Genomic DNA, 60728 nt, shown 5'->3' with positions numbered 1-60728 from the left:
ATCTATATGCGTGAATATAGATTGGGGCAAACAATTAGAGACGGAAGAGTAATTTCTTTCAAAAAACCCCATTCTTCTTGGTGGATCATCAATCTTGTGATGACATTGGCTTCTATACCTTTTGTTACATATACAAGTGACCATTGAATCCTATTGTTGTCCAACCATCTCTTTGCGCATAGTGTAAACATATACGAGTACTAGTGGTAGATCTTTAAAAAGTATTGAGACTCATAATTTAAAAGTCTAACATCTTTTTTTTTTCTTTTTTTTTTTACAAGTCTAACATCAAAACAAGTATATAACCATTACAATTTTTAAATGTAATTTTAGGAATATGAGCACAAAGTAATATTTCCATGCACATAGGAAATAAGGAATAAAATGTAGTTATTTTTAATTATAAATTTCCTTAATGAGGGCATTCTCTTGTTTAGATATTTGACTCATTTTTGCATGCAATATAATTAGATAAGGAAATTCCAAAAGTAAAGTGCTTTGTATGATAGATTAAGGGTCTGTTCATATTTACTTAATTTCAGTTCAGTTCAGTTCAACTCTAATCAGTTCAGTTCAGATCAGTTCAGCTCCAATCAGTTCAGTTCAGTTCAGTTCAGTTCAGCTCCTAATTTCCCTCTCTCATAAAATATTCATTTCAGTTCAGTTCAGTTCAGCTCCAATCAGTTCAGTTCAGCTTAGTTCAGTAAATGTGAACATACCCTAAGTATTAACCATTGCGATTGCAAATAGAATTTAAGCTTCATTTATAGTTTATACACATAACTAGATTAGTGTCGTGCAACATTAGACTGCCACATTTTCAAAATTTAGTTTTATCAAAAACAATGAATGCCACATTTTTCTTTCTAATAATACTCCGTATTAAATTAAACCAAGCTAACCTCACATTCCTACCCTCTCATCCTCCTTTCTTCCATTCTCATTTCCACTTCATATACAATAAGGGGGTGTTTGGTTCACGAAATATAGGTATGAGGTATGGGTTTAGAATGACTAAAACCCATACCATATGTTTGGTTGACAAAAATATGAATTTCAAACCCATACCTCAAACCCATTAGGTATGGGGTTTAGAAACCTTGGGGGGGAGGTGGGTTTGGCTCATTCCATTCCCTTAGGTATCAAATAAAAGGAGAGAATAGTGAGATATTCCATTCCAGAATTACACCAAACACATGGTATTAAGTATCAAGTTCCAACCCGATACCACCTTAACCCCATTCCTGATTCCAACCTCATACCACTTTGTGAACCAAACGCCCCCTAATTACGTTACCTTCTTTAGCCAATAAAAAGTTGAAGTATGAGGTAAATATTGGAAAATTTAAAAAATAATGCGAGGAAAATTAATTAAGGAATGAAAGAGTATTCATTTTGCTTTAATTTAGAAAATCGTTTAGAATTGAATTTGTCCAATGGACTAAGTAGCAAGTAGTCGTAGTAGCTATCAAATGCAAAACAATTAGACATGTAAAACAATTAGTATGGGGTGTCATATTCATAAGAATATAACATAATTATTCTATTATGTCCAGCCTAATTCCAGCCATTATCATTCATTATTTGACAAATTCTCCCTTATCAATTTTGATTGCCGTCCTTCCATTCATTTTGCCTTTTCCAATTAGGTTGTAACAACGAACAACTCAACGTGGGTCCCATCCCATGTGTGTGTTGCAATTGACAACCGTATTTAGTGGTGCCGCATTTACTTTCTTATCCTTGGGTCACCATCCTATTCACGATTACCACCCACTTTCATATTATACGAGTACCAAGTATAACTACTTTGTATTATGCAAATCTAACAGATAACAAGATTGCAATAATCATGCATATAATTAAATTAAATTAATGATAACAAACATAACCAAAGATTTAAGCATGAAAACTCGAATCCAATTACCGAGTTTAGAAGAATAAATGAATCCCACTAAAATGAACCATAACTTGCTGAAATACACAAGAAAAATCAGTACATATGGTATATAAAACAATTTCAGTTTCACTCTTTAAATAGAACTATAGATACAACTTACTGCTAGATCAAAGATGGAAATTAAATAAAATAGCCATGTTCAACAGAAGAACGAAGATAAGTGTATATTGATGAAAAATTTGGATAGTGTTATTAGTCTGGTGATGAAATGATGGAGTTCCTTGTGTGGTTTGGTTGATTACAAACCGATTAGCAAACCCGCTTTGATTAGGCAGAAAAATACGACTGGAACACCAAATTTCGGTGATCAAATTCCCAAGCGTTGGACATGTATCTAACGTCCCTTGGGATTCATGATCTGAGAGAACACAGCACTTGGTGTCAGACCATCAGAATCTTCACTTGCAAGACTGCGACCTCCAATGCTCATTGTACTCCTTGAGTCTGTCACGTTTCCATCAAAGGTCCGGGATTCATTTGGATCCTTCTTTCCACACTCAACGTCAAATTTGCCTTCAACAAAGTCTATCCCAGCAACATCGCCAAGATCCTTACCGCTCTCTTCTGCACTCTCTTGAAGCTGCAAAGCAAACTCGAGGTTCCACAGCACATCACCCATGGACGGTCTATCAATACTCTGATCTGACACACATTTCATAGCGGTCTCAGCAAACTTCTTGAAGCATTCAGGAGCAATCTTTCCCTTCAGATAAGGATCCATAATTTGATCAAGTATACCCTTCTTGTAGCAATATACTGCCCACTCTGCCAAGCTAACTTGCTCCTTTGGAAGCGACGGGTTCAGGGCAGGCCGAGCACACAAGATCTCAAATAGAACCACCCCAAATGAGTAAACATCTGACTTGTCAGTGAGTTGCTGCCTCCTAAAGTACTCAGGGTCCAGATATCCGAAACTACCTTTCACAACAGTACTAACGTGGGTGTGATCCAACGAAGGCCCTGTCTTGGACAGGCCAAAGTCAGAAACCTTGGCCACCCACTTCTCATCCAACAGAATGTTGGTTGTCTTGACATCACGATGAATAATAGTGTGCTTGGCACCAGTGTGGAGGTAATGCAATCCACGAGCAGAACCAATGCAAATTTCAAGCCTTTGCTTCCATGGAAGAGGGGGCTTTTGGGTTTTGTAGAGATGCTCACGAAGGGTTCCGTATGCCATATAATCATACACAAGGATCATTTCTCCATTTTCTTCACAGTAACCAAGCAGAGAGACAAGGTGACGGTGTCGAAGCTTGGAAAGCATCTCAATTTCTGTCTGGAACTCATGTATACCTTGCTCAGACAGTGGGTTCCCACGCTTGATAGCTACTTTCATGGTCCCACCATCAATTTCTCCCCTGTAAACTTTGCCAAAACCTCCAACTCCGAGGACACGAGACTCATCAAAATTTTTGGTGGCAGATTTGATCTCTGCAAAAGAGAAATGGCGGCAGAGATTTGAAGGAAGAGAAGAAGCATAGCTTCCAGTGGTAGTCGTCTTTGCAGATCCAGAGGTATGTGAATTTCCGTACAGGGAAAGGGGAAGCCAACCAGATGGACCATCACTCGGGTTGGAGACCTTTCCATACCTCCGGCGGCGAGAGATGAAACAGGCCAATAGAGCAACCAGGAAGAATAGTCCAACACCTCCAACAACTCCACCAATAATTGCAGCATGACTAGTTGAATGGGACGAGCCTGATTGGGAGAAAACGACCTCCTGCGTTGGGGCAGGAATTGGATTCTGCCCAGCAAGACTACCATCAGTGCCGTTTATCTTGAATACCTCTACTCCATTCAAAAATGCATTATAGTAGTTCGGCTTCGAACTGGTGTCTGGATGCAGATCAAGCCAGAGATCCTGCTGGGGGTCTTTACTAGGGGGAGGAATCACCACATAGTCCTGAATATTAGGTGTCCCATTACTGCCTGCCAAGGCAATGATGTCATATCCAGGGGTCGCAGTCTGATTGTTGAGGAAGATGTTGAACACAATCTGGTTGTCCTTCGTTATATTGGAAAAGATCTCACAGAAATGCAGCCTAACCAAATAACTGAACCCAGTATCAACCGTAAACAACCATGTCAAGTTAAAATTGACATTGATTGAATTGTTCATTGTCATGAACCTTGCAGTGGAGTAAACGTCGACAGGAGCAGTATACGAGGGTATAGAATCAGGATAAGTAACATTAACATCAGCAACATTAGTGGTTCCTGTTGCAGCCCCGAATATATAAGGAGTATCATCAGACCACGACCTAAAAAGGCCGGTATCCTTGGTAGGAGGAATGTAATTTCCACCCACATTGAGCCGATACAAACCCTCAAGGGCGGTGGAGTTATCAATATTAAAATTGACACCTCCACCAACAAAGGGTGTACCATCAGCATCTTGATAGATATCAGGCATAGACACAACCTCAATACCATTAATAAAGGCAAAGGAATTGGTATAATTGGACGAGGGCGTAAAGGTTAAGGTCAAAGTATCACCCTCGACACTGATGGAGTACTCTTTGATAAGGTAATCATAGTTAAGGGCTTCAGTGGTCTGGGAAGCACTAAAATTGCTAAGCAAAGTGAACGGCCCGGCCGCGACCGAGAAGATAGCATTGGTGGTGTTATGACCGGCATAAGTATTGGGATAAAAGTAAAGACGGACAAATTTCCGACCAGGGGCAACAGCAATATTATAGGAGAATTCAGATTGAAAAATCCTAGCACTCAAGAAAGGTACCTCAGCAACATCAGGTGCTTGACTATCAGCCGTAGCTGTGGTTGTGTTTTTGGTTGAAGACAAGAACTTAGATCCATTGTCGGAGTTCCATTTCCGACCATCGGAATCGGTGGCTTGTTTGTCGGTGGCCCCACAATTCAACAGAATATTATCTTTTGGTGTATAATTTTGAGCTACTATCACTTTTATTAATACAGATAACCATAGAATCAAAGCTAATTTTCTCCCCATTTCATCAAGATCTTATCTTTTTTTTTTGGGAGCTAAATAATTCAATTCACATGTAATTCAAGCAGGAAAAAAAATTTAAAAAATGGGGAAAACTACAACTAACCAGGTAAAATTGAGCTGAAAAAGAGCTGGAAATGGAGAAATGAGCAGCAAATTGAGCTGAGAGAAACTTAACTTTGACGATCTCTAAGCTCAAAGGAAGAAGCAGAAGCAGAATCCAACCCCCAGATGCAGAAGTTTCTAGAAAATGGAGAAAGAAGAAAGATGATCAAGTCATAAGCATGGATTTAGAGTGAAATAGAAGGTTGAAATCGAAAATCTGGGAATTTTGAAGAGAGAGAAAAGTTTAGGGTTAGAGGGAAGTAGGTAATGGAGGAAGAAAGAAGGAAGAGGGCTACAAAAAACGGAATTGAAGGTGTCTCATTGCCATTTTTTTTTTATCTATTTTCGTGTAATTAATTGTTTAGCTCTTTTTAATTTACTACTACTGCTGCCTGCATTGCTGGGAGTGGGACCGGAGAAAAGGTGGGATTACAAGCTTTAGACTTTTGGTAGTAGTACTCCGTAGTAGTTAGTTTTTTATTTTATTTTTAAAATTAGCTGTGACTTTATATTGTACAGCATTACAAGATTTTGTTTATATTCCTTTTTGTTGTTTATTTATATTTCGCCATCCTTCCTTTTGTAAATGGAAATCTTTAGAGAAGTTCGGTTTTCTTAATGTATAGGTCGAGTTTAATTAAGGCTTCATAATTATAATTGTTAATTTAGTTGTAGTTTGGTTGGATAAATTCATTTACAAAGTTGTTTTTCCATGTTATTTATATTATTTGTATAAGTTATTTGATTAATAATTACATAAAGTAAAAATTATCACTACAAGTTGGATTAAGTAAACAAATTGTTTAAAGAATTTATCAAACAGCTTCATAATTTCTTATACATCAACCAAACAGTCACTACTCCGACCAAATTTATATTGTTTGATAATTAATCTATGCATTTATATGAGTTACGAGTAGTTATTAGTGAAAAAGTTAAAAAAAATGACAATATTAAAAGAAAAATGAATTAAGACAAAAGGCAAATGTGATTAGATGAAGTAATCAGCATTAATAATTAAGACCAGCAAGAACAAGTTGCTTGTACTCCGTAGGAAAGAAACTGCAAGTTGACAAAAATGACGAAAAGAGGATGGGTTAAAGGTGGTAATTCCAGATTTGCCATTGATGTAAGTTTTATGATTGATTTGATGCCTCTACTAATACTATAATAACGTCCCATTAGACAGAACGGCTGAAGCGCGTATTATGTTGTGGTACAGTCTTACGCGTTTTTTTTAAAAAAAAAAAAAAAAAATCCTTTCCAATCATTTTATTGACTCAAAAATTTTGTTTTTTTGAAGAACTCTTAAAAGTAATTGCCAACTCAATAATTCATTAAATAGTTATCAAGAAGATTTAAGTTTATAACTTGCGGTATATTTGGCAATAGGATGGAGCTAATGACATTAATGGACAAAAATTATATTATCCATTGTCTGATATAATTTGGGAATTAAATTGGGAAAAGTACTAAAATACTCAATTTTCCTTACTAACCTTTATTTTTTAACAATGTTGTTGGTTTATCAAGGGATAAGATGGTATGTTCAAGTGCATATTGAGGGCATAATCAAAACTAACAATGTAAAATTTAGCTAATCGAAGTAAATGACTAAGGGCATGTTCAAATTTACTTAAATTCAGTTTAGTTTAGCTCCAATCAGTTCAGTTCAGCTCCTAATTTCCTTCTCTCGTAAAATATTTATTTTAGCTCTATTCAGCTCTAATTAGTTCAGTTCAATCCAGCTCCAATCAGTTTGGTTCAGTTCATAAATGGCGTGCAATTGTCATATCTTCCCCCCACTATTAAACACTTCACACGCACTCAACCAACACTCTTCTCATATTTCTATCGAAGGGTGATAATCATATACGGAGTAATAATTTATATTTTGTAGGGTCAATATAATTGTCCGTGAAAGCTTCATCTTTTGACAGCGGATGGGCACCAACACTATTTTTTACAGAATTTCTCAAAATTCAAGTCTCATCATGTGTACTATAAAGGAAATCGGGCAGCATATCACTCTAGGCTATTCTACTCTGATCCATCATGATATCCACCACTTTTTTGAATAGCATGCAATTACTCCTAGATAGAAAATCATTTCATGTACTAATATTTCACATGAGAAACACTCTTCTTATTAAGGTTAACCATTTACTTGTATCTAATATATGTTTTTTTTTATATATAAAAAAAATGACGGCGAAGGCATCAGAATATTTATATACAAGCATGCATGTTTGGAATTGTGATCAGCTAGCAAAAACATGGGGCGGTCCTATCGCGCGCGTTGGTGATGTTGCCTTTATCTAGGGTGTAAATGAACCAAGTCGCCTTTTGCTTGCCCTAACTCCTTTTTTGACTTGTATTGAATTTGTTTCATACAATAGATGACTTTGAAGTTATTTAATATAAATGCTTCTTTGTGCCTCAATAATCGACCCAGTCAAATGTAGCATATATGTGAATACAAGAATTTAACCCTACAACCCCTTCATATTAATAATAACAATTTTTTTTTTTTTTTTTTTTTTTTTTTTTTTTTTTTTTTTTATCATAAACCACCTTTTTAATTGGAGGCGTTTTGGGATCAAACTTGAGACGCTTTGGGGTGGGGATTCCCTTACACTTCCCCGCACTCCCAAAAGGCGTATCTCGCTAATTTGGGTCAGATGAACTTGTGAGAAGTTCAGGCTCAATAATACATTTGTTCTTACCTTTTTTTTTCTAAAAAAAACGAGTTAATTTTTGACACCTTTTATTAGGGCATGATCTAATTTACTGAATTGAGTTGAACTGAATTGACTGGAGCAAAACCAAAGGGCGAATAGTAACTAACTAATCAAACTACCAATATTCCGTTAGTCCATTACGGAGTACTCCCTCCGTTTCATAATGATGTTCCTGTTTCGTAAATCGATGCAAATTTTGACCCAACTTTGACCGCAAATATCTTTAATCTCACACTAGCAAAAATTATAAAAGTTAGATATTAATAATCTACTCACTAAGACGAATCAAACTAGATCCCACATGACTATATTTATTCTTATAGATTAAGAGAAATTTAGAAGATTCTCTCTTTCCTAAAAAAGTCAAAAAGTCAAAACAAGAACATCATTGTGGAACGGAGGGAGTACTAAACAAGTTCCACTAGTTAGATGTTCCTCCAATCCTCCATCTGTGTCAAAAATTCGTAGACTAGTCGCCAAGTATTCCATACTAATTGAGCCACTGCCGCATTTGTTTAGTTTGGCATTCTCAAGGTCAGAATTTCGCCATTTCAATTCACTATTGCTTAGATTAATTTTTAGGGTTTAAGCCTACCAACTTACTAATCTATTTCAATTCGGTTGAGTATTTTCAGTTGTTCCTGTATCGTAATTCCGTATTAATTTCATTTACATGCTCATTGATTAAATTAAAATTTTGAACTGTAATTTCATATGAGTTATTAGTTTTGCTGAAAGTTTGATTAATTTCTTGTAGATTTTGGTTGAAACATGACTGATGAAACCTCATTACAACAAGCAATGGCGGATTTACATATACCCGAAGTGAGTACCATTAATTTTTGTTATATATACTGTATGTAAAAGGGTTTTTATTGCGGATTCATTTTGTGGCTTGGGGTAATGCTGAATACTAAATATATCGTACTAAATTGGAGTTAGCTGTAGCCTTGACTAATGGCAAACTTTACTTTATCCAACAATGATTGAAACGCGTTGTCGATTATAATGTACACACTGAAACAGACAGCTATTCACTTGGAAAGTTGATGCCTTTGAAATTTGAATTTGGTAATTTGCAGTTGTTTGCATGATCATATGGATTTACTATTTTTAGGATGCCTGAGAAAAGATGTCTTTTTTGTTTTGGATACATATTTTTTTCCCATTATTTCGTTACCTTGATTAAATGTTTGAGATTTGGGAGCACGAGAACGTACTATTCAAGTAGTAAAATGAACTGTCTTTTTGTGAAATTATGTATGTTTTGTTCTTAGTTATGTGGGGTTGGGTTAATATGACAATTATTTTTGGATGGAGGGAGTATTAAGGACCAACATGACAGTTTGGAAATCAGGAAAAGGGACTGATGATTTTGATTGGTAAGCTGACTTGAGGATTGGATTTTAGTAGTGTCAAAAGGCTTTGCTGATGATTATGGAGTCTGGCGCGGTGTCATTGACAAATATGTTATCCTCATAGGAAGGTGAAGTCTGTTTTCTGCTAATGTGAATCGGTTTCAAGCCGCCAATATCTATATCTGCTCTTCTGTTGTGGCAGATACTGTGTCAAATACTAGTTACTGTACAGGATTGTAAGTCTGTAAGATGTTTTGGGAATGAGTAAGTCTGTAAGATGTTTTGGGAATGAAATATTTTGTGTCAAAAACAGGTGAAAGTGTCTTAAATAGGCTGCTTGATTTTATCGCCTCAGCCTCAGGATCTCAATTGAGTGTCATCCAATTGCTTCACCCTTTCAAACCACTTTCTTGGATGTGCAAACTTGGATTGTGGTTCTTTTGAGCCTCAATTATCATTGATGCAGCTTTACATTTAGCGAATTACTTATAAGTGGTTTTTCCAAGTTATGGAAAATACTGCTTACAATCACAATCACTCCCACCGGCCACCAAGCGTAAAACCATTGAGGGAAGGGGGAATATGAGGATGGGTATCTGACACTTCTGGTGGTGCTTCTTGGGTTCTGAGGTGCATGGGCATAGAATCGGAAGTGCAAAGTGCTCCCCAGCACAGAGCCCCGAGTACTAGAGGGTCTATTTTTTTTTTCAATTCTTATTCCTCATTTCCTCACTCACCCTCATCCCGAACGCACCACCCTCTTTCTCACTCAATAAAGTCCGAAACCCTAACCCCTACAATCATCAAATTCTTCCCTAGATCATCAAAACTTCATCAAAAATCATCTATTTACATCTCAATTTTCATTCCTTTCATCAAAATTCATACTACCCTCTTCAAAAATCGCCATACCCATTCTCTCTCCTCCATTGAAGCAATTTGGGGATTTTCGAGTAGGTGGTTTTTGTGCTCAAATTTGATTTATTCTTGCTTCTAGTATGGTATAATCACTTTCTCTACTCTAATTTTACATTTTTACATCATTTAGTAGCTTGAAGCCTTGAATTTGATTATACTTGATTGTGAATAGTGGTAGTATGGTTTTTGTTGAATATGATGATTCATTGTGTGATTTTGATGATAATTATTGTTGTTTGTTGATTGATTTTGGCTTACATTGTGTTGTTGATTGTTTTTGAAGCTTGATTGGTGTATTTTGTGGTCATTGTGAGAAGTTGGAATTTTGGAAATTTGGTAGTAAGGTGGTGTTTGTGTGGTTGGTTTGATTGTTTAAGGTGTTGTGAATTTTGGTGTTGGAGGTGTGCTTGTGGTGTTTTGTGGAGTTGCTGATTGAATTTGGTTGATAATCTTGATAGAGGCAACATGTCTAAGTTCATGCGATCTCTCACTTATAAGAAGAGAAAGACCAATATAAGCCATCTACAAACCCCTTAACTTCCCAAACACAAGAACCAACTCCATTGCCCAAAATCAAAATCCAAGACCCAATCCACAAAGCTCGTGATGCCACCCTCAAGAAGAAACGATCTCTTAAACCCTCTCGGCACTATCATCAAAATGATATGGTTAAATTGGGGATTGATGAGGACTTATGGGAGTTGTTTCGCAACCTCCGCATTGGCACTTTTGTGAAGAAGTGCTACCAGACATATAATGAGCCTACCATGGAATTTTTGGCTACGGTATCTTGTGCGGCGTTAGATGAGAATGACATCGGGTTTTCAAATTTTCAACATTCATCACACCATCTTTCTCGCCGAACTCAATGCGGCGCTTGATTTCAATCCGGTCCCGAGTTCATTTTCAAGGATGAGTACCACCAAGATGTTTGGTGGGATGATATCTCGGGGGAAGGCGAGTTCGTTACTCGGTATGCCTCCATAAGCAAAGTGTTCCAACCATGTCTCCTGGTTCCACATAGGCTTTTGGGATATTTGGTAATCCCAAAGCAAGAGTTGGGGAAAATGAGTCAAATGGAGCTCAAAATTCTTTGGTTGGCTACTAGAGAGGAGTACCAAGGAAGATTGAATTTGGGGTTCATGTTCTTAAGATATTGCAAGGGTTTGCAAGATAGGGAGTCCACAGCTATCCATTGTGGAAGCATGGTCACGAGGCTTGTGACTAACCTTCATCTTGATTGCTTCCGACCCTCTTGTATCCCGGTGGTGGATTCGAGCACCCTATACCTTGATATTGCACAATTGAAGCAAGTGCAATTTTTAGCTGAAGATGATAATGGTGTTCGATTGGTTAAGGGAGAACAAACATCGGTGTTATCTTCCTAACCCTTCCTTGACTTCATTCCTTCCAGAGGTGCCTAATGTATGGCGTGTCCCCACAAGCGACCGCCTCCCATATGATGATGATGAGATGGAGGTGGAACAACAACAACAACAAGATCCACAACAACGCCTATTTGCTAACCCACATATGGATGCGTTGAGTGCTTAAATGAAGGGAATGCAAATAAGATTGGAAGGAATGTATGACCAAGACTTCGAGGCAATATAGCATCAAATGAGGGGCATTTCCGAGATGCAACAAGGTATGTTCCTACAACAACAATAACTCTTTGATGCTAGTGTTAACCGTGGGGAGATCTCCCCCGCGGTTAACTATCCATACTTTCCACCCCAACATGGTCCCGTACCATCGAGAGGGGTGATGGGGTACCCACATACCCATATTGTTCCCGGTGGGAGCGGTTATAGGGGTGATCCCAACTACCCATATGTCCACCCCGATAATCCACTACCACTTGCTTTGCCCGAGCAATATACTCCCTTAGCCCCTTGGAAACAAGATAACTTCAAAGGGCACTATGGTTGGCCACTCGGCTACACAGGAGGATGGGATCCTTATGGTCCACCATCCGGGTTAACCTATGATAGGGATTTGGTTTTACAAAACAAAAATATTTATTTTAGGGATAACACGAACATATATGACTACATATGATCCTCGGATGTATTCCCTAACATAATGATCATATATGGTTCCAAACGACATTATATGATCCTGGGATGTATTCCCTAGTATCTTAAGACTTTTTGACACCGGGTCCCGAAACTTTCAAAATTGTTCAAAAAGCGTGGAAAATAGCCTTCAATTTTGGAAATTTTTGACTATTTTTGGCCCAAAAATTAAAATTGCCGACATATTTACCATGAACCCTAATAGCCTCCGGGAGTCCAATTGGATGGATGGAACCATCCAATTTGCCTTTAACCATCTAATTTACACGTTTACAATTTGCATCGATTTCATAAACAGAAGCCAACCATGGACATTTAAGACAACATATAATGATCATATGTGGTTCCAAATGACATTATATGATCCTGGGATGTATTCGCTAGTATCTTAAGACTTTTTGACACCGGGTCCTGAAACCTCCAAAATTGTTCAAAAAGCGTGGATATTAGCCTTCAATTTTGGAAATTTTTGACTATTTTTGGCCCGAAAATAAATATTGCCAAAATGTTTACCATGAACCCTAGTACCCTCTAGGAGTCCAATTGGATGGATGGAACCATTTAATTTGCCTTTAAGCATCAATCCAATATACTCGTTTACAACTTGCACCGATTTTATAAAAAAAAGCCTACCACGGACATTTATGCAACATGTAATGATCATATATTGATCCTGGGATGTATTCCTTAGTATCTTAAGACTTTTTGACACCGGGTCTCGAAATCTACAAAATTGTTCAAAGAACGTGGATAAAAGCCTTCAATTTTTGAAAATTTTGACTTTTTTAGGCCCGAAAATAAAAATTGCAGAAATGTTTACCATGAACTCTAATATCCTCCGGGTGTCCAATTGGATGGACGGAACCATCCAATTTGCCTGTAAGCATCTAATTTACTCGTTTACAATTTGCATCGATTTCATAAACACAAACCTACCTCTGACATTTATGACAACATATAATGATCATATTTGGTTCCAAACAACATCATATGATCCTAGAATGTATTCACAAGTATCTTAAGAATTTTTAAAACCGGGTCCCGAAACCTTAAAATTGTTCCAAATGCGTGGATAATAGCCTTTAATTTTGGAAATTTTTGACATTTTTTTGGCCCGAAAATATAAATTGTAGAATTAGTTTTTTGATGGTTTTTCCCCTTCTCACAACTAAGATCAGCAGTCTAGCCCATTTGCTTTCCTTCCAGTCGCGTTTACCATAGAACCTATTACCCTCCGCGAGTCCAATTGGATGGACGGAACCATCCAATTTGCCTTTAACCATCTAATTTACTCGTTCAGAACTTGCACCGATTTCATAAACACAAGCCTACCACGGACATTTATGACAACATATACTGATCATATATGGTTCCAAATGACATTATATGATCCTAGGATGTATTCCCTATTATCTTTAGACTTTTTAACACCAGGTTCCGAAACCTTCAAAATTGTTCAAAAAGCGTGGATAATAGCCTTCAATTTTGGAAATTTTAAACTATTTTTGGCCCGAAAATAAAAAATGACGAAATGTTTACCATGGACCCTAATACTCTCCTGGAGTCCAATTAGATGGATGGAACCATCCAATTTGCCTTTAGCATCTAATTTACTCGTTTACAACTTGCACTGATGACTTTTTGATACCGGGTCCCGAAACCTCCAAAATTGTTCAACAAACATGGATAATAGCCTTCAATTTTGGAAATTTTTTTCTATTTTTGTTCTGAAAATAAAAATTGCCGAAATGTTTACTATGAACCCTAATACCCTCTTGGAGTCCAGTTGGATGGAAGGAACCATCCAAAATTTGCCTTTAAGCATCTAATTTACTTGTTTACAACTTTCATCGATTTCATAAATAGAAGCCAACCACGGACATTTATGACAACATATAATGATCATATATGGTTCCAAATGACGTTATATGATCCCAAGATGTATTCCCTAGTATTTGAAGACTTTTTGAAACCAGGTCTCGAAACCTTTAAAATTGTTCAAAAAGCGTGGTAATAGCCTTTAATTTTGGAAATTTTTGACTTTTTTTTTGCCCGAAAGTATAAATTGCCGAATTGTTTACCATGGACCCTAATACCCTCTGCGACTCCAACTGGATGGACGGAACCATCCAATTTGCTTTTAAACATTTAATTTACTCATTTATAACTTGCACTAATTTCATAAACACAAGTCTACCACGGACATTTATAACAACATATAATGATCATATATGGTTCCAAACGGCATTATATGATACTGGGTTGTATTCCCTAGTATCTTAAAACTTTTTGACACCGGGTTTCGAAACCTCCTAAATTGTTCAAAAAGCGTGGATAATAATAACCTTCAATTTTGGAAATTTTTGACTATTTTTGGCCCGAAAATAAAAATTGCCGACATGTTTACCATGAACCCTAATACCCTCCGGGAGTCCAATAGGATGGATAGAACCATCCAATTTGCCTTTAACCATCTAATTTACTCGTTTACAACTTGCATCGATTTCATAAACAGAAGCCAACCACGGACATTTAAAACAACATATAATGATCATATATGGTTTCAAATGACATTATATGATCCTGTGATGTATTTGCTGGTATGTTAAGACATTTAGACACCGGGTCCCGAAACCTGCAAAATTGTTCAAAACGCGAGGATATTAGCCTTTAATTTTGGAAATTTTTAACTATTTTTGGCCCGAAGATAAAAATTGCCTAAATGGTTACCATGAACCCTAGTACCCTCTAGGAGTCCAATTGGATGGATGGAACCATCCAATTTGCCTTTAAGCATCTAATTTACTCGTTTACAACTTGCACCGATTTCATAAACTCAAGCCTACCTTGGACATTTATGACAATATATAATGATCATATATGGTTCAAAATGACATTATATGATCCCGGGATGCATTCCCTAATCCCTAGTATTTGAAGACTTTTTGAAACAAGGTCTCGAAACCTTTAAAATTGTTCAAAAAGCGTGGACAATAGCCTTTAATTTTGGAAATTTGTGATTTTTTTTGGCCCGTAATAATAAATTGCCGAATTGTTTACCATAGACCCTAATACCCTCCGCGAGTCTAATTGGATAGACGGAACCCATCCAATTTGCCTTTAAGCATCTAATTTACTCGTTTACAACTTGCCGCACCACGGACATTTATAACAACATATAATGATCATATATGGTTCCAAACGGCATTATATGATACTGGGGTGTATTCCCTAGTATCTTAAAACTTTTTTACACCGAGTTCCGAAACCTCTTAAATTGTTCAAAAAGCGTGGATAATAGCCTTCAATTTTGAAAATTTTTGAGTTTTTTTTGGCCTGGAAACAAAAATTGACGAAATGTTTACCATGTACCCTATTACTCTCCGGGTGTCCAATTGGATGGATGGAACCATCTAATTTGCCTTTAAGCATCCAATTTACACGTTTACAACTTGCACCGATTTCATAAACACAAGCCTACCACAGACATTTATGACAACATATAATGATCATATATGGTTCCAAACGACATTATATGATCCTGCGATGTATTTCCTGGTATCTTAAGAATTTTTGACACCGGGTCCCGAAACTTCCAAAATTGTTCAAATAGCGTGGATAATAGCTTTCAATTTTGGAAATTTTTGACTATTTTTGGCCCGAAAATAAAAATTGCTGACATGTTTACCATGAATCCTAATACCCTCCGGGAGTCCAATTGGATGAATGGAAGCATCCAATTTGCCTTTAAGCATCTAATTTACTCGTTTAAAACTTGCATCGATTTCAAAAACAGAAGCCAACCACGGACATTTAAGACAACATATGATGATCATATATGGTTCCAAATGACATTATATGATCCTGGGATGTATTCGCTAGTATCTTAAGACTTTTTAACAATGGGTCCTAAAACCCTCAAAATTGTTCAAAAAGCTTGGATAGCCTTCAATTTTGGAAAATTTTGACTGTTTTTGGCCCGAAAATAAATATTACCGAAAGTTTTACCATGAACCTTAGTACCCTCTGGGAATCCAATTGGATGGATGGAACCATCTAATTTGTATTTAAGCATCTATCCAATTTACTCATTTACAACTTGCACCGATTTCATAAAAAAAAAGCCTACCATAGACATTTATGCAACATGTAATGATCATATATGGTTCCAAACGACATTATATGATCTTGCGATGTATTCCCTAGTATATTAAGACTTTTTGACACTGAGTTCCGAAACCTCCAAAATTATTCAAAAAACGTGGATTGCCTTCAATTTTGGAAATTTTTGACTATTTTTGGCCCGAAAATAAAAATTGCTGAAATGTTTACCATGAACCCTAATACCCTCCGGGAGTCCAATTGGATGGATGAAACCATCCAATTTGCCTTGAAGCATCTAATTTACTCGTTTACAACTTGCATCGATTTCATAAACAGAAGCCAACCGCGGACATTTATGACAACATATAATGATCATATATGGTTCCAAATGACATTATATGATCTTGGGATGTATTCCCTAGTATCTTAAGACTTTTTGACATCGGGTCCCGAAACCTCTAAAATTGTTCAAAAATGTGTGGATAATAGCCTTCAAATTTGGAAATTCTCGACTTTATTTGGCCCGAAATTAAAAATTGCTTAAATGTTTACCATGAACCCTAATACCCTCTAGGAGTCCGGTTGGATGAATGGAACCATCCAATTTGTCTTTAAGCATCTATCTAATTTACTCGTTTACAACTTGCACTGATTTCATAAAAGAAGCCTACCACGGACATTTGTACAACATATAATGATCATATATGGTTCCAAACGACGTTATATTATCCTGGAATGTATTCCCTAGTATATTAAGAATTTTTGACACCGGTTCCCGAAATTTCCAAAATTGTTCAAAAAGCGTGGATAATAGCCTTCAATTTTGGAAATTTTTGACTATTTTGGCCTGAAAATAAAAATTGCCGACATTAGTGTTCATGGTATACAACTTGCATCGATTTCATAAACAGAAGCCTACCACGGACATTTAAGACAACATATAATGATCATATATGGTTCTAAATGACATTATATGATCCTGGGATGTATTCGCTAGTATCTTAAGACTTTTTGACACCGGCGGGTCCTGAAACCTTCAAAATTGTTCAAAAAGCGTGAATATTAGCCTTCAATTTTGGAAATTTTTTACTATTTCTGCCCCGAAAATAAAAATTGCCGAAATGTTTACCATGAACCCTAAATACCCTGTGGGAGTCCAATTGGATGGATGGAACCATCTAATTTGCCTTTAAGCATCTAATTTACTCTTTTACAACTTGCATCGATTTCATAAACAAAAGTCTACCACGGATATTTATGACAGCATATAATGATCAAATATGGTTCCAAATGACATTATATGATCCTGGGATGTATTCCCTAGTATCTTAAGACTTTTTGACACTGGGTCCCGAAACCTCTAAAATTGTTCAAAAAGCGTGGATAGTAGCCTTCAATTTTGGAAATTTTCGACTTTTTTTGGCCCGAAAATAAAAATTGCCGAAATGTTTATCATGAACCCTAATACCCTCCGGGAGTCTAATTGGATGGATGAAACCATCCAATTTGCCTTTAATTATCTATCAAATTTACTCGTTTACAACTTGCACCGATTTCTGCCACGGACATTTATGCAACATATAATGATCATATATGGTTCCAAACTATATTATATGATCCTGGGATGTAATCCTGGTATCTTAAGATTTTTTGACACCGGGTCCTGAAACTTCCAAAATTGTTCAAAAAGCGTGGATAATAGCCTTTTAGTTTGGAAATTTTTGACTTTTTTTGGCCTGGAAATAAAAATTGCCGAATTTTTTACCATGGACCCTAATACCCTTCGCGAGTGAACCATCTAATTTGCCTTTAAGCATCTAATTTACTCGTTTACAACTTGCACTGATTTCATAAACACAAGTCTACCACGGACATTTATGACAACATATAATGATCATATATGGTTCCAAACGACATTATATGACCCTGCTTAGGTGCATAGCTAAGGTGATTGTGGGAAGGAAGGGCTGTTTATGTTGGTGATGAGGAATGGATATTGTTCACAGAGACCATGTAAGTGGTTGGAACCATCCACATTTGTTTTAACTAACTGACTAATGACCGTGCACAAATCCAATCAACACTATATGACCTCGTGATGCCAAGTTGGTGGTTGAAACCTTCTGTTGCAGCTCTTAAGTCCTAACTAAAAATGCAATTTAATTTCAAAATTGCCACATACCTGAACTTACTCATTTTTGGGACTTTATTGACTTATTGGTAGACTTATTATGTTTTCAAACTGACTTATATGACCTTGAGGGACATCCCACACATTCACTTTAATTTTTGGAAAACTTGCCGAATTTTGTCCAATAGTGTGGATAATTAGCCTTTAATTTTGGACAATTTTCAACTTTTTCGAAATTTATATAGAAAGAGGCGGAAGTACTTCCCATGGACCCCATGATACCTCAAGAGGCTATATGAGTGGTTGGAACCATCGACAGTGCATTTAATCTTGTTTCTCCTTTTTCCACCACGATCTTATATGTGACTGATCAATGGTTGTATATGGTTTCAGACAATATTATATGACCTTGAGAAGTCGAGATGCCAAGTTGGTTTTTGAAACCATCTCTTGCATTTCTTAACTACCAATGCAACATAATTTTAAACCAAACTCATTCTCGCAATTTTATAGATTTATTGGTAGGCTAATAGGCTTGTTATTGAAAAACCACCTTATATGGCCCTAGGAGACACCCCACACATTTACTTAAAATTTTTGAAAATTTTTAAAATTTTGTTCAAAGGTGTGGATTATAGTCTTCAGTTTTGGACCATTTTTTATTCTGTTGGATTCGAAAATAAAAGAGGCCATGGTGCTTCCCATGCACCCCACAAGGCCACAATACCCCGGGAGGATGTGTGGGTGGTTGGAACCGTCCACTTTGCCTATCAAATTGTCAATTTAGACGTTTACGTACAAGTCTCCCTTAATTAACTCAAGGCCACCACGAGCCTTTATGCTATCAACTAATGGTTGTATGTGGTTCCAAAACAACATTATAAGACCTCGGGATGCGTCTCATACCATCCTTTGAGTTTTCAACACCAGAAAACCCCCCTTTGTCTTATTGTGCCTTGTGCCTTTACAAACACTGACTTCCAGAGGGTGGGAAGAGCATGACTAATTCTAAGGGTATCCATGAGATTATTTCACACTTATCACTGGACTATGGACTATGGGGGTATATAGAGGTTGTAATGGATGGATGAAAACACAAAACGATAAATTGAACAAGATCTTGTTTCTCCCTTTGCCCCATTTTACATGATGCCTTTGGCTTAAAGATTAAGAATATAGGAACGAGAGAGTAAAAGAGAGAGTGGTTTGGACTGAGAAATAATAAGGCAGAAATAACAAGGCGGAGATTACTTGAAATTTGAAACGGTTTGTGACTTTGTGTGCAACTGATATAGGACTGTATATAAAGACAATGTGTGAATCATGTGGAACAGGGGGAGTAATGTTTCAAAGAAATTAAATAATTGATGGACTTGAGGAGAAGAGTTAAACCAGTAAACATATTGATTAAGTAGTTCTTCTTACATTGTGTTACTTTATGACTATAATTCCACAATACAGATTGTGCCTTTTGACCCAACCAAGAAGAAGAAGAAGAAGAAAGTTGCCATCCAACATAATGTGGAGAGAGATGGTTTGTCGCGATGTCAGTAATAACCTTCACGAGATTTACATCTTTTCCTGAATATTCAGCACATTTGTTTGTGAAGTTTGGTTTCATGGATTTCACGTCTCTAGGCACTCACTTTTAGTAATATTCTGCATGACTATCATTTTCTTTCAGTGAATGAAGGTGGAAGAAATTTGTTTCTTGGTTTAACAGAGAACAGAGGATCAGTAAGTTTAAAATTTGTACTTAGTTTTTAAAAAGATCTAGCTGCTATCAAACATTTTTGATTGATGAAGATATTGTCAATTGCAGGTAGGAACCAGTAAATTGCTTAGCTATGATTCTGATGCTGCAGGAGCCATGTATGGTAAACTTAGCCTTCCTGTACTAGTGTTTCGCTTTAGAATGTTTCAGAGGATCTCAGATTTATTTTATTTGAGATTCATGGGTGGCACCATAGCTACTTATATTTTAACCTTAAGGTAGTAGTGCAGAGTGTTTTCTATAATAGTATATGCGCGTGATCCTAAGACTTGAATTCTCTTTAGCTTTTGGCAAGCAGATTCTCTTTAGCTTTTTTCTACTTATCACAAGAAAGGCAGTTTTGGCTTTGTAAAACTAAATATTTTTTTCCTTTTCAGTAGATCTTGGCGAGGAGGATGAGGAAGAAGATTTGGTTATTCAACAATCTGGGTACCCTTTGGAAGGAAATGAACGTGATTATGAGTATAAAGAGGTACTCCTTATAGCACTTTTATGCTAGAATATTATGATCATGGTTTTGTTGGAAGAGCTTTTGTCTATCACTGTTCTACTAGGATCTTAAGTAATTAGTTGATTCAAGGATTCTTGGATGTTCAATTTAGATCAAGAAAGTCTGCTTTATTATTGCACTTGTGCTATTCACCAATATCGAATATGTATATTACAGGCCTAATGTAATGGACTCAGACCACTACCTTACTAAAAACAACAGAAATATAGAGAACAGAACAAATAAGGAAGAAAGCTTCGAGCTTGATTATATTTAACAATGGCAGCAATAAGTTTCACACATTAGTAGGTTTAGCCTACAACTCTCCACGTTAGTAGGTTTAGCCTACAACTCTCAGTAGTGGGTTTTAGCCCACAACACTCGGAGAATAACTCTAATACAAAAATGCCTGCCTAAATCTTTTGTGATGGATCACCATACGAAGGTCAACAGTCAAGAAGCGGCAACCGATGAGAAGGGGACATTAGAATCAAAGAAAAGGGAGACTTGAGTCAACAAGCAACAAAAAGCAAAGTGACAAACTCATTAAGGAGAAGTTAGGGAAAGCAAGCAACAAGCAGTAGCAATGTCTTAGGTTGGTTTAGCTATTATGGTTAAGTAGTCACATGAAGGCTAATTGTTCCTTAGAAGCTTGAGTATAAATGTACTAGTAAGCTTAGTAGTTGAATTATCCAGAAATTAAGTGAGTTCAGTGAGTTCTTCATGAGAGTAGTAGCCTCAAGCTACCTTGAGATTTATAGCCTAAAGCTATAGTTATCCTTCTTAATTTGTATTCCCAAATCATTAGCTATTAATTACTTAAGCTTTAAGCCTTAAATTACTATTCTTTTTGTTAATCTTGGGGTCGGAAATCTGGTCTATAACAGCTTTCCCCCTCTTTCATTTATATACTCAAGTTCCCAGACTGATGTTGTGGCTGATGATTGCATTTGGTCTTCACATGCTCTGCTCTTTTGTCCCTATGTGCTGCCACTCATTCCCTTGCCTAATGCTCACAGCCTGCTGCTGTATTGGTGCCTGCTTTTTTCTTCCTTCTGACGTACGGGAGGATCTCAGGTGTCTGGTTCACTACATCTAATCTTTTGAGTGTACATTTCGCTGGTATATTGCATTATAGTGAAGACTTTGGCAAGATTATAATAGCTTCAAACTTTGTAAAGAACAAGCAATATACCAAGGGAGCTTCCTTGTAGATATGTATAGCACTCGTACCCTGGTAGATATTTGTTTATCAAATAAGCTGGTGTGCCTGTGTTGCAGTTTCACTCAGCTAGCCGCCGTGTCTTCATTGTGTATTTCTCAGTTCTGAATCAGTTTGTTCTAGTATTTGCGAGCCACAATCTCAACAATGTTTTACTTGGTGATTGCCTTTTGCTTTTGTAAAATTCTTTTTCCATCAATGCCTATAGATTTTATTCACGATTTCGTGGATAATCATGTGTTTACTGAATTGCAGCTGCTACAACGAGTGTATAGTTTTCTACTGGAACATAATCCTCAGCTTGCTGAAGATAAGCGAAGGTCAGTTTTAAGGCCACCAATAATTTTCTCAGAAGGCTCCACACAGACAGTCTTTGTCAATATCATGGATCTATGTAAAACGTAAGTCTTCAACCACTATGGAGTACTTAACACATCGTATAAAAGATGGGTTTATGCTGTAATGTTTTATTGTCACAATGGTTATTTCAGCTGACTGATTACAGCTATTCTAATCCCTGCTAGATTGTAGAAATTTATTATTTGCCCCCTCCCCTGCCCAAGAGACTCATTTGCCCCTGATGATATTGGTCCTGAAATGTTGTCACGTTTGACATTGTCAATGTGATCATGCAATCTCAAGTTGCTATTTATCTTTTCCCATCAATAACCTATATTTTTTAAAAAAGAGTGCTTATTTTGATTGTATTTTTGGTATTTTCAGGATGCATAGGCAACCGGAACAACTTATAAATTTCCTGTTAATCGAACTGGGCACTAGTGGATCATTAGATGAGGATAACAAATTGATAATTAGGGGAAGATTTGCTTCTAAAAGTTTAGAAGATTTATTGGAAAGATATATCAGTGAGTCCCTATCATTTATACATGATATTTGAGATTATTGACTATGACACTCTTACAAACCTAATTGTTCTGTTTGTGGATATATTGTTGATGCATTTGCTCCTTATTTACAGATGAATATGTCCTTTGCAATATTTGTAGAGCTCCAGACACAATTCTTTCAAAAGAAAACCACATTTTCCTCCTCCAGTGTGAGCTGGTAAGCTTCCCTTTTTTTTTGGTTTCTTAGGATATAATGCGACAACCACTCCCTTGATCTCTCAGACAATTTCTTTTGTCGGCTGTTGCTGTATAGCTGGTTTGACTTGTGATTCTGATCATTAGAGTAATATTTGCTCTGTTCTCTCTATTGATGCCATAATTTATATATTTACAGTGTGGTTCTGAACGATCTGTGGCTCCCATAGGAGCTGGTTATGGTAATCGCTCAGAGCGTAGGAAAACTGGACCATAAACTGCAGTGATTATTTTCTGCAGTTTGCAGCAGTTAGGTATATTACTTTTTCCTGTTCACCTGAAGCTATGATTTCATCCCTTTGAATACAATTTAAATGCACTGGTTTGGGATTAAGAAAGTGAGCACTTTGGAAGGTTGAAATACAAGAGCTTGCGACATTATCCAGGTCTGCAAGATTGCGTCATACAAGGGCCTCAAGATGAGCATCTTAAACAGTTTTCCCTGGCTGTAATCGATTCCTCTGGGTTCCGTTTGCAAGAAAAGTTTTTGTTTAAACACTGACTCAAGAAACAATCCTATATTATCTTGCCAATTTCAATGAAGAGCATCATCCGAGTACTATTTTGCTACTCTTAATGGTGCTATCATTTATGCTAATTTAGAGCTGTATAATAGATATTGCATTCACCTAAATCTAGATACACTCGGGTGCATAATAGATATTGCAGTTTTGGTGTCATGTATTGGCTTCATCTCCATTTCTTCGACCTCTATTGTCTCCCATACTCTTGCTGTAGACTTGTCGCTGGCCTTATATACTTTGAAGTATTAATTTTGCATGAGTTGTACAATTAGCAGCTCAATTTAGTACTACTTATTTTTGAAATCTTAAAAGATTGAACTGAACAAAAAAAAATGGATATTGAGGTTTACGTTGCACTCTGTGTGATGATGGGCACATTGGCTGGCTGCTATTTATCCTTACTCGGGAACCCAAGGAGGTTATCGATAGCTCGACTTGATCTAAAATTCCAATCCTATTTTGATTAAAAAGTTCAAATCTAAACTAAACTTTAAACGATATTAGAACAAGGTGATAATTTGAAATTTTAAAAAAAAAAAATTTCAAAAAATAGTAATACGCCGTCTGTGGGGATCGAACCCACGACCACGTGGTTAAAAGCCACGCGCTCTACCACTGAGCTAAGAAGGCCTTTCTATTTATCTTTTGAGTTTAAATATTTTTGTATAATTGTTTTAAGATTGGAAACAAGATATTATTCCTTATTTGGAAAGTTGTGAATCTGCCAAAGTCATCCACATTGTCTACAACACACTATTAAAGATTTGTACTTTATATTTGCGTTTTCCTACATTAAATTCGAAGTATCTTATATTATACTGCGTACTCCGTAGTATGTATTATCTATTGTTGATTCAAAGTTTAGAAACTTGTAATTAAGAGCAACAACACAAATTATACCAACTTGATTACTTGAATAATATTCTACATCTGTTTCATATTATTTGCAACGATTTGATATAAAATGTGAGTAGAAAATGTCTAATCGTTACAAATAATATGAAATAGAGACAATATTTTTTAGTGTAAGCAACGTTACCGACATTCTTGACATAAAGCATGAGTATTACATAAAGATAAAGATCTATGACCACAAATGCAAAGGGGATATTATCATTAATGTTGTATGATAGAAAGCAGGTTGAAGAGCAAATGCCAACTACCAGCTGCACCTTTTGTATTCTGCTTTGGTGCTCCCTATGTTTTAAACAACCAACCCCAAATTACCTTCATTTTCATCTAATTAAATATTTTAACCACTTCAAGTTTATTTGCAGTTTCAATGTGATCAATATCAGTAGTGGCAGTTTTTGCAACTGGATTATGGCAGGTAATTAATTACTTATTATAATCTTACATTTTGGTAATTTTTTTTTTTTCCAATTTCATATTAGCAATTAAGCATTACTTATATTGCAAATGTTAAAAGAGTGAATTGTAAGGTCTTCACAAAAAAAAAAAAAAAAAAAAAAATAAAAAAATAAAATAAATAGAAGTACAATAGAACTATCTTTGAAGCAAACTTTAATGCATCTTAATTAGGAAGCACTGCCCCACTTGCCTTGTATATCTATTTGTTACAGGAGCTATGGAACAATCTATAAGCCTAGCTAATGTAATGTCTATCTTTTGGCCTTTCATCCCAATCAAGTGACTTAGACTTGGTACCTTAGCTTGTGTGCAATGTGTAGATCACATGAAACTACATACACATCATATCATCTCTTATCTTGATTTGTATGTTATCCTTGTTTTTTTTTTTTTTTTTTTTTTTTTTTTTTTTTTTTTTTTTTTGTGTTATCCATTAACCCTTTTTGTTTAGATTATGCATGAACAAACCAATATATTCAATGCATTTACCCTTTTTGTTTTGATTATGCAAATATTTAAGGGTAATCATTACCAACTATTTAAATTGTTACCCATCTCAATCCTATGGTAACAATATTGTCTTCTTCCTCAATCCTCAGTTTATTTAGTACAAGAGATTATTTTCTTAGGTTTACGAAATCTAATTGTGGTAACACTTAGCATTACCCTTTTCCCGTCTTGTTTGTTTTTAGTTCCTAGAATCATACCAAACATACACTAAGTGTACATATAGGCAATGAAGCCTTGTCCGAAAGAGAAATTAAACCCTATGATAAGTTAATTTTAATAAAGTGCTGATGGACCAAATCTTCTATGCATATGAACAATTAGCAATAAGTAACGATTGTGTTTGCACAATTTAGTAAGTGTGATGCAAGCACAACCAAAGTCTTGAAGAGAAATAAGAAATCATTACAAACTTTGCTTCAAAGAATAATGCAACCCCTTTCTCTCTTTCTCCTGAAGAATTTAACCAAATATAAAGGCCACTTGCATTGTATGATGCATTATTATATAAAGTTAGCTGATCATAGTCCTCTGACATGGCTGGGTGTGACAACATGGCAAGCCTCACAAAACTTAAGGGCTTCACAATCTTTTTATTGATGCCGATCTTTTTGCTACATGGTATCAGTGCAGACAATCAGTGTGGAATTGCTCCTGCTGAAGACGGGATTGATGCAGGGTAAACAATTACTATAAACGATCTGTATAATTGTTTTTTGTTTGATTTTGTTGGTATGTTATGTTCGTAACAACTTCTAACAATGCCTTAGTTTTAATAATGTGATTAGGCTGTCTGAATTGGATGAGAATGCATGGACAATGGTGGAGAGGAAAGGGAACCAATTCACTGTGAATGGTAAACCTTTCTACTTCAATGGGTTCAACACCTACTGGCTTATGGTCTTCGCTTCAGATCAATCTACTCGTGGAAAGGTAACCGAAATCTTCAAACAAGCATCTTCTGTTGGTTTATCAGTCTGCAGGACGTGGGCTTTTAACGATGGCCAATACCGAGCTCTTCAGAAGTCCCCTTCAGTCTATGATGAAGAAGTTTTTAAGGTCCTTTTCTTGTTTGTTTCTGTTCAAGATTTTATGCTAAGCATAAGTAAGATCTGTTATATGTAACTACAAAATAAATCCGTCTAAATTTCTCACAGGGCTTAGATTTTGTTGTGAGTGAAGCAAAGAAGTACAATATCAGGCTGATTTTATCCTTGGTGAACAACTGGAGTGACTATGGGGGCAAACCACAATATGTTAAATGGGGAAAAGATGCTGGCTTGAATTTGAGCTCTGAAGATGACTTCTTCTCTGATGCTACTCTCAAGACCTACTACAAAAATCATATCAAGGTTAGCTCTTTAGAAATCTTATATGATCCTTTACTGTCTTGGACCGAGTTATTGGTATTAGACACTGGTATGTGTCTACTCATACCAAGCTAATTCATGACAATATCACCTTTTATTCAAAAAACAGTGTTAAGAGTCATACCCATGTCCAATTCTCGAGGATCTAACACGAATACTTGAGTTGAATAAAGAGTCCAAGCAACATGTTTATAAAAACCACAAATACTTTCATCTGATGTCATACTTTCTTTTTAAAAAACTTGATTTACAGATGGTGCTAAACAGAGTCAACACCTTTACCAATGTCACATACAAAGATGACCCAACCATTTTTGCTTGGGAGCTGATGAATGAGCCTCGCTGCACTTCTGACCCCTCTGGCGATAAACTACAGGTTCATCTGATTCACCCATTTCTAGTGCCCTAACCTTTATCTTTCAAGTGAATGTTAAGACATTTTCCATTTGTTCACAGGCTTGGATACAAGAGATGGCTGCCTATGTGAAAAGTATTGATCCAAAACACTTGCTTGAGATAGGGATGGAAGGATTTTATGGTCCCTCGACCCCTGAGCGGGCTCAGTTTAATCCAAATACATACGCCACACAAGTGGGAACTGACTTTGTGAGGAACCATCAGGTTTTAGGTGTTGATTTTGCATCTGTTCATATATATGCAGATTCTTGGTAAGTAGCATTACACCTGTTTATTTTGCTCATCGTATCACATAGTTTTATGTTTATACTGTACTGACGGAAACAAATTTTTTGACTTAGGATATCACCTACAATAACCGATGCACATCTCCAGTTCTATCAGTCATGGTTGCAAGCCCACATAGAAGATGCAGAGAAGTCAATCGGGATGCCTGTGGTGTTTGCAGAATTTGGTGTATCTGTGAAAGATCCTGGGTACAACTCTTCTTTCAGGGACACAATTTATAACACAGTGTATAAAACTTTGGTGAATTCAGCTAAAAAAGGTGGAAGTGGAGCTGGAAGCCTTCTGTGGCAGCTCTTCCCTGAGGGCACCGATTACATGGATGATGGATATGCAATTGTTCTGACCAAATCTCAATCTTTAGCAGACATAATTGCATTTAATTCTGCAAGGCTAGAGCTCATTAGCTCAGTATGTGCTTGGAACTGTCGCTGGGGTTGCAAGAAAAGGTTGCTTGGTCTAGATCCGGCAGTACTCTAATGGTGCTGTGTAAGGTTGTGGCCAGCTAATTAGTAGGCTAAAATTATCAAATACTGATTAAGTGATTATGGCTTCTTCTTGTAAGCATTGTGAACAGGAAGGCCTTTTAAAAGGAACCTGTATACACAATACAATACTTTGTGGATACTTCATCCACAAAACTGAGTTCCAGGTTACAAGATTGCAACGTAATACAGCAGTTATAAGCAAGAAGTTAGTAAGAAACATAATGTATCAACTATACATTAATATCAACATTGTATATAAGTTATCATAATTTCCTAAACTAATACTTAAAAAGTAAAATATTAGGAAATATATTTCATGGTTACATATAGCCCTTAAGGTTGTGTAAATCAAAATCATTATTAATACCAAAAAAATAAAAATAAATGAGGTCAATCACTAATAACAAAACCATAGAGTATCAAAAGTCACTTGACAATATCACTGCAAGCTTCTGGATGAGTGTAAATTGCTAAAAGTACAATCAAAGTAAGCAACAGAATACAACTTAAGCAAAATTTACTATATGGGTCAATTACATTATAGGTAGAATGCAACTCCCTTTTCATAAATAAGCTGCTTTTGGCAGGTTAATATAGGAACAAAAGATAAAGCATTTAGTACTTGATCAATTAAAATTCAAAAATTTAGCAAGGAAAGACTTGCCTGAGTACATACAGAGCTTCCGGATAAAAAGGAAGTCACTCATTTGATTTTCCTTGACAGTCAACAATGACAAATAACAACTATTGATGTTTATGTACTCCATAGAGGGAAAGAAAAATATATTGATATACGAAGTTTTAAAGAATTACACATGCCTCCTGTTGTATATGCAAGGAAAGACGATCATCCTTATGCACGATCAGAATCTAGCTGATCTGATAAATTGACAGAACCCACCTCTTTTTATCTACCATCTTGAGGTAACATCAAAAAGTAATTAATTAATTCATTGTTCTTCAAAACTCAAGACCAGTAAACGAGAGAAAGATTTTTCTTCTGATGTGTTTTAAAAGTTAACACGAATTCAGGGAAGAAATTTCTGTGAAACAAGTGTGTGTAAACTCTCAACAAGAGCTCTGTTTGTTATTTGTATATTCATATTGGAAAAAGTTGCAATGAAATAGGTAGGAGGATATTACTGATGATACTTACAAAAATGAAAAGAGCCTTGAGAAAACAGGTGCACAAGATCCTGAAGGATTACTATCTGGTCAAGCTCAATCTAGAGAGAACTGCAGCTGCTTGATCACCACCAAGCAAGAAATAAGGATGTCTAAGAGCAGCAGCGGCTGATAAACGACCTCGTCTAAATGATCCCCCCTCTGAGATAAGCTTTGTTACAAGGTCCCATCCTCTTCCCCTATCCAGATCTAATATCCTTAGATCAGGCCTACTTCGAGTGCGCTCCCTCCAGCGGTTTAAATCATATCCTACAGACTTCAATTCATTGTTAAAGTTTTTTAAGCCTGCTGTGGACCTCAGAGATGGTACAGCCATTTGCAGAAGAACTATCCCAGCTGAATACATGTCAAATAGATCAGGGCTATTGAGCTGCAAATCACATGTGGCCGATATCAACAATTCACTATAGGTGAAAAATCAAAATTTTAAGGAGAATTATGACAACTTCAGCAAATGGAAGTAGGATAAAATAAAATCTTAGAGCCATCATTCTGACCATTTTAGATATAGTTCTTTTCACATGATAAATAATGTTCTGAACTTCTGAATGTATTAGTCCTAATCTAAACTAATTAACCTCTCATTTGAACTTAATTTTGGGGGGAAAAAAACATATTAGAGGAGATTTGAAATACCTGCCATAAGATTGGAGAAAGTAATGCAGCAATAGGCTCTGGAGGCGGCCTTGGGGTTTCCTCTGGGAGTACATACAGTTCAGGAGGGCAATAGTCAGGGTCCAGCAGACCACGATCTGGGACATAGTTCTTACCAATACGAAGATCAGCTGCAGCACCAAAATCTATGAGCTTGATCTGTCCTTTCTTGGTCACTACTAAGTTTGCCGGCTTTACATCCCGATGAACAATGCCAGTGTCATGAATTTTCTTCAAAGAAGTGATTATCTGTCTCATTATTTGCTTGATGATCAATGCATTGCGCTCAAGAGAATCCATGCCTTCTAATGCTCGACCAAACATGATATTTTCTAAATTTACAGGAAAGTTACGGTCTTTCATGTAATCTGCAAGGTCTAGATCTCCCTGTTGAGAGAGTATTGTTATCTTAGCTACTTTGTAAAAGCAACTCTTGCAAATAAAACTTTTCCTTTTTTTTCTTTTCTATGTGTGTGGGGGATGGGATACCTCAAATTTCCAAACAAGGCATTTTCCGCCTTTTGTATACTGTGAATTTGTTTTGTCAGCTATAAAGCTTCCAAGAAAATCAGCACAGGTTTCTGGAGCAGCTCTTGATAACCTGTAATTAAACCACTCCTCAAAATCACCACATTCTTTGGCCCCTTTAACTCCAAGCTTCACCTAACAGATGAATAATATAAAGAAAATAATTATCTAACAACCTAATTCACAATATTGATCCTGACGACAAACAGTAATTTTCACTTTGCACCAGCATTCGAATAATGCTGTGACTTCCACACCAGTACAATTTAGATGAGAAAAGCCAAAAGCTTGATCAAGTCTGAAGAAATATTGTCATTCACTACTCAAAGCCAAATTGATTAACCAACTTTCAAGTATAAAACCATATAGCTAACCAAATGGGAAAATTTAAACTTACCTGCTTTAATATAACCTTTTCCTTGAATCTCTTGTCAGATTCAAGAGCTTTTGCCATGCTTCTCTTGGACACATTTTCTCCCACATTTACGTTCTTCGGCAGAACCACCCCAGAATAGACCACACCAAAGGAACCCTCACCTATCTTATCAGTAATCAGAAAATCAGACCTTTTTAGTCTCCTTCTGCCTGTCAAGGTATCAAAACCCACTTGCAAAGGAGCTAGAATGTATGCATCAATGGCTCCAATAAGCACTCCAGGCCTTGCAGTCAGGTATATCCAAGCCAAACCAGCAAACACCGCGATTCCCAACTTTTCAGATTCCGGTAATGTATCAGCAATCTCCTGTATTTCAACAAAACTGGAACCAATAACCGGTAAAGAAGCAACAGTATCTGTCAATCCATCTATTATATTATCTGAAAATGCATTGCACTTCACATTGATTCTTTTCGGACGGTTGATGAAGGAGAAGAAATGGTTTTGGTTGATGGGTTTAGTGAAGGAGAGAGAAAGGGACTTAGGATGTGCACTTGCAGCTGGAGAAAGCAAAGCAGAAGCCATAGATTTCCAAAAAAGAGCTTGATGATGTTTGGGTGGTGAATTGAGATGCACAATAGAACTGTCAGCAGTGGAGTATCTTTTGCCACGTGTCAGACCCAATATTAGCCACTTAAAAAATTACATGTGGAGAAAGATAAAACAGCAAATTCCTCAAAGTCTGAAGATAGCAAAACTGCTGATGGCATCTTCTGATTAGGACAATTATAACCTTTCTTGACCCTTGGTGGTAAAAAAAGGCCCAAAATTTGTTTCAACTTTCAACTGTCCCTGCTGGTCTGTCTATATCTCTGTTGTTGGTCATGGTAACAACAAAAAACAATCTAATAGTATATATAGAGGCACACATTAATGATTGCACAACCTTAAATTAGGAATCAGTCTCACATAAAACTTTGGAAACCATCAGTCATGATGGAAAGTTTGCTTTGAATACAATTAAACACAGTGGAGAATACACTACCCAAAGGGCTTAAATAGTTAAATTGATTCATACATAGAACATCTCCATGGAAGATTTAGACATATAAAAGTAGGGAGCTGAGGTCAAGCACGCTCGTTCAGGGGACTCATCCTCTGAAGGAAACTTGCAGCTGGTCTCACGTATGTAAAGTCCTTGAAGAGTAGATTCCCATTGCCGTTGGGACTTGCGGCAGGAGAAATCACAACAGGCATGTCAGTCCAGCATTTTTCAAAGTTAGCAGTACAGAGTTTTCCATCAACTTCTGGGCGGAAGCTTGGTGGAACTTGCCTTGCTTCTAGTTTCTTCCAGTTAATTGGCTTAAACCACTTATGGAGCTTCACTTCCTCGCTTGCCTTTACTCCATTGCCTAGACGCTTGGTTGGATCTTTTTGCAACAGCTGCAAAACAACGATGCTCATTTAGAACCTTCTTTACAAATAGAAAGCAAGCAGAGTTACAAATTTCTTTCTCTTTATAAATAACTTCAGGACAATATAAAAATATATTACCCCTTTTAACAGAGAATGCGCTTCACTAGTTAAGAAAGCTGGTAGCTTGATCTTATCTTTTATAATCTTCTTCTGAATCTTGTCCCTGTTACCACCAAAGAAAGGAGGCTGCACGAGGAAGACACAGTCATCTATAAGACATAGGTAATAGATTTCAAACGTGGACTAAAGGATTAAACACACATTTAAATATGTAACATTATTTATTTTTACAGCCAGCACAGCATTACTAAAAATCAGGTTGCAATTGCATAAAGATGCTAATAGCAGTATAAGCACCTATTTCATTGTGGTTTCGGAACACTCAAGCTAAAGATGCTAATAGCAGTATTAACACCTTCAAAGAAATATTATAAGCTTCTTAGAGTTCTATTCATCAAGAGTTTCATACATAATATCTTAATTGTTTCTCACATATCACTTTAATGTGGATGATTTAATATTTTAGATTCCATAAGTCTAATTCACCAAATGCAGGAAGAGCATAAAGAACTATGCATTAATAAATTCTTGAGTCTCACAGCTATACCTCGCCAGTAAGCATCTCAAAGATTAAGACACCTACACTCCACCAGTCTGCAGCTTTGTCATGGCCCTTACCAATAACAATTTCAGGTGCCATATATTCCACTGTCCCGCACAAAGAGTTCGACCTCCCATTCTCTTCCATTTCTTTAGCAAGACCAAAATCAGTTAGCACAACCTGCAACATAAAGATAGGTCAGCACTGCTTAAAAAACAGCCATGATTTTATATGACAGAGAATCTGTAAGAAGAAATATACATGGCCATCTGCATCAAGTAGGATATTTTCAGGCTTCAGGTCTCTGTGCATTATACCATTTGCATGGAGATGAGAAACTGCAGAGACAATTTCGGCAGCGTAGATACGAGCTAGATCTTCCCTGAAAGCATAAGATTGTTACATTGATTTTCCACAGCAGTACCAGCTATCAACAAACGTGAATTTAAAAGAGGTATTCACCTGAAAAGACCGTGTTTCTCAAGCTGAAAGAAAAGGTGTCCTCCATTTATAAAATCCAGCACTAGGTACAGTCTGTATTTGGTCTGTGGGCAAGCAAAAGAAAGGCTAAGTAAAAATATAACATTAACTGAATCTACAATGTTACATCAGGTACAACAAATTCTATTTCCTTAAAGAATGAAACACTCCTAAAATTTATTAGCTGAATAGGAGAACATATAAGGACTAAAAGGCATTGTAAAAATAGCACATAACAAGATTTGAATTACTTGAAATGAGTATCTGAGCTGGACAATAAAAGGATGACCAATCTTTGTCAAAATATCCCTCTCTGCTTTCATATACTCAGCATGGTTCTTCTCCATTATCTTATCCTTTCGCATGACCTTCATTGCATATATTTCAGAAGTACCCTTCTTGAGCACCTGGTATACCTTACCAAATGCACCTTGCCCAACCACTTTCATTATCTCAAAATCATCAAGGCCAACTTTCTGATCCTTTGTCAATAGATCATCATGCAGGGAGTCCAACGGCTTTGCATCATCGTCTGTAGAGATTTCAGAAACTTCATCAATAGCTTCGCCATTCATGCACTCTAATAAGACATCTGAGTCCTCAGGCTCAAGACAGAGCTTACTTAGCTTCAACGACTGACTAGCACATGCAGTTGGGCCAACCAGAGAATGTGATCGCCTGTACACAACAACTGGGTCATCATAAACAAGTTCACTCACATCAGCACCTGTAGTTTCTACATTCCCTTCATTCACTTCAACAGGAAACTGCCCTGGAAGAGGACCAAAAACATCAGAAAAATCAAACTCATCATCATCGGCAGGAACAGCATTTGGAGGGTTAACAGGACGCAGAAACTGGCTCTGAAAGGATTTGTGGCTCTCACTTAAAGCAGAGAGCTGAGAAGAAACCATGCTGTCAAATTACAAGACAAGGATAAGTGCTGCAGATGGCCGAGTCCACGCACAACTAAGGAACAATAGACAATAGGCGTAATGCTGATGGACTCCTGTCAATGGCCTGAACTAGAAGAAAGTTCACGTAAACAATAAGATCTCCCAAAAACTTAGCCAGTAGAGATACCAAAATCCAGAGAAAGAAACTGTTCTTGTTTCCCGGAATGCAGGAAACCACGGATGTCACAGATGTTTTCGAATTCATGAAGTACAGGTACCAAATCTGCAATTCAATTTATAAATAACATGTAAGCGGAAAGAACTTTTGCAAAATCACTGGGTGCACCAAAAGTAAAGACTACAACAAAATGAACAAGAATTCAATTTACAAAACTTCATACATCAGGGTTTCATAGCATTGAAAAAGGTGCAAAGCAGCGAATATCCAAGCAAAAGCTCATAATTCAAACGATCCAAGTATAATTTAACTGCTGCACCCCAATTATAACCAACAAAAAGATAATACAGTTTCATTTGAAAATCCCTGGTCCCCAATCACTGATATGCAATCAAACTCCTCAATCCTCACTTATTTTTTTTCCTTTTATTTTTATAAATCTGTGTTCAAACACAAATTAGAGCTCAAAACAAACCACCCCTAATTTAAGACACCAAGAGATGTCTACAAACCCTAATTCAGCAAATCCTAAAACAGCATTCAATTTAGCAATTAAGAAACAGATCTAATGTACCCAAGTAGCAGTTCATAAAACCCAACTCATAATTTAACCAAATTATAATAATTCATGATTATACAACCTAAATTCAAACAGATCTCTTCTCAATTACAGTAAACAAAGAACACCCATCAAAAGAAACCCCACCAAAACAGGAAATCAATAAAACAAACCTTGAATGCAGGTTGAAATCAACAAAAAGAAGAAGAATTTAGTAGAAAATTCTTAAATAAAAGTAACAAAGTAAACAAAAATCAAAAAATAAAAGATGAGAGGATCACCTGAGAAGAAGGAGGTGCGAGGAGAGAGAAACGGAAATGCAATGAATCGGGAACAGATTTGTGGCGTATCCTTCTGAGTTCGTTTCCTGTTAACTCGTCTTTATATTTCTTTGAATATTTTATTTTATTTTATTTTATAAATAAATTAATTACGAGTATCTGCGTTTTCATACGCTTGACGCTTTACATTTTGTAACACGTGAATGACATTCTAGTGGTAGTGGATGGTGAGCCGCTTATTATGAATTCTCAAAATTATAGAATATGCTTTTATGGCCACTCTTTTAATGCCATATTTTAGAATATGCTTTCTTATTGGTTGCTAACATTACTTAGCCATGCAATTCTTTTTCTTTTATTTTCTTTCCTTTCTTTATTTTATTTATTTTTTGTACTTGTATAAAATTGGAGCATGCTCCATTATTCTCCACTAATGTGGTGATACTCCGTATATAACAAGTTTTCTATGCGGCTGATTACACTATGTGAGTGGTTGACAAACACTGATCGGATAACTCCTGACTGAGTAACCCATGACTAATCGAGTAACCTTTGACCAAATAATTCCAGAATGAGTAATCTCTGACCGACCGAGTTATCCCTGACCAATTAACCCTAACCACACAGTGTGGTCAGCCACATATGAAACTTTGAGGGTGATGTAAGGTTTTGTATAGACCTATTTTAAGTCTCTAACTTTTATTCTATCAGTCTTTTTTTTAATTGCATTGCATTCATTTAAGAAAGGAAGTATTAGTGTTGTGGGGTGACAATAATTTAGCATCCAAATAACTTATTTGGGCCGGTCATTAAATGGCCCAACACCAAAGGGTTCAACCCTCCAAATGTCAAAGTCCATGCCACATTAGTCAAGGCCCAATAGATGCTCTAGCCCATATATGTCTTAAGGGTCCATTTGTCCATCCAAGCAAAGTTTAAATACTTCTTTAGTCACCTAAGCAAAGATATTCAGTTCAAACCTTAAGCATTCAATTCTCTTGCATAGCATTTAATACTCTATCTAATATTAATTGTATTGACTTTAGTATTAGAGGGGAATTCTTCAGTAAAACCCCCAAGACCAATTTACGTGTAAGGTTGTGTAGGAAGCCTTCAGCTCAATTGTCACTCAAACCAATCTCATCTTCAGCCTATCATTGACAAAAGACTTCTCAAGTCCACATTGTTTTCACCCAAAACACAATTCTTACAAATGGCGTTATTGGGGAGAGAGGTAGAGCAAGAAGTGCAAGTGAGAATTTATACCATTAGGTATTTGAATAATGGTGACCCAAAAAAAAGAGGAAAAAAAAGGATGACCCAATAAGGAAAATAGCGCAAAAAAAAAAAAAAAAAAAAAAAAATAAAAAAAAAAAAACAAGCTAAGTTATAATAAGTTAGTTTTAGAAGATTTAGGTAAGTTCAAATATATTTAAATAAGATTAGATAAGATAAAATAAGTTCAAGTATTAATCAAGTAGATATAATGCATAGTAAAATACATAAGGTGGGAGGCAACAAAATTAACATTCCTTTGATAAACTAGGCAAGCCTCAACTATGTCATGCATTTAAACACATTAGACCTTATTAATCTATATTATTATTAAAACTTAAAGGTTTTATTAAAAAAAAACACTCAAAATGGTATTACCACGTGTCATCCCTCCCTCATTATGACTAGGCGCCACATGAGTGTTGACAATGCAAGTTTGTAAAACCTTTCATTTAAAAAAGTACAAAATACCTTCTAAGCTACTTTGTATATTACTATTACTATGTCTATTCAATCACCGGTATAATAACACACCTTACTAATTAGCAATAATTAACTTATACTTCGTATACATTAAGGGCATGTTCTGTTACGTTGAAATTCAGTTCAGTTCAGTTCACTTTAGTTCAGTTCAGCTCCTAATTTCCTTTGCTTATAAAATATTCATGTCAGTTCAGTTCAGCTCAGTTTAGTTCAGTTCAGCTAAGTTCAGTCAATAAGAACAGGCCCTAATACTTTATTTTATGTTACATGCATATATTTCATATTATATTTTTATAGTTTATTTTTTAAAATAACCACATACGAGCAGATATTTCTTTAGAGTTTGGTTCATGTAATTTCTTGGGTTTGTAGTTGTTGTCATAGTATCAAATTACTATATTTTCAATCCATTTTTTTTAGAATAAAATATTTTCAATCCATTTAAATCAAATACTTATTAGCGATTGTAATGTTATATTATAAGAATTTGGGATATCGTCCGAGCCAATAACTAGTTATTTATTAAAATCCCAATGGGTGAAATAAAAGGCCTATAATACAGGCCATGTTTAATTTAGTTGACCTTATTATTTATTTTTATTTTTTTTAATATAAAAGGCCTATAATATAGGCAATGTTTAATTTAGTTGACCTTATTATTATTATTATTATTATTATTATTATTATTATTATTATTATTATTATTATTATTATTATTATTATTATTATTATTATTATTATTATTATTATTATTTAGCTAATCTAAATTTAGTTTTTCTGGTTTGATCTAATTAAATGTTGAAAAAAGATATATGTATGCAGCCCTAAGGGCTACATATAAGAAGTTAAAAATGGAAAGAATTGACAATAAATAAATATTTATTACACCGATTTACTCGTGAATTGTTGATAATTTCCCAACTTTATTATACTAAAAAAAGGAAGTATACTAAATGCTTATATGCAGCAGCATTACTCTTAATTTTTTTTTTATTTATTTTTTTTATCTTATTTGATTTTTTGAAAACCTTATCTTATTTGATTTAATTAATCTTATATGTACACTAATCAATATTTAGCGATAAAAGTCACACATATAATGATTAAGTATGACTTGTCATTTGTTGGTTGTTGAATGGTTTGTTTGGCAAATTGATAGAATTAATTGTTGGGATTGATCAGATTTAGTTAACTGTTAGCATCACTTGTCTATGATGATACAGTAATTGATTAATTGGTATAATAAGTCGTTGGATGTTAGAAGTTAATATGTACACTTTACATCTTTGGTTAATCAAACTAGCTTAAAAGTTGCATGCATTACAGCATTAGTTATGTACTCATTTTGAATGTTTATTTGACTTTGCATAGTAATAAAGAGTACATACAATTAGCATATTTTTTCAGTGGGAAACAACAATGAAGCCAATAAAATAGTGTAATCAAAGGAAGATCTAGCATGGTGACTTTTAATTAAAGTTATCTAATTTGAAACCAAATTATGAAAGTATAAAATTACGTGACATAAAATTGATCATCCCAACCCAAGTCGATCCAAAGATATAAAATAATACAAGTACATACGATTGTAATTTATTTATTGACAATAATATATAGGTTTACCATATAATTAAATACTCCACGTAGTATGACCAATATGTAAATCCTAATTAATTTAGTGCTAAATCAAATAATTCACCACCTACACATAACCTACTCCAAACGAGTCCGAAGTTAATTAATTCCAGACAATATTCATTTAACCCAACCTCTAACCGAAATGTATTTGCCAAATCAGAAAAAACTTCTAACCCACCCATCCTCGTTTGGCAACACCTAAACTACTTGACCTAAATGAGCTAAGTATAATTAGCCACTACACTATCTTATTGTACAAGTTTTCTTATTCATGCCTTCAAAGTCGTTGACTTTTGTGATTAGTGCCTTACCCGTTAATATTTCCAATGTTTTATTTTTATTTTTTAAAGTATACATTAAAGCGAACTCAAAATAATCTTATATAGACATATTTTCTTATACATAATATTAAAATCGCGATCAATTATCAGAGATTCAATGGGCAATGTAGTGTCTTTATGATAAAAACATGCAATATAATAATTATGAGTAAAACAGAAAAAGTATTACTATAAATTCTACCGTATTAATTTTTTTTTAAACGTGAATGGTCGTTTAATCTTAGTTTGATGACTTTGATCCTGTGTGATTTTGTAAGCTTATATAACCAATCCACGTGAAGCTGGCTAAGAATAATCTGGCCAGATTCAACATAAAATTTGAATAACAACTGTTTCTTCTGAATAAAATTAATAAAATATTGGAGGTCAAAAGAAGACTCTGGTTTAATTTAATTTACTTTAATAATTATTTAAGATGGTGTCATGCAATGTTTGGCAGTTTCCAGTAGATTGACAGAACATTAGTTAGTAGAGATTTAACAAATCACAAAGCTGCAGAAATATTTGGTAGTCTTAATTATTGTTAGATTTGACTTTACTAACTCACTCTATTAATTAGCCTATTTTCTAGCCAATTGGATTACTTTTACAACAATTTGCCACTTTATTGGATTATTGTACTATGAACAAAGATTTTACCAATCAGATTTTCTTCTACTATCAATTCTTAGTTTATTAGACATTTTGACAATCACCAATCTTAGTCAATCATGCACCACCATACCATATTTTCATTATTTTGTACACAATATCAACCGAAAGAAAACACAATAAAAGAATGTCAAGTACTCCATAGTAAAGTATTTTTTTTACAACATATACTCCTACACTCTAACCATGATGCATGCTATCTAAATCAAATGAAAAGCTCGTCAGAGCTATCTTGATGAAGTTTCAACTATAGTATTTTACAACCTTCATTTAGATATTGATTGTCACATCACTGTTTTAAATTATAAAATTTAATGTGACAATTTATACCAAACATAGGAAGTAATAGTATAAAACAACCAAAACCCTTTTTTTCTTTTCGGGTGGGGAGGGGGGCGGGGGGAGTTTTGTAACAAAATTGGTATGATAGAATCTATCTAATTGCAATCTCTTGTATGATCTATATATGTGCTTAATTATGGAGTAGTTGCTTCTATTTACATTGGTGAACGCCATATTCTTCCTTCTAATGATATGACAATAAGGGACACATCATCATGGTACCTTCGCCTTTCGCCCTGTGGAATTTCTATCAAGTCATAGAAATCCATTCCTGCAAAAACATATGACAATTCTTTAGTTGTTGTTACTAACTCAACTCGACTTCAGTCCTCTTAAAGCATATAAAATACACATTACATTGTGTAACATACCGGCTTTTTTAGCAGCTCGAAACAAGACTTCTTCTATGAGATGTTGAGCAGGATCTCCCTCAGGTGTGGATGCCATGAAGAGCTCGACTTCAGACACGGCTTCTTCGTTTGTGAAATATTGGTAAAGTCCATCAGAGGACAGGATCAAGAACCTGTCCCTTGGACTTACTTTGTGGTGGTGAAGTGATGGAGAACATGTTAGATAAGGTGAGTTACCAATGTAGTCAATTCTGAACATTTCTAGCAAGGCATCATTCCATTTTGGCTGTAAAAACATCAAATAACAAATTAATCCTAGGAATTATATGTTCTGCTGAATAATTGAAATCCATAATCCTATTTTATTTAACAGGAAAAATAAGCAATATGAATGTATCTAAGCATATTTATGGGGTACCTGCTTGAGAAATCCTGCACCAAATGCACGAGTGACCTTCAAGGATCCTTTCACACGATTGTTTACCACCGCGAAAGGATCATCTAGGTGTCCTCTTCTAATTCTTTGAACTTCCTGCAACAATCCAAGTCAATAACATACAAGTCAATACACTATCAACGTGACTACTAATTGCGTATATATTGAGGACATAACATGACATAACATAACAAAATACTACCAATGCTAGAATGATCTATAAAAGTATTGGGAATACCTCTTTGACATAGGTATTGTGATCCACTGTCAATTGAAGGGAAGAGATGTGAGGAAACTCTTCTGAAAACTCGGTCTCAGAAGCCGGTTTTTGGCCTAAAACAGCTCTACTATCACCAACATTCATCAAGTAAATATCTTCTCCCATCATCAACATAGCCAAAACACAAGAACCCATCAAAGAGAGCTCAGGGTTTTCCTTGACCATCTTATCAGCAATATCCAAATAAGCTTCCTCTGTCTTCCTTAAGGCATTCGAAAGCGCCTTTAGAACATCCGAATGCTTGATTTTACTCGACATTTGCTTAAGCCTTTCCCTTACCTTTTCATCTATCTCCAATATTTGCCTACCACTACTATTATTAGTAGCAAAACTATTCTTATTCCTTTTCTTTTTCGTTGAACTCGAATCAGCATTACTATTGACCTCTTCATCTTGATCAATAGACGAACAACAATCCAACCCACTCATTCTCCTAGAACAATCGTTGACTTCCTCCTCGGAATCCTTAGATATAGTAGATTGATTCGAGGCAGAAACCGATTCCAATTCCGATTCCGATCTACAATCATGATAGAGCAAACCCTGAAGCTCTTTATTGACAGCAGAATACAGATTAGAAAGCAAGAAATCAGGAGCATCAGGACCATTAAAACCATCATAGATCCCTACAAAAACCCAACCATAATTTTCAGAAACAACAATATGAACTCTGTCTTCCCCTGCTTTCCCCTGCGCCCATTGAACATTCTCGGACTCCATTCCAATTCCTCCATTTCCATTCAAATTATCAACCTCGTTTTCTTCTTCTAAGCTCATTTCACAGCTCAAATTCGCAACACTACTGTTTTTCCCAACACTATCTAAATTATTACTATTGTAGCTTTCCAATTCTTTAATGGAATCATACCCTGTTTTAAGATTCCCTTTACCATTTCCCCAAATTGTGCTCAAGATTGAATCTTTAATCCCTTTTATTGAACCCCACTTGTTAAACTCATACTTAGACTTAATCTTCTCCAATTTTGGATTACACTTTTGCTGATCAATTGGTCCTGAGAGAACCCCTCTTTCGATCGGACCCGATAAGAACCCTCTTTCGATCAATCCAGAACCCGAACCCGAGTACCGACTCAAAGGAAGTGGACCAGAATTGATTAGGTTCCGAGGAATAGGCTGCAAAGGAACCGAAGCAAAAGAAGATGAACTCTCAAAAGAAGAAGCACGATCCATAGTTGATGGGTAATCATCCAAAAGCAGAGTAGTTGACAGAGGTGTTGAAGTGTTTGCGCTTAACGAAGCACCGGAAAGATTTTTAAATATTGCTGCCGGTGATGATGATATTGCTGCGGTGGTGGTTGTAAGGCTTCCGCTGAAAAATTGGTGGTGGTGATCGGGTGGTGGTGGGATGTAACAAAAGGAATGGCCTAAACCTTCGTCGTGAAGCGGGTTGCTTAGGATAACCGCGATGTCGTGCCGTTGAGAGATATCTCCGCCGCCGCTCGCCGGGCATAGACACGGGGTTAGCTTCCCGGCCGCGTTGCCCATTTTTTAAAATTAATTCGAAGTATCAAAAAAATGAATCACACCAATAATAATCAAGAGAGGATGGATTTATAGAAGAAGAAGAATTTTGGTGGTGTTCATTTTGATGGAGTGTGTGAGAAAGAAGGTTGGAAATTGAGAGAAGGGGAAAGAGTTATGTTAAGTTATGATATGTGGAGTTTGGGGGGAATCAAGAAAAGGGGGAGAGAAGAGTTGACTTTTAGATAGTGGGTAATGAGTTATTTGAATACAAGGATATTATTTTATTGGTTTATAATGTTGGTGGGCGTTGACATTTAAAGTTGGTTATAACGAATATAAAAGATAAAGCAATTCGGATGTGGGGGAGGTGGCTTTGATGCGTGCTCTACAACTCTACTATCGGTTAAGGACATGTTCGGCAAAATTTGCTTTTAACGGTATATAAGAAACTGTAGTTTTAACTACGAAAATGACTGTGTAGTATTAAACATTATTATTTGTCTAAGTAGATATACATGTTTTGGATCATTCTTTTCTTAAGCATATATATATGGCACATTCTTTTCCTTTCTTCTAATGATTCTTTGTTGTCATTTCACGAGAGTATTATTTAGACATTTCGCTTTAAATTTAAGAAAACCTATAGCTATAGGCATATATAAAGAAAATAAGAAAGTATGTTAGTAACCTAACAAGTTGTGAAAAATGTAAATTGCAAACCTAACAAGTTGTGAGACGTATTTTTTTTTTTTTTTTAAAAAAAAAAACATTTCAATAATTTTTTTAGGAATTGAACGATATCATTATCATTATTACTCTTGTACGTTACTGCAATACAATCATCTCATGTTTTACCTCATGGATTTGATCATCTTTTAGTTATATGTTTAGCTGTGATTATATTCAAATCAAAACTTATTGCTTTATTTTCATATAAAATTTACATGTGATCACAAAAGAATAAATTATAAATAATTACAAGTTTACAATTAATTTAGATTAACAAATCTAAAAATGAGAACAAGTCCAAGTGCACGATCCGATTATGTATTCCAAATCTAATTAACGAGGAAAATGTTAATTATACTATGCATTCACACATCTTTTAATAAGAAACAACTCAATAGCTCATATATTAGCTTAGTACATAAGTATTAAATATTTTGAGTGAAAGACTTGTCGTTCAAATTGATTGATTGAGACAAAAGATGAAAGTTTTGGATCAGCAAATAGTTTAGTTTCTTGGGTTTTATGATTTGATATTGGTAAATGAAAAAACACTTGGGACAAAAGATCAGTAGTAGTAAACTTTAGAAGAAGAAAATAAAAGTCAAGTCAAAATGTGTACTCGTATAAAACATGGAGAATGTTGGGGTTAAATGCATTAGTAGTGGCCAGCTTTGTCTAACAAGGGAATGACATGTTAAAGACAATGGTTACATGGCATTTCCTATGTAATTTACTTATTATTTCCCTTTTTGGTCATGGTATTTTGTCTTGAAGAGTGGAAGTGAAGATGAGTAAAGTGAAAGATATAATCTTTTAAAACAATAGCTAAGAATTAAATTAAAACTCATCCTTAGAATCAATTCTCACCTTTTTTTTCTCCCAAAAAAATTCTATATTTTTTTTATTAAAAAAATGCTTAATTAGAAATTAAAGATAGTTAAAAAAGAATAAATAAAGTACAGTATATAGGTATACATTTATTTAGATATGAACTATATATCAATAACTATATACTAAAAGACACACAGCAATGACACGTGTCAATTTCTGGTGTGTCCTTAGTATTTTTGTTTTTTTTTTAAAAAAAAAAATCCTTTTATGTATAAAACTTTTATATTTAAGGAAATTATTATATACAATAGTAATTGTCCTAATTAACCATATATAATAATTAAAGATCTTTTACATTCTATAGATGGGTTCACAACTATTATAGGTATGCGTTTTGGCAACATTACCATATAATTATTTTGAAAATGCAATCTTTGTAAATTTTTTTTAAGAATATATAATCTTAAGAATATACTGGACAAAAATAATTACTAAATTAGGAAGTAAAAAAAACCTATATAATTTATACATATTTCTTTGATTAATTGTAAAAAATAAAAAGGATACATCAATTATGTCTTTGAAAAATTAAAATGACGGGCATCAAATTAGTCGATAAAATGAATGTTAGCAAATGATTATAAAAACGGTCGCTAATTACCGACCGTTTTTAAAATCAGTCATTCAACATAATTTTAACATACTCATTCATTCGACTAAAGTACTAAACAACTCTCTAACGTGGTATTAATACAAGTATTTAAATATTTTTGTAAAGACATAATATAAGAAGAAAATAACTATTTTTTGGTAAAAAATTGCTCACAATAGTTTTAGAAATTTTTAATTAAAAATAATGTTATTTAATGATGAAAATTACGATATATCGTGCATGGCACGGGACCTAACCTAGTTAGCACTAAATGGCAAATACTTGTTTAAAAACTTTTCAACATTTTTTATACTAGGTATGAAAAATCATGTAGATAAATATAAATGCTATAACCGTCTTTGTTAAAGGCTAATAAGTGAATATTTAAACAACACTTAGGGCCTGTTCACATTTACTTAATTTCAGTTCAGCTCTTAATTTCCCTTTCACATAAAATATTCATTTCAGCTCAATTCAGTTCAGTTCAGCTCCAATCAGTTCAGTTCAGTTCAGCTCAATTCAGTAAATATGATCAGGCCCTTAGTAGTTTATACGTAGTAAATATCGAAGCATTTTTTGAATTATCTAAAGAAATTGCGATTATGAACATATATCATACTTAAATACTTTTTTGTTTTGTTTTTTATTTTTATTTATTTATTTATTTTTTATTATCTATCTAGAGCTAGTGAGCTACATGAAAAGAAATAGGGAATAAAAAAAAAAAAAAACTCTACACCTTTCTTATTAGTACTGTATTACAGTAGCAACTATAAGTATCCATTAAGGAGTAGTTAAACTGTTTTATTTAATTCAATGGAGAAAGATTAGTTATGTGAGTAGAAGACAAAAACACAGGGTCCCACAACACAATGGTTAAGTTTAAATGATGAAATGAGATGATTCTGCTAATTCTGTTTTTAATTGGGCGTAAAAGTATGGTATCCAAATTAAATTAATTACTCTTACTCCACTAATTTATGATGGTTTGGTCATCTTCTCCAATAAGGCCAATCAATTCTGCCAAAAGCTCAAAGTTATTTTACATTACATCAATTAGCTCCTACACTTATAAAAATAAAGGGTCAATTAGCACTGGAGTTGACTTTGTAATACTACGAAGTATTATATTTTAATGTAATGTATTTGTTTGACATTTACGTCCACTAGACCACTAATATATGATTTGACTTTATTTATTTTTGACTTTTTGCAAATACACCTCTTTTTATTACTTTGTCTAGATTCATGTTGCTCAAAACCGATCCATCTCAAAATTGTGTGGGGTAGCAATTTATTTTTGGAGGAATAAAATTATCTTGATTACTACGTACATTTATTATTTTTTTTTTTTAAAAAAATATAAATACTCAAGTTATCTTCGATTTATATTACTCCCTCCGTGTTTTTTTAAGTGATACATATTGACCGATACATAGTTTTAGGCAATTTAATTGACTTAAATAAAATAAGAGGTAAGTGGGGTAGTGGAGTATTAAAAAATTGTCAAAGAAAGCTAGTGGGGTTAATAGTTTATTTAGAAATAATACTCCCTCCGTCCCAAAAAGAACGACCCATTTGGGTTGATTACGCGGGTATTAAGGAAGTTAAGTAAAAGTATATTGGAAAGATAAATTTATATGAAGTTTGTAAAAAAAAATAGAGAGAAAAAATAATAAAATAACATGGAAAATCAAATTTTTATATGGAGAAGCTAATTTTGCAAAAATATTGTTGCAAATTAGTGGGTGTATATGTGAGAGGAAAGGTATAATAAAAAAAGTAGTAGTGGGTTTGGGTGGGGACCATGAGATGAGAGAGATATAATTATTTAATGTATTGTTTTGCCAAAAAAGGAAATGTATCACTTACAAAACACGGCCAAAAATGAAAAATGTATCACTTAAAAAAAACACGGAGGGAGTAAATCATAAACTTGAATTAGGTGTCAAGAGAGTAAAATAAACTGAGAATTATGTATACTCCTTAAACCAAGAGCATTTAGCTAGCTAAAATATCAATGGATACACAGAACAGAATTGTCGGCAACTGAAGTCAGGAATTGGTTATTTTCAGTTGTGCCCTTTAGATATCTTAATGTCGGATAAGTATATACTCTAAGATTCAATATAATGTGGAGATCCATAGCTACAATGAAATATTGTATAATTTATAAATATGTACAATATTTCCAAGAGTAGAAAGTCACTAGGCAGGAAGAGAGTCACAGCTTCAAAGATTAACAAAAAGGCAAACCAATATCAAACCAGCATATATAAATGAGAAAAAAAAAAAAAAAAAAAAAGTTGTAAATAATTCCAAGTACTAAAACCCAATATCAGAAATTGCCCATAAGACCTATTTAGAAGAAGAAAATGGCATTCAACAACACAAAAGGCAATCGGAATCCAAGGATCTGAACACAGAGAAATCAAGAGCAAGCCCCAGCTTGATTGCGTGGGTAGGCAGAAGTTCAGCTAGAGTAATGTCTTAATAACAAGCAAGATAACTTAATTAATAATGGACTTTCTTAAATGCAGTGACCTCAAAAAATGCACACATTAGAAAATACCTTGGTCTGATTGCTATTTCTCTGATCAGCCAATGGCTCTTTGGATTGTCTTTTCTCATCTTCTTTCGTGCCATCTTTTCTTTACTAAAACCAAATGTAGTACAGTCTGATATACTTAGCACAACTGAAACCTCAATCATCCGGGGAACAGCAGAAGCAAGTAACCCGGCCAGCAACAAAAACAGACAGAAAAGAAAATAAGCAAAATGAATCCATATACATGAATTCACCATGCCATTCCATCAATCGGCTTTAATAAGCCTATTCAAGAAATGAGAAACACTGATAAAAACAAGAACAAAAACCAACTGAGCAGACTGCTTCTTGATCATAGTTTCATATCGACAAAACAACACTGGCAATGGAAATCTTTCCAGTAAAAGTACTAAACTCTTAAAACTTGTCAAAATACATAACAGAAACTAAGTAAATTCTAAAGAAATTGGTACTAAAGAGCCACATTTGACAGATTCAATCTGTATAATCACTCATGAGAATATGATGGTGGCGACGAAGATTCTTAATTGCACTGCGGCGCAGATTAGAACGACCAAATGGAATTTTTCCAGATTCATCAACACCAATATCTAGAAGTTCTTCATCAGCTGTAAACGAACAAAGCAGGCCATCTGTTCCAAACTCAACAAGAACATCATCACCACGTATGCCCCCATCTGGAAATAGTTTCTTCTCTATGGAAGCTGAGTGGTCAGCGATAAACGGGCATACCAACCATGGCATTACTTGAGACAGTTCTAAATCATCATCCACTACAGTAGAATTATGTCTGCGAACAAATACCACTTCAAAATCAGGACTCTTTGTCCGATTGTCTTTGTACCATAATAATAGTTTATGATAGAAAGAAATATTTCTGGAAGAAAGAGAGCTCATCCAAAGAAGTACATTCTTGCCCCTCAAATCTGGCACAGGAATCTTTGTGTTTCCTTTAAGAAGGTAACTCTGTGACTCATACAGCAGCAATGTCTCCAAGGTGAGTTCTTTGAACTTGTTTACTTCCCGCTGGACTAGTTCCTTTCTAGTAAATGGATAAGCATTAATTCCAAAAGTGCTCAATACATCTCGGCCATAAGGATCAATAGATCCATCCTGGGTTCCCAAAATGATAAGCTCATCTCCTGAAGGGCTAACAAGTCGATAGAGCTTGTGGCTTACAGAATTATCAAAGGGCATATACCACAAGGATAAATTGTGCTTCTGCAGCAGATTATCAACATACAACTTGTAATTTTGTGGGTCAAGAGAGTCATTCATGGGCATGTAGACCAGCAAAATTTCAAATGACTTGTGGTGAGTTTTGCAGTGTTCATATACCTCCTTGAGCTTGGGAATGAAATCTCCTTTGACACACAAGAACAACCCAACAAAATCCTTGTTATTGAGGTCTGAGATAGTCACCGTGCCACAACCATCCTCTGCATTGGTCTTTTTTAGAACATCAGACAGTTTGCACCTCAAAAGTCCCACAAGGTTGTTAGTGGAAAAAGTTTTCCATCTCGGTTCTTCATCTGCTTCAAGTTCCTGCAGCTTCTCATCAGTGAAGGGAAAGGCATCGGCTCCATAATCATGCACAAACCTATTTCCATGAAGTAGAATGTTCTTCTTCATATCCGTACCCTTCTTATCCAAAATCAGGCATTGAAAATAATCGAGTTGAAGGTAGTTGCATATAAAATCTCGACGCTTCAAGTCCTCAAACGGTATTACAAAACAAGAAGGGGGGAAAGCCGACAAGAAATGATCGAAAACCTGCTTGTAATCAGCTAGTTTCTTCATCTTTACAACCACTACCATCTCAAAATCCACACCCAAAGCATAAAGTTCCAAATATGTATTTAGTAGAGACTGAACCATCATTGAATCCCAATCTACACGGAAGACAGGAGCGTGAAAACAACAAATCATCAAGTATTTGTCCTGTATTGCCTTGCCAAGTTCCACTTGCTGACCGTCTTTTCGAACAAGATAACCAAGCTCATTTGAACCAGCGGACAAGAGCATCTTGACATCCAAACTCTGGCCAATCTGAATAGGAGATAACTGAGAAACCATGGCATTGATATCATGAGAGTATTCCGGTTTAACATGTTCAAAAATCCTAGCTATAGGGCATGTCACTGGTGGAAGGCACGAGTTGACGGGCCACATATTTTTCAGAAGCCTTTGATAAGAACGTAAGGCATCAAATGAGCTATTTTGCACAAGTTCCTTGAGATGAGCTACTAAAGAAGACATGGTATTGGGTTCTCCAACGAGCATTGTTTTATGAGCAACATCGAGAAAGAGGCACTTAAAATCAAAACCTAAACCAGAATTAACAGGGTCAAGGAGTTTGCGTATTGAGGAACGACGGTACTTGTCGTCGAATGGGACGACAATTGAGGACATAGGAAAGTGACGGAGAGGGTACATGAATAAGAAAGGATAGTCAGGATGGGTGTCAGTAGGATTAACCAAAACAATCTCGAAATCATCTCTATAAGAATAGAGATCATGACACGCAGGAATGAAATCTTGGGGATAGTAGTATTCGAATTCGAAATCGACGCCGGTTCGGGGATGAAAGTATATGCAAACAAAGAGAAGGTATCGTTTACCCTTGAGATCATTCAAACCAACTTCGCCGGTCCTTCGATACAGATGATCAATCTCATTCATACAACTCAACAACGGTTCAACCCTGTCTTCCCATGCCCCTTCATACTCCTCAAACCCTGATTTCTTATATTTCTTTTGCCTTGAATGTTTTGATGTTGTCTCATCATCATCCATCTCTCTTCTCTATAAACAATCAAACAAACAAACAAATATGCAATCAATTAAACCTGTTTGTTTTAATATGAATACGGATATCAAAGTATTTTCAAATCAATCAAACCACATTTCACTAAAATTCGTTCGGGATACAAACCCTAACCTCAGATTGTTCTTGCTTTTCCTTTGCCTAAGTTTTCAGAGATTTTGTACCCCAAATTGAACTTCACGATGACATTTCTGCAAATCAAACATAGCAATCATCAATCAATTAACTATACTATAAACAAGCCGAATTGTGAGAAAAAACACTACCTAACATTTCGAGTTCTATCTATTGTCGACTAAAAATACTCGTGGAAAATTGGAATATTGAAAAAGGGAAGGTATGGACCTAAAGTTTATATACACGTTACTGGCATTACCGCATTACATTTAACATACTAACCCCTAATTTTATTATAGTAACCTTATTTTTAATAGGAAAATGCTATATATAGCCCTTAGGGCTACATATAAGCATTAAATTTACACTAGAAAACCGTAAAAAGTTAAGAAATCATGAAAATATAAACACTAATTACACTGATTTACGCGTGTTCTTGTCATGAATTCCTAATTTTGTACAATTTTCTAGAGTATATTTAATGCTTATATATAGCCCTTAGGGCTACATATAGCATTACCCTTTTTAATATAGTAACCTTTTTAAAAACTTGTATGACTCTTAATGTTATTATGAACTTAGAGTAAAACATTATGTTGAATAGTGACCTAATTTTAACAAAGTGATCTTTATTATTCATATTAACCAATGACCATTGTATTAAAAATTTCATTAAAAAAAATAACCTCTTATAGCTTTTATAATGTCACACTAACTTTTATTTCAACATAATAACTTTTATTTTTAATATAGTGATCTTTTTAATTATTAATAAAACAAATCATATTGTCTCTAATGTTAGTGGTCCACAATAAATTAGTGTGAACCAGATTCATTTGAGAATTTGTAGACATTATTTACATATGTTTAGCGAAGAATGTATGTGTAAAAAATATTACCTATCGTTTCGAGTTCAAGTTGGGGTCTTTGAACAACTCCGTATACAAATAAAGTGTGGGAACTCTAGCGGGTAAAGTATGCTCACCTTTGATGCTTGGTTTGCCCTGCAAATAACACCTTCTGAGTGATAAGTTTGTTAGCCATGTTCTTTTGAAGTTTTGAGCTTTTGGCAGGGCAGAGCAGAATAGGGCAGGATAAAGCTGAGAAGAGCAGAGCAGATTTCAGCAGAGCAGAGCAAATTTCAGCAAAGCATAGCAAGGCTTTCACACATTGCGAAGCAGATTAGAGCAGATTATAACATAGCAGAGCAGAGCAGATTTCAGTAGAGCAGAGTAAGGCAAAGTAGAGTAGAGCAGGATAAAGGAGAGCAGAACATCTCTAAAGAACAGGGTTGACACATGACAGTGTTGAACCATTAACTAACTATCTGATGATTCTAATCTTCAAAACCATCAATAGAAAACAATGTAAATGCTACCTTACCATATTGGAAACTATAATACACCTATAACACAAGTGTTGTCTAGTGACCTCTTAAGTTCATCATGAGGCTATAGTTTGTCAAGAAGATATTACATCAACCAAATATGATAGGCTCGTTCACCTCATTGTATAGTATGTAAATTAGTGTGTATATGTTATTTGTATAATAAATTAACAATTATGTATACTCTATACATAAGTTGGCATGGCGTCCTTCGTAATTACATATATAAAACTAATCACTTTATAGAATGGAGTAGTAAATTTTATGACAACTAATGTTTCTTGAGGCCGGAATGAACTTTAACAACTCTGAGATGAGTCCACGTGATGCCATAAAAATTCAACATAAGCTTTTTCCTATTCTGCCACGGGGTACTAGACAATTCACTGCTGCAACTTCATCGTCTTCATCAGGAACCTCTTCTACCACGTCTTCTACGGCAGCAAGGTCAATTGCTCTCCCCTACTTGACAAATTCAGTCAAGACCTCACTTATTATACACATCATTGTCTACCTATCTCTTGGCCCATATTTTGGAGGTAGGTTCCACAAAAGGCAGCATCACTCATCATCTAAAACTAAACATAATCATCATCAAAGAAACCACCAATATTCCATTGGTTATCGGAGAAGCTTGATAATTTTTGAGAAGATATGAGCTTGATTGTCCATTCATTAATGCACCATCTACCCTCCACGAGTACACAAATCCGGCGTGGTCTGAAACCCAACCTCCTAGTCAGCTCCCTAGTCAAAGAGCTATATTTGACTTCTCGCTACGTGGATATTTAAGATAGACTCCTATAACTTAAAATAAATAAGTTAAGAAATTATCTTATATTTTATGTTTGGGTCCAATTTAGTCCAATTGGGCCAAGTCATTAAATGATCCAATTAAAAGCTCAAGGTCAAGGTTCAACTCTCCAAACAATGCTAAAGTCAACATCAGTCTACAAGGCAAGTCAATTGGGCCCAAGCCCATTTCTCTCATATGTGCAAAGGTATAAAAACCATCAATATCATATTCACAAGTACACAGACAACAAAGCCTCAAGCAATTAATTCTCTTGCATAGCTTTCTCTCTCTACACATTGTACTAACTTTAGCATCGGAGGGGCCTTCCTCGGCAACACCCCCGATGCTAGTTTACGTGTGTTTGCTGTGCAGGAAATCCTCGATCCATCATCACTTGGACCGAGCCCAGTCTTCACCACCTTACTGGACCTTCGGCAAGGTCCCATTGTTTTTACCCGAAACAATTTGGCGCCGTCTGTGGGGAAGACTTTCAAAAAAAAAAAATCTTTACCCGAAACAAAATCGTTCTACCTCGATCTTAGTTCCAATGGCTAAGAATCGCAAGAACAAAAACGACGGTGCTTCTCCATCGAGAAAGCGCCGAAAGTCACTGGGAGAGGGTCCTTCGGAACGCCCCACTTCTAGCCTATCTCCTCCTCGAGATAGGAACCCCTCCGCGGGACCCAACTCTCGGGAGGAGCCTAGGGAGAGATCCGAATCTCCTATCATCCAGTCCAATCATCCGCCTCGCCCGCCTCGGTCAGATGAGGACAGCTGGTCCAATCAAAGGACTCAGTCTCATGCCCGGAGCCAATCCCGGAGCATTCGCGCCAACTCTCGCTCTCAGCCGAGGACACCCTTGACGGGACCCAACTCGGAGGAGGTAGTGAGAGCCCTAGCGGTCCTCATGGAAGCCATGAAGGCCCAGAACGTGCCACCTCCACGCGACCGAACCCCTCCGCAAACCAGGAACCAGCGGAGGTGCCTCGGCCAGGAGGGGGGGAAACCCTCCTCTTTCAAGGAGCTTGGCGAATGGGAAGAGGATACTTGGAGAACCGAGAGGGAGAGAAACAGGAACTCTCACTTCTTCAGGGATTCCTCCATTCAGCTCACCACGAGCCGAGCCCATAAAAGCAGCAGTTCTGCCTCTCGGCCAGAAACTGCTCGCCGAAGCGTTCACGACCGGCTCGGCGATAGGGAACCTAACGGAGTTTGCACAGTCGCCTCTCCTACCCTGCAGCCGAGGCCCAGACCTCCCAGCCCGGGACGAAAACCACTTCTACCTCTCTGAGAGGGCGGAGCGCGGTCCCTTCGGCTGGGAATAAGGGTAAAGCCGTAATGCTGCCCTTCAGTTCTCCATTCGAGCAATGGATACTGGAGTCCCATGTTCCGACGGTCAAAATCCCGTCGCACATTACTTATGATGGAACTTCGGATCCGAAGGACCATATTGCCTCGTACGAGGCTCATATGCATCTTTGCCCCAGGTCCGAAGCAACCTGGTGCAAGTATTTTCCAACCACTCTCAAGGGGGTCGCGCAAGCGTGGATCTCCAAGGGAGTAAAAGAGGGCTCGATCACTGGGTGGGACGATCTGTCCTCCAAGTTCAAGAGCAAGTTTTCCACGGCAAATCGCCGAGAGAAGACTACCGCAGAGCTCATGGGCCTGCAGCAAGGCGAGGCCGAGAGCCTCCGAGACTATCTGACTCGCTTCAGCAACGAGTCATCCAGCATTTCTCAGCTGGATCAAGGACTGGCAGTTTTCGCCCTTCGACACGGTCTCAAAACTGGGCCGTTCTCCGACTTCATGGTCATGAATTCACCTCAGACCTTGGAGGAGGCATTGAATGCCTCAGATAAGTTCATCCGAGCTGAGGAGTGGAACAAAGCAAAAACCCAACCCCAATCTGGGGGAGGGAAACAAAAACAAGCACCCTTGCCTGAAGGTCAGGGCCAGAAGGCAAAGGGAAAGGCGAAAGCCTCGGAACAATCTTCGGCCAACGAGTCGAAGAAGGAAAAATCTGCTCCTTTCGCGGGCAGATACGAATCTTATACTCCGCTCTCTCTTCCGCGCGCTAAGATCTACAGTGTGACGAAGGAGGAGCAGAGTTACAGAAAGCCGAGACCGCTCCCAGAGTGGTATCAGCGCAAGAATAAAAATCAGTGGTGTGAGTTCCATGAATCACCAGGACACAACACTGAAGAATGTATCCAGCTGAAGGACCAAATCGAGGATATGGTGCATAAAGGGTACTTGAAAAAGTATATCGCGGATCACCGCGAGAAAAAAGAGGCCGAGAAGCTTGAGAAAGACTCTCGGCAAGAAATTGACTTCCCCCGAAAGAACAGCAAAACTGCGGAAGGAAAATTCCCTCCAATCCATGTTATCTCGGGAGGAGCATGCTCTCGGAGGGAGCACAAACGTCACCTCAGGGCTCTGACCCATCAGGTGAATCATGCTAATATACAGCCACCTAGTCACCGATGCCGAACATGACGTTCACAGCCGCTGACTGCCGGGGGGTGACGTACCCTCACGAGGACCCGTTGGTGATAATCGCCACGGTGGCCAACCACGACGTCAGCAAAGTCTTAATTGACGGTGGTAGCGGGGCAAATATTTTGTTCCGGAAGGCCTACAATCAAATCAAGCTGAAGCCCAAGCACCTCACGCCGGTATCCTATCCAGTATCCGGATTCAATGGGGCTTCAACTTATCCTGATGGGAAGGTCATACTTCCTGTCACCATCGGTTGCGACGAGGCAGCCAAGAACGTCATGACCGAGTTTTTGGTCATTGACGCGCCTTCAGTGTACAATGTGACTTTGGGGAGACCCATAATTCACGAGATCCAAGGGGTTGCCTCAACCTATCATCAGCTGATGATATACGTTTCAGACGCCGGCTTCCCCGAAAGGATCCAGGGCAGCCAAAAGGAAGCCCGAAGGTGCAACTACCTCAAGCCATCCACTAGTCGCCCAGAGGGCGATGACGAGGATGAGGAGGAGAAAGAAAAAGAAAGGGATCCGAGCACAAAAAAGCCGAAAGGTCTAAGTGCTTCGGCCCAAGGTTCTGTGCCCAAAGAAAAAGGGCCAGAGAAAGAAAAGGCAAGCTCTTCATCTGAGCCGAAAGACTCAGAGAGCCAACCGAAGAAAAAGAAGTCTGGGACGCCTGCTGATATAGACAGCAGGCCAGATTGTGAAGAATCCAGTCCATCAGCAATGGACGTGGATCAGCAGACTGAAACGGTCGAATTGACCGAAAGAGATGCTGAGAAATGTGTAACAATCGGGACGGACCTTGATCCGAACACCCGTTGTGAACTTATTCAACTCCTCCAGGACAATAGAGATGTATTTGCTTTCTCGGCAGCCGATATGCCTGGGATAAGTCCAGACCTCATCTCCCATAGGCTTAACGTCGACCCAACGTGTCGGCCAGTTAAGCAAAAGAAGCGGAATTACTCCGCAAATAAGAACCGAGACATCGCAGCCGAGGTCAAAAAATTGCTGGACGCAGGCTTCATCGAGCCTTGTCAATATCCAGAATGGCTGGCCAATGTGGTGATGGTTCAGAAGGCCAATGGTACCTGGAGAATGTGCGTTGACTTCACGGACCTAAATAAGGCTTGTCCGAAGGATTTCTATCCCTTGCTGAGAATCGATCAGCTAGTCGACTCGACGAGCGGTCACGCCTTGCTTAGTTTCATGGACGCATTCTCGGGGTATCATCAGATCTTCATGCACCCCGACGACCGAGCAAAGATGGCATTCGTCACGAATGCCGGGGTGTACAATTACAAAATGATGCCCTTCGGATTGAAAAATGCGGGGGCAACATATCAAAGGCTGGTGGATCAGGTTTTTGCCGATCAAAAAGGCCGAAACATGGAAGTCTATGTTGACGATTCGATCGTCAAAAGCAAGAAATCTGAAGACCATGTTAAGGACCTGACCGAAACCTTCGCCACCTTAAGGAAATATCAAATGAAGCTGAATCCGAAAAAGTGTGTCTTCGGGGTGAAGTCAGGGAAGTTCCTTGGATTCATGGTCAGCAAGAGGGGGATTGATGCCAATCCCTCCAAAGTCAAAGCAGCTCTAGACCTTCCTGAGCCGAAAACGAAAAGGGACGTTCAACGGCTCACCGGAAGAATGGCAGCTCTCTCGAGGTTCATTTCTAGAGCTTCAGACAAGGGGTTACCTTTCTTCAAAGCCCTGAAACTCCCAAAAACAAAAGAGGTCGTTTGGGAAGAAGAGCAAAGAAAAGCCTTTCAGCAGCTTCGGGAGCATCTGGCTCAACTCCCAACACTGGCTAGCCCAGTAGAGGGAGAAGCTTTGTACTTGTACGTGGCTGTCAGCCCAGCCACCATCAGTGCAGTGCTGCTGAGGGAAGAAAACAAAATTCAGCAACCGATCTACTTCGTTAGTCACACTCTGACGGATGCTGAGACTCGCTACCCTTTACTGGAAAAAGTTGCCTTTGCAGTAGTGGTAGCTGCTCGGAAGTTGAGGCCCTATTTTGATTGTCATCAGATAGTGGTCTTAACTGATCAACCGCTGGAAAAAGTTCTCGGCAAAGTTGAAAAATCCGGTAGGTTGGCCAAGTGGGCTTTCGAGCTCACTGAGTTCAGCATCAGCTACCAGCCGAGAGCAGCCATCAAAGCTCAAGCTCTAGCGGACTTCTTGGCCGAATGCTCGTACCAAGAGACGTTAGATGATGAGAATAAAATCTGGACCGTTTTTACGGATGGATCCTCCACCGTAAATGGTTCGGGGGCAGGGGTAGTGATAACCTCTCCCGAAGGCAAATCTTTTGAGTATGCACTAAAATTTTCATTCAGAGCTTCGAACAACGAAGCCGAATATGAGGCAGCAATCGCTGGCCTAGAGTTGTGCATCTCTTTGGAAGCCGAGCATGTCTGACTGAAGACAGACTCTCGGCTAGTCGCAAATCAGATCCGAGGCGAATATGAGGCCAAAGAGCCATCAGTGTTAGCCTATCCCGCAAAGATCAAAGCAACTATTGCGAAGTTGAGAACTTTTGAAGTTCAGCTGATCCCAAGGGGTCAGAATGCTCAAGCCGACGCACTCTCCAAACTTGCCAGTTCAACTCTTACCGAGCTGAACAGATCTGTATATGTGGAAGTGCGTCGAGAAAGAAGTGTTGACGAAGCACCCGAAGTGTGCTGCGCCGACCCAGAACCCAGCTGGATGGACCCCATCCTAGCTTTCAAGCTTCGGGGAGAAATTCCCGAAGACAAAATTCTGGCTTCCAAGCTGAAGAGAACTAGCTCAAAGTTCATCGTCTTTAGAGGAGAGCTTCTGAAAAAATCCTTCTCAGCGCCATTGCTGAAGTGCGTGGGACCAACAGATGCAGATTACATCCTTCGGGAAATTCACCTCGGCATCTGTGGAAACCACATTGGGGGAAGGACTCTAGCCCATAAGGCATTAAGGGCCGGATATTACTGGCCCACCATGATCTCGGACGCTAAGGAGCTGGTCAGAAAGTGCGAGAAATGTCAAAAGTTCGCACCAGTCATCCATCAGCCAGCTAGAGACCTTCAGCCGATCCTAAATCCGCTTCCATTCGCCCATTGGGGGCTGGATATTCCGGGGCCATTTCCAGATGCACCTTACCAAAAAAGATGGTTAATAGTTGGCATCGACTATTTCAGCAAATGGATTCAGGCTGAAGCAGCCTCGAATATCACAGAGCAAACTGTCAGGAAATTTATCTGGCAGAATATTATTACTCGCTTTGGTATTCCGAGGGTTTTTGTCTTTGATCATGGAAGGCAATTTGATAACTTACCGCTGAGGCGGTACACAGATCAATTCGGCATCAAATTGGCATATTCAGCAGTGTGTCATCCACAAAGTAATGGCCAAGCCGAAGCTGCAAATAAACAAATCCTCAACGCTTTGAAGAAAAGGGTGGAAGATCAAAAGTCCAAGTGGATAGAGGAGCTTCCAGGAACCCTCTGGTCACTTCGGACAACTGAAAAGGAGGCAACGGGCTATTCACCCTTTGAGTTGGTGTATGGTGCCGAAGCCGTTCTTCTAGTGGAAATCGGTTCTGATAGTTTAAGAGTGCACCACTTCTCGGCTGAGAACGAACAACTTATGAAGGAATCCCTTGATTTTCTAGACGAAGTGAGAGACTCAGCCCGAGGCAGAATGGCTGCTTATAAGCAGAGAATCAGCAAATTTTACAACCGAAGGGTTCATGCAAGGCCTCTCAAAATTGGAGACCTTGTCCTTCGGAATGCTGCTGCAGTTCAAAAAGGCCGAATCCACGGGAAACTCTCAGCTGCATGGGAGGGACCTTATGAAATTTATGATGAGCTTCAGCCAGGGACATACAGACTTCGTCAGTTAGATGGAACTGAGCTGAAAAATCACTGGAACGCTGATGTACTTAAGAAATACCATGTGTAAACCCTTCGGGGCAGAACAATCTTTGTAAGTACATTTTGAACTATTAATGAAGGGCCTCAGAGCCACCATTTCCACAATAAATTGCAACATTTTTATGCTTTCAAGTTTTCATTTTGCTATCTACTCTTTAAGGGCTTTTATTCAGCCTCGTCTGAAACCTTCACCCTCGGGTAACTGGGTTTCGGATTGCTGACAAGCTCGTCTTTTTAAAGAACCTTGGTCTTTCAGCTGAAGTCCAACTTCAGTAAGACTTGTTCTCCAAAGAGAATGAGTCCATGGACGAATCTGGGATATTGCCTTAACTGAGCACCGTATCCCCGAGAGCCATTATCTGAGACATTGCCTTCAGTTGGCCTTGTGTCTCAGGTATCCATTTTTACAGATAGACGGAAAACCAAGTATAACAACAACTATTGGAAATTTTTTTATTCAGCCTCGTCCGGAACTTTCGCCTTCGGGTAACTAGGTCTCAGTTCTCTGAAAAATTTGTCTTTTTTAAAGAACTCTGGTCTTTCAGCTGAAGTTAAGTTTCAGCAAGACTTGTTCTCCAAAGGCACGAATCTGTGGACAAGTCTGGGATATTGCCTTAACTGAGCCCTGTATCCCAGAAAGCCATGATCTGAAACATTGCCTTCAGTTGGCTTTGTGTTTCAGATATCCATTTTTAAAGATTGACAGAAACCCAATTCAGTAATCCAAAGACTTGAGTCTTCAGATTACTAAGGGGGGCAAGAAGCACTGTCATCAGCGCAAGTTTATCTTCAGCAGAATTCTTCAAGCTGAAAGCTTTGTACTTAGCAAATTTTTGAAGAAAAAAGTAAAGCATTCACAATAAGGCAAAGTAATTGAAGAGAAATGCATCAGATAAAACTCAAAGGCTTAAAAAATGAGCTACAGAATTCAGAATTGTCTAGGACATAATGAAATAACGGCAGCCGCCCACAAGCGGAAAAACACAGCTACCGAAGTACAATACAAAAACAAATAAAGCAGTTTGTACATCAAGGCAAGCTGAAGCAAAAACAAGGCAAAAATTTCAGAAGCGGCAAGTCTAAAGTTGAGCGCATGATGAACCGCAAGATTCTGAGGACGATTGCCCGAGTTCCTATGCTTTAGCCCGAGGATCAGGCTGATCAGCAATGCTGGCTTCGGCTCCAACAGCAGATGAAGCTGGCTGCGCACCCTGTTGAGCTTCCCTTCTCTCTTCTTCTTCTTCCTCAGCTTCCTCAGCTGCAAGAATCTCAGCTTCGGCCTGAGTAGGAAATTTCATATGGGGATCTTCTGGATCCTGGGCCCACTCAGCACATTGGGACCAGTTCAGATTCGGCTCAACATGGAGGCAGAGTCTTCGGCATACTCTGAACCCGTTCCTGAATCCCATCTCATACTCTTCTTGAGTATAAATACGAGTCTCAAGCAGGGCTTCAGCGTCTGCTAACTTCTTCTGTACCTCCTCCAAGCTTTTCTTGGATTGATTTAGCTCTTCAGTGAGCTCGGAAGAGGCATTCTTCTGCTTGTTCAGCTCTTGCTGAACCTCTGAAGCTTCAGCCTTCAGTTGGGTCAGCTCGTCATTTTTGACCCTTAGCTGATCCTCAGCCTCTCTCAGCTTCGCTCTCTCAGCTTCGGCAGCAGCAACAGCCTCTGAGAGTTGGACGTTTCGGACTAGGAGCTGTTCTTCAGCAGCCATCCTACTGGCTTCTGAAGCTTCCAGTTTCTGCTGCACCTCAGCCCGTGCAGTAGCTCCATCCTTGATTCGGCTCTCAATGACAGCCTTGAATTTGGTAACGTCCACTCCCAGGTGGTCTCGGAGAAAGTTCTCCCCTTCTATTAACGGGGGGAAAACCTCTTCCTCCATGGCGGTGCAAAAGGTTCGGAGGGCTTCAACAGCTTTCTTTTCGTATTCCTCCCCTTCCTTTTGCTTTTCTTCTGCTGCTGCCTGCTTCATCTGAGCAAGCTTCAGCGCCTCGA

The 60728-nt window shown here is 37.2% G+C and overlaps 5 protein-coding genes, 1 non-coding gene and 1 pseudogene across 12 annotated transcripts; 2 read left to right on the top strand and 5 right to left on the bottom strand.

Annotated features, from left to right (window-relative positions):
* Nucleotides 1–1955: 1955 nt before the first annotated feature.
* Nucleotides 1956–5365, bottom strand: LOC145618647 (receptor-like protein kinase FERONIA pseudogene; annotated as a pseudogene).
* Nucleotides 5366–8212: 2847 nt separating this feature from the next.
* LOC145616536 (eukaryotic translation initiation factor 2 subunit beta-like) lies at nt 8213–23759 on the top strand. 5 transcript variants are annotated; one of them, XM_081671279.1, is made up of 11 exons: nt 8213–8311; nt 8535–8602; nt 19828–19912; nt 20051–20103; nt 20189–20243; nt 20518–20612; nt 22108–22253; nt 22576–22718; nt 22832–22917; nt 23095–23209; nt 23310–23759. In XM_081671279.1, exons 2-10 carry the CDS (start codon nt 8549–8551, stop codon nt 23170–23172), a joined length of 795 nt encoding a protein of 264 aa, XP_081527405.1. In that variant the 5' UTR covers nt 8213–8311; nt 8535–8548; the 3' UTR covers nt 23173–23209; nt 23310–23759. The 5 variants fall into 5 exon arrangements, with proteins under 5 accessions (XP_081527405.1, XP_081527407.1, XP_081527404.1 ...); XM_081671281.1 differs by having other exon boundaries at nt 20521–20612; nt 23095–23759; XM_081671278.1 differs by having other exon boundaries at nt 23095–23759.
* Nucleotides 23760–24037: 278 nt separating this feature from the next.
* Nucleotides 24038–24109, bottom strand: TRNAK-UUU (transfer RNA lysine (anticodon UUU)). Its single transcript has one exon. It is a non-coding gene; the product is annotated as a tRNA-Lys (tRNA).
* Nucleotides 24110–24625: 516 nt separating this feature from the next.
* LOC145616283 (mannan endo-1,4-beta-mannosidase 6-like) lies at nt 24626–28152 on the top strand. Of its 2 annotated transcripts, none has more exons than XM_081670978.1 (7): nt 24626–24809; nt 25991–26036; nt 26146–26416; nt 26515–26709; nt 26981–27103; nt 27184–27395; nt 27486–28152. In XM_081670978.1, exons 1-7 carry the CDS (start codon nt 24632–24634, stop codon nt 27907–27909), a joined length of 1449 nt encoding a protein of 482 aa, XP_081527104.1. In that variant the 5' UTR covers nt 24626–24631; the 3' UTR covers nt 27910–28152. The 2 variants fall into 2 exon arrangements, with proteins under 2 accessions (XP_081527104.1, XP_081527105.1); XM_081670979.1 differs by having other exon boundaries at nt 24628–24809; nt 25986–26036; nt 27486–28151.
* Nucleotides 28153–28553: 401 nt separating this feature from the next.
* On the bottom strand, nt 28554–31274 carry LOC145616282 (serine/threonine-protein kinase STN8, chloroplastic-like). 2 transcript variants are annotated; one of them, XR_014107622.1, is made up of 5 exons: nt 30682–31274; nt 30246–30419; nt 29739–30143; nt 29074–29472; nt 28554–28835 (listed from the first exon to the last, which is right to left on the bottom strand). XR_014107622.1 is itself a non-coding variant. In XM_081670977.1 (4 exons), exons 1-4 carry the CDS (start codon nt 31243–31245, stop codon nt 29125–29127), a joined length of 1491 nt encoding a protein of 496 aa, XP_081527103.1. In that variant the 5' UTR covers nt 31246–31274; the 3' UTR covers nt 28684–29124. The 2 variants fall into 2 exon arrangements, 1 of the variants encoding a protein (XP_081527103.1); XM_081670977.1 differs by having other exon boundaries at nt 28684–29472.
* A 320-nt stretch (nt 31275–31594) lies between these two features.
* On the bottom strand, nt 31595–35355 carry LOC145617723 (serine/threonine-protein kinase AtPK1/AtPK6-like). Its single transcript, XM_081672466.1, has 7 exons — nt 35132–35355; nt 33469–34396; nt 33200–33282; nt 32999–33119; nt 32744–32917; nt 32215–32322; nt 31595–32103 (listed from the first exon to the last, which is right to left on the bottom strand). Exons 2-7 carry the CDS (start codon nt 34129–34131, stop codon nt 31789–31791), a joined length of 1464 nt encoding a protein of 487 aa, XP_081528592.1. The 5' UTR covers nt 34132–34396; nt 35132–35355; the 3' UTR covers nt 31595–31788.
* Nucleotides 35356–39662: 4307 nt separating this feature from the next.
* Nucleotides 39663–42567, bottom strand: LOC145617303 (putative protein phosphatase 2C 4). The gene is made up of 4 exons (XM_081671996.1): nt 40886–42567; nt 40630–40743; nt 40233–40497; nt 39663–40132 (listed from the first exon to the last, which is right to left on the bottom strand). The coding sequence occupies exons 1-4, from the start codon at nt 42431–42433 to the stop codon at nt 40017–40019; spliced, it is 2043 nt and encodes a 680-aa protein (XP_081528122.1). The 5' UTR covers nt 42434–42567; the 3' UTR covers nt 39663–40016.
* Between the last annotated feature and the right edge of the window lie 18161 nt (nt 42568–60728).

The sequence above is a fragment of the Chenopodium album genome, chromosome 26 (assembly GCF_948465745.1).
Source record: "Chenopodium album chromosome 26, dcCheAlbu1.1, whole genome shotgun sequence".
Classification (NCBI taxonomy): domain Eukaryota; kingdom Viridiplantae; phylum Streptophyta; class Magnoliopsida; order Caryophyllales; family Amaranthaceae; genus Chenopodium; species Chenopodium album.
Note: the sequence above shows the minus strand (reverse complement) of the source record. Positions and strands in the feature narration are given on the sequence as shown.

Excerpts from the sequence above, each read along its gene's own strand:
- LOC145616283 (XM_081670978.1), top strand. The coding sequence starts at position 24,632 with ATGCCAACTACCAGCTGCACCTTTTGTATTCTGCTTTGGTGCTCCCTA. Across the intron at positions 26,417-26,514 it reads ATGATGAAGAAGTTTTTAAG|GGCTTAGATTTTGTTGTGAG; the intron begins GTCCTTTTCTTG and ends AATTTCTCACAG. Across the intron at positions 26,710-26,980 it reads ACTACAAAAATCATATCAAG|ATGGTGCTAAACAGAGTCAA; the intron begins GTTAGCTCTTTA and ends CTTGATTTACAG.
- LOC145617723 (XM_081672466.1), bottom strand. The coding sequence starts at position 34,131 with ATGGTTTCTTCTCAGCTCTCTGCTTTAAGTGAGAGCCACAAATCCTTT. Across the intron at positions 32,918-32,998 it reads TACTTGATGCAGATGGCCAT|GTTGTGCTAACTGATTTTGG; the intron begins GTATATTTCTTC and ends TTTATGTTGCAG. Across the intron at positions 32,104-32,214 it reads CGCATTCTCTGTTAAAAGGG|CTGTTGCAAAAAGATCCAAC; the intron begins GTAATATATTTT and ends GTTGTTTTGCAG.
- LOC145616536 (XM_081671279.1), top strand. The coding sequence starts at position 8,549 with ATGACTGATGAAACCTCATTACAACAAGCAATGGCGGATTTACATATA. Across the intron at positions 22,254-22,575 it reads ATCATGGATCTATGTAAAAC|GATGCATAGGCAACCGGAAC; the intron begins GTAAGTCTTCAA and ends TGGTATTTTCAG. Across the intron at positions 22,719-22,831 it reads TTTATTGGAAAGATATATCA|ATGAATATGTCCTTTGCAAT; the intron begins GTGAGTCCCTAT and ends CCTTATTTACAG.
- LOC145616282 (XM_081670977.1), bottom strand. The coding sequence starts at position 31,245 with ATGGCTTCTGCTTTGCTTTCTCCAGCTGCAAGTGCACATCCTAAGTCC. Across the intron at positions 30,420-30,681 it reads AAAAGGTTATATTAAAGCAG|GTGAAGCTTGGAGTTAAAGG; the intron begins GTAAGTTTAAAT and ends TTCATCTGTTAG. Across the intron at positions 30,144-30,245 it reads GCCTTGTTTGGAAATTTGAG|GGAGATCTAGACCTTGCAGA; the intron begins GTATCCCATCCC and ends CTCTCTCAACAG.
- LOC145617303 (XM_081671996.1), bottom strand. The coding sequence starts at position 42,433 with ATGGGCAACGCGGCCGGGAAGCTAACCCCGTGTCTATGCCCGGCGAGC. Across the intron at positions 40,744-40,885 it reads ACAATACCTATGTCAAAGAG|GAAGTTCAAAGAATTAGAAG; the intron begins GTATTCCCAATA and ends GGATTGTTGCAG. Across the intron at positions 40,133-40,232 it reads TCGAGCTGCTAAAAAAGCCG|GAATGGATTTCTATGACTTG; the intron begins GTATGTTACACA and ends ATGTTTTTGCAG.